Here is a 70,061-nt window from a genome sequence, read left to right as displayed (position 1 = left end):
TTCCACTTTCCCGCCCTCTCCCCATAACCCTTAATCCCTCTCTTATCAAAAACCCATCAACCCGCTTCTTAAAAATATTTAGCGAGGCAGCCTCCACCACTTCAACGGGCAGAGAATTCCAGAGATTCACCACCCTTTGAGTGAAGAAGTTCCTCCTCAACTCCATTCTAAACCGCCTCCCCTTTATCTTGAGGCTGTGCCCCCTAGTCCTACTGTCTTTTTTGAGCGGGAAGAGTCTCTCCACCTCTATCCTATCCATCCCATTCATCATCTTATACGTCTCAATGAGATCTCCCCTCATTCTTCTAAACTCTAGCGAGTACAAGCCTAGTTTATTCAGCCTCTCCTCATAGCTCAACCCCCTCAACTCTGGTATCAGCCTAGTAAACCTCCTCTGCACTCCCTCCAGGGCCAAAATATCCTTGCGCAGGTGCGGCGCCCAAAACTGCACACAGTACTCCAGCTGCGGCCTCACCAATGCCCTATACAGCTGCAGCAAGACCTCCCTACTTTTATATTCAATCCCCCTCGCGATGAAGGCCAGCATTCCCATTCGCCTTCCTGACCACCTGCTGCACCTGCAAGCTGGGTTTTTGCGACTCATGCACAAGGACCCCGAGGTCCCTCTGCACCGTCGCCTGCTGCAGTTTTTCGCCACGTAAGTAATAGTCCTTCCTACCATTCTTCCTACCAAAGTGGACCACCTCACACTTGCCAACATTAAATTCCATTTGCCATTTCCTGGCCCATTCGCCCAGCCTATCTAGATCCTTCTGCAGACTCTCCACACCCTCCGCACAATTTGCCTTTCCCCCAATCTAGGGGACATCATTAGCAAAGGGATTGAACAGAGACACTGGGAGGGACATTGCTGCCTGCACAGTGTGAGAACAATGTTTATTCCGAGGGGGATATTAAACAAGTGAGTAAACCTACAAGCAACATTAGTAAAAGTATGTAAAATTATTTCAAACAGAATTGAGGAAAAAATGTATCTCTCAGAAGGTGGGCAGGAGGGGGGTCTCTGGAACTTTCTTCCTCAAAACGCAGCGGGAGCAGAGTCTACAAATACTTTTTAAGGTGATGGTGGACAGATTCTTAAACAAGGGGTCAAAGGGTATTTGGGTCAGAAAAAATGTGTGGTCAAAGATTACAATCAGACCAGCCATGAATGAGATAGCAGACTCAAGGGGCAGAACGGCCTTACTCCTGCTCCAATTTCATCGGAAAAAAAGATTAGTGACAAGTAATGTTGGTCACTTGCATCCAAGAGGCTGGAGGAGGTTATAGAGATAGGGAGGGGGTGTAGGGGCTGGAGGAGGTTACAGAGATAGGGAGGGGGTGTAGGGGCTGGAGGAGGTTACAGAGATAGGGAGGGGGTGTAGGGGCTGGAGGAGGTTACAGAGATAGGGAGGGGGTGTAGGGGCTGGAGGAGGTTACAGAGATAGGGAGGGGGTGTAGGGCTGGAGGAGGTTACAGAGATAGGGAGGGGGTGTAGGGGCTGGAGGAGGTTACAGAGATAGGGAGGGGGTGTAGGGGGCTGGAGGAGGTTACAGAGATAGGGAGGGGGTGTAGGGGGCTGGAGGAGTTTACAGAGATAGGGAGGGGGTGTAGGGGCTGGAGGAGGTTACAGAGATAGGGAGGGGGTGTAGGGGCTGGAGGAGGTTACAGAGATAGGGAGGAGAGTAGGGGCTGGAGGAGGTTACAGAGATAGGGAGGGGGTGTAGGGGCTGGAGAGGGTTACAGAGATAGGGAGGGGGTGTAGGGGCTGGAGGAGGTTACAGAGATAGGGAGGGGGTGTAGGGGATGGAGGAGCTTACAGAGATAGGGAGGGGTGTAGGGGGCTGGAGGAGGTTACAGAGATAGGGAGGGGGTGTAGGGGCTGGAGGAGGTTACAGAGATAGGGTTCCATCCAATTGGATGTCATTGGAGAGGCTTTGGAGCTGGATGGAGTGGAGAACCAGGTCACGGCAGTTGGCGATGGTCAGGGAGGGAATGTTGACCTTTGACACGGGTACGTCGGCTGCCATTTCTGACAGTGGGTTGAACGTCTCCTGAGTGTGACCGACTCCCCGCTGTTAGAGGGATTGAAATATGAGGTTCAGGGAAGGACAGGTTGGATTTGGGAAGGGACAAAGTTTTCAGGGATGTTCTTCTGTGAATTTGTGTTTATTTAATGTCTCTTCACTGAGACCAAGGGTGCATCAGTGAGGCACCACAGGGCAGCAGCAATGGGCACTCAATTGGCCAATGGCCTCGTATTAACAGTAGAATATTAATCCAGAAACTCAGCTAATGTTCTGGGGGACCCGGGTTCGAATCCCACCACGGCAGACGGTGGAATTTGAATTCAATAAAAAATATCTGGGATTAAGAATCTCTTGATGACCCATTGTGGGAAAAACCCATCTGGTTCCCTTTAGGGAAGGAAATCTGCCGTCCTTACCCCGGTCTGGCCTACATGGGACTCCAGAGACACAGCAATGTGGGTGACTCTCAACTACCCTCCAAGGGGGCAATTAGGGATGGGCAATAAATACTGACCCAGCCAGTGACCCCCGTGTCCCTGGAATAAATAAAAAAAACTGACAGTCTTTATATTTCTCAGTCCTTCCAGGGCAGCCAAGGACGGGCCTATCTCTTCAACTCAGTGTGAGTATGTTAAATATATACCCTCTACATTATCCTGACAGTGTGACTCCAGGGTTACACTATACACAGGTACAGCACGGGGTTAGATACAGAGTAAAGCTCCCTCTACACTGTCCCTCATCAAACACTCCCAGGACAGGTACAGCACGGGGTTAGATACAGAGTAAAGCTCCCTCTACACTGTCCCCCCATCAAACACTCCCAGGACAGGGACAGCACGGGGTTAGATACAGAGTAAAGCTCCCTCTACACTATCCCCCCATCAAACACTCCCAGGACAGGTACAGCACGGGGTTAGATATAGAGTAAAGCTCCCTCTACACTATCCCCCCATCAAACACTCCCAGGACAGGTACAGCACAGGGTTAGATACAGAGTAAAGCTCCCTCTACACTGTCACCCATCAAACACTCCCAGGACAGGTACAGCACAGGGTTAGATACAGAGTAAAGCTCCCTCTACACTGTCCCCCCATCAAACACTCCCAGGACAGGTACAGCATGGGGTTAGATACAGAGTAAAGCTTCCTCTACACTGTCCCTCATCAAACACTCCCAGGACAGGTACAGCACAGGGTTAGATACAGAGTAAAGCTCTCTCTACACTGTCCCCCCCCATCAAACACTCCCAGGACAGGTACAGCACGGGGTTAGATATAGAGTAAAGCTCCCTCTACACTGTCCCCCCCATCAAACACTCCCAGGACAGGTACAGCACGGGGTTAGATACAGAGTAAAGCTCCCGCTACACTGTCCCCCCATCAAACACTCCCAGGACAGGTACAGCATGGGGTTAGATACAGAGTAAAGCTTCCTCTACACTGTCCCTCATCAAACACTCCCAGGACAGGTACAGCACAGGGTTAGATACAGAGTAAAGCACTCTCTACACTGTCCCCCCAATCAAACACACCCAGGACAGGCACAGCACGGGGTTAGATACAGAGTAAAGCTCCCTCTGCACTGTCCCCCCATCAAACACTCCCAGGACAGGTACAGCACGAGGTTAGATACAGAGTAAAGCTCCCTCTACACTGTCCCCATCAAACACTCCCAGGACAGGTACAGCACGGGGTTAGATACAGAGTAAAGCTCCATCTACACTGTCCCCATCAAACACTCCCAGGACAGGTACAGCATGGGGTTAGATACAGAGTAAAGCTCCCTCTACACTGTCCCCATCAACCACTCCCAGGACAGGTACAGCACGGGGTTAGATACAGAGTAAAGCTCCCTCTACACTGTCCCCCCATCAAACACTCCCAGGACAGGTACAGCACGGGGTTAGATACAGAGTAAAGCTCCCTCTACACTGTCCCCCCATCAAACACTCCCAGGACAGGTACAGCACGGGGTTAGATACAGAGTAAAGCTCTCTCTACACTGTCCCCATCAAACACTCCCAGGACAGGTACAGCACGGGGTTAGATACAGAGTAAAGCTCTCTCTACACTGTCCCCATCAAACACTCCCAGGACAGGTACAGCACGGGGTTAGATACAGAGTAAAGCTCTCTCTACACTGTCCCCATCAAACTCTCCCAGGACAGGTACAGCACGGGGTTAGATACAGAGTAAAGCTCCCTCTACACTGTCCCCCCCATCAAACACTCCCAGGACAGGGACAGCACGGGGTTAGATACAGAGTAAAGCTCCCTCTACACTGTCCCCCCAGCGCCTTACAGACACTCACCACCCTCTGTGTAAAAAATCCTGCCTTGCACATCTCCTCGAAACTCTTCTCCAAACCTCTGTCCCCTGGACTTTCCTACAATGGGAAAAAGCTTCTGACTATCCACTCTGTCCGTGCCCCTCATAATCTTGTAGACTTCTATCAGGTCTCCCCTCAACCTCCGTCGCTCCAGTGAGAACAAACCAAGTTCCTCCAACCTCTCCTCATAGCTAATGCCCTCCGTACCAGGGGCAACATCCTGGTAAATCTTTTCTGTACCCTCTCCAAAGCCTCCACATCCTTCTGGTAGTGTGATGGTCATGTACCTCACACTTGGCTTCGATGGGCTGATGGTCTGACCTTTGACCCTGGGTAACGGCAGGTCACGTGATTCCAATTGTCCGCCTTCACTCTGTTCGGTCACTGTGTGTCTGTCCACTGTGTCGGTCGAGAGAGTGTGTTTTAATTGATGTGGGCCACCCTTCCCTCCCTGTGTCGCTCCGGCCTCCCACTCCTGGTGCAGTGTGAACATCGGCTGTGGACCAGCAGAGGAACGTGTGCTCCTGACGGGACTCCACGCAGTGGCTGACATCTACTGTGAAAACTGCAAAACCACCCTGGGCTGGAAGTATGTAAGTGTGGCCTGATTACTGGGCTTGGGGGGGTCATAACTGGGGAGCAAGAGAAAGTGGGAGTGGGAGCCTCTAAACATTGTAAACTTTCACCCGATGCAATTGGGTAGAATGGGAGTGAACGGGAAGGGGTTTGGATCCATTGGGATTGTGTAGAATGGGAGTGAATGGGAAGGGGTTTGGATCCATTGGGATTGTGTAGAATGGGAGTGAGTGGGAAGGGGTTTGGATCCATTGGGATTGTGTAGAATGGGAGTGAGTGGGAAGGGGTTTGGATCCATTGGGATTGTGTAGAATGGGAGTGAGTGGGAAGGGGTTTGGATCCATTGGGATTGTGTAGAATGGGAGTGAGTGGGAAGGGGTTTGGATCCATTGGGATTGTGTAGAATGGGAGTGAGTGGGAAGGGGTTTGGATCCATTGGGATTGTGTAGAATGGGAGTGAAAGGGAAGGGGTTTGATCCATTGGGATTGTGTAGAATGGGAGTGAATGGGAAGGGGTTTGGATCCATTGGGATTGTGTAGAATGGGATTAAATGGGAAGAGGTTTGGATCCATTGGGATTGTGTAGAATGGGATTGAATGGGAAGGGGATTTGGATCCATTGGGATTGTGTAGAATGGGAGTGAGTGGGAAGGGGTTTGGGTCCATTGGGATTGTGTAGAATGGGAGTGAATGGGAAGGGGTTTGGGTCCATTGGGATTGGTGTAGAATGGGAGTGAAAGGGAAGGGGTTTGATCCATTGGGATTGTGTAGAATGGGAGTGAATGGGAAGGGTTTGGGTCCATTGGGATTGTGTAGAATGGGAGTGAATGGAAAGGGGTTTGGATCCATTTGGGATTGTGTAGAATGGGAGTGAAAGGGAAGGGGTTTGATCCATTGGGATTGTGTAGAATGGGAGTGAATGGGAAGGGGTTTGGGTCCATTGGGATTGTGTAGAATGGGAGTGAAAGGGAAGGGGTTTGATCCATTGGGATTGTGTAGAATGGGAGTGAAAGGGAAGGGGTTTGATCCATTGGGATTGTGTAGAACGGGAGTGAAAGGGAAGGGGTTTGGGTCCATTGGGATTGTGTAGAATGGGAGTGAATGGGAAGGGGTTTGGATCCATTGGGATTGTGTAGAATGGGAGTGAGTGGGAAGGGGTTTGGATCCATTGGGATTGTGTAGAATGGGAGTGAGTGGGAAGGGGTTTGGATCCATTGGGATTGTGTAGAATGGGAGTGAAAGGGAAGGGGTTTGATCCATTGGGATTGTGTAGAATGGGAGTGAATGGGAAGGGATTTGGGTCCATTGGGATTGTGTAGAATGGGAGTGAGTGGGAAGGGGTTTGGATCCATTGGGATTGTGTAGAATGGGAGTGAATGGGAAGGGGTTTGATCCATTGGGATTGTGTAGAATGGGAGTGAGTGGGAAGGGGTTTGGATCCATTGGGATTGTGTAGAATGGGAGTGAGTGGGAAGGGGTTTGGGTCCATTGGGATTGTGTAGAATGGGAGTGAGTGGGAAGGGGTTTGATCCATTGGGATTGTGTAGAATGGGAGAGAGTGGAAAGGGGTTTGGATCCATTGGGATTGTGTAGAATGGGAGAGAGTGGGAAGGGGTTTGGGTCCATTGGGATTGTGTAGAATGGGAGGGAATGGGAAGGGGTTTGATCCATTGGGATTGTGTAGAATGGGAGTGAGTGGGAAGGGGTTTGGATCCATTGGGATTGTGTAGAATGGGAGTGAATGGGAAGGGGTTTGGATCCATTGGGATTGTGTAGAATGGGAGTGAGTGGGAAGGGGTTTGGATCCATTGGGATTGTGTAGAATGGGAGTGAGTGGGAAGGGGTTTGGATCCATTGGGATTGTGTAGAATGGGAGTGAGTGGGAAGGGGTTTGATCCATTGGGATTGTTGAAATTGGGATGGACTCTCTGAGTGACAGCATGGTTGGGTCCTGCTGGATTTCAGAGGCCGATTGACCCAGCGCTGGTTTCTCTCCCACAGGAACATGCGTTTGAGACCAGCCAGAAATACAAGGAAGGGAAATTTATCATTGAGGTCGCACACATGGTGAAGGACAATGGATGGGACTGAGCAACAGCTGAACATGGATGGGAAGACCTAGCTTCTGCCGAGATCCCTCTTTGTCTCCTCTCCCTCTTGCCTCACTATCCTCACTGCTTATCAACAGCCTCATCCCCATTTGCAATGGAAAGCTACTGTAACTAGCGGGGTTCATTCACCGGGGGGGAGGGGGGGGGGGGGTGTTGGATGCGGTGGGGGGGGGGGGGGGGGGGCGGTCGCTCAGCTTGTTGGGACTGGCCCATGCCCACATTCACCTGCCTCCCCTCAGCGACTGAGGTCACTCACGGCTGCACTAATTAACCTGTATAGTGACTCGATCTTCCTATATCATTGTGACTCACTCGGGGCCGATTTCCTCCTTGACCCACGCTCCACCTGGACCCTGAGGGTTGTGACTCCCCCCCACCGCCCCCCCCCCCCCCCCCCCCCCGACTCCAGTACGCAGAGTCAAGCCCCCAAGATCCAGGGCGACATCCCCCACACTGAGGGAGCGTAAAGTTCATTTATTAGTCTCGCGAGTAGGCTTACATTAACACTGCAATGGAGTTACTGTGAAAATCCCCTCATCGTCCCACTCTGGCACCTGTTCATAGGGCAGAAGGAAAGGAGAGGGTGCAGAATGTAGTGTTACAGTCACAGCGAGGGTGTAGAGAAAGATCAGCTTAATGCGAGGTAGGTCCATTCAAAAGTCTGACAGCAGCAGGGAAGAAGCTGTTCTTGAGTCGGTCGGTACGGGACCTCAGACTTTTGTATCTTTTTCCCGACGGAAGAAGGTGGAAGAGAGAATGTCCGGGGTGTGTGTGGGGGGGTCCTTAATTATACCGGCTGCTTTTCCCCAAGGCAGCGGGAAGTGTAGACAGAGTCAATGGATGGGAGGCTGGTTTGTGTGATGGATTGGGGGCTACATTCACAATGTATTGTAGATTCATGCGATCTGGGTCAGAGCAGGAGCCCGTACCACTCCTTTAATAGTGATTTCAGTGTGTGTGAGAGAGCCCGGGTGTGAAGGAACACTCCTTTAATAGTGATTTCAGTGTGTGTGTGAGCCCGGGTGTGAAGGAACACTCCTTTAATAGTGATTTCAGTGTGTGTGTGTGAGCCCGGGTGTGAAGGAACACTCCTTTAATAGTGATTTCAGTGTGTGTGTGAGCCCGGGTGTGAAGGAACACTCCTTTAATAGTGATTTCAGTGTGTGTGTGAGCCTGGGTGTGAAGGAACACTCCTTTAATAGTGATTTCAGTGTGTGTGTGTGAGCGCGGGTGTGAAAGAACACTCCTTTAATAGTGATTTCAGTGTGTGTGTGTGAGCCCGGGTGTGAAGGAACACTCCTTTAATAGTGATTTCAGTGTGTGTGTGTGAGCCCGGGTGTGAAGGAACACTCCTTTAATAGTGATTTCAGTGTGTGTGTGAGCCCAGGTGTGAAGGAACACTCCTTTAATAGTGATTTCAGTGTGTGTGAGAGCCTGGGTGTGAAGGAACACTCCTTTTATAGTGATTTCAGTGTTTGTGAGCCCGGGTGTGAAGGAACACTCCTTTAATAGTGATTTCAGTGTGTGAGAGAGCCCGGGTGTGAAGGAACACTCCTTTAATTGTGATTTCAGTCTGTGAGAGCCCAGGTGTGAAGGAACACTCCTTTAATAGTGATTTCAGTGTGTGTGTGAGCCCGGATGTGAAGGAACACTCCTTTAATAGTGATTTCAGTGTGTGTGAGCCCAGGTGTGAAGGAACACTCCTTTCATAGTGATTTCAGTGTGTGTGAGCCCGGGTGTGAAGGAACACTCCTTTAATAGTGATTTCATTGTGTGTGAGAGAGCCCGGGTGTGAAGGAACACTCCTTTAATAGTGATTTCAGTGTGAGAGAGCCCGGGTGTGAAGGAACACTCCTTTAATAGTGATTTCATTGTGTCTGAGAGAGCCCGGGTGTGAAGGAACACTCCTTTAATAGTGATTTCAGTGTGTGTGAGAGAGCCCGGGTGTGAAGGAACACTCCTTTAATAGTGATTTCAGTGTGTGTGTGAGCCCGGGTGTGAAGGAACACTCCTTTAATAGTGATTTCAGTGTGTGTGTGTGAGCCCGGGTGTGAAGGAACACTCCTTTAATAGTGATTTCAGTGTGTGTGTGAGCCCGGGTGTGAAGGAACACTCCTTTAATAGTGATTTCAGTGTGTGTGTGGGCCTGGGTGTGAAGGAACACTCCTTTAATAGTGATTTCAGTGTGTGTGTGTGAGCCCGGGTGTGAAGGAACACTCCTTTAATAGTGATTTCAGTGTGTGTGAGCCCGGGTGTGAAGGAACACTCCTTTAATAGTGATTTCAGTGTGTGTGAGAGCCCGGGTGTGAAGGAACACTCCTTTAATAGTGATTTCAGTGTGTGTGTGTGTTTGAGCCCGGGTGTGAAGGAACACTCCTTTAATAGTGATTTCAGTGTGTGTGAGCCCGGGTGTGAAGGAACACTCCTTTAATAGTGATTTCAGTGTGTGTGAGCCCGGGTGTAAAGGAACACTCCTTTAATAGTGATTTCAGTGTGTGTGTGAGCCCGGGTGTGAAGGAACACTCCTTTAATAGTGATTTCAGTGTGTGTGTGAGCCTGGGTGTGAAGGAACACTCCTTTAATAGTGATTTCAGTGTGTGTGTGTGAGCCCGGGTGTGAAGGGACACTCCTTTAATAGTGATTTCAGTGTGTGTGAGCCCGGGTGTGAAGGAACACTCCTTTAATAGTGATTTCAGTGTGTGTGTGTGTTTGAGCCCGGGTGTGAAGGAACACTCCTTTAATAGTGATTTCAGTGTGTGTGAGCCCGGGTGTGAAGGAACACTCCTTTAATAGTGATTTCAGTGTGTGTGTGTGAGCCCGGGTGTGAAGGAACACTCCTTTAATAGTGATTTCAGTGTGTGTGAGCCTGGGTGTGAAGGAACACTCCTTTAATAGTGATTTCAGTGTGTGTGTGAGCCCGGGTGTGAAGGAACACTCCTTTAATAGTGATTTCAGTGTGTGAGAGTCCGGGTGTGAAGGAACACTCCTTTAATAGTGATTTCAGTGTGTGTGTGAGCCCGGGTGTGAAGGAACACTCCTTTAATAGTGATTTCAGTGTGTGTGAGAGAGCCTGGGTGTGAAGGAACACTCCTTTAATAGTGATTTCAGTGTGAGAGAGCCCGGGTGTGAAGGAACATTCCTTTAATAGTGATTTCAGTGTGTGTGAGCCCGGGTGTGAAGGAACACTTTTTTAATAGTGATTTCAGTGTGTGTGAGCCCGGGTGTGAAGGAACGCTCCTTTAATAGTGATTTCAGTGTGTGTGTGAGCCCGGGTGTGAAGGAACACTCCTTTAATAGTGATTTCATTGTGTGAGAGAGCCTGGGTGTGAAGGAACACTCCTTTAATAGTGATTTCAGTGTGTGTGTGAGCCCGGGTGTGAAGGAACACTCCTTTAATAGTGATTTCAGTGTGTGTGTTTGAGCCCGGGTGTGAAGGAACACTCCTTTAATAGTGATTTCAGTGTGTGTGAGCCCTGGTGTGAAGGAACACTCCTTTAATAGTGATTCCAGTGTGTGTGTGAGCCTGGGTGTGAAGGAACACTCCTTTAATAGTGATTTCAGTGTGAGAGAGCCCGGGTGTGAAGGAACATTCCTTTAATAGTGATTTCAGTGTGTGTGAGCCCGGGTGTGAAGGAACACTCCTTTAATAGTGATTTCAGTGTGTGTGAGCCCGGGTGTGAAGGAACATTCCTTTAATAGTGATTTCAGTGTGTGTGTGAGCCCGGGTGTGAAGGAACACTTTTTTAATAGTGATTTCAGTGTGTGTGAGCCCGGGTGTGAAGGAACGCTCCTTTAATAGTGATTTCAGTGTGTGTGTGAGCCCGGGTGTGAAGGAACACTCCTTTAATAGTGATTTCATTGTGTGAGAGAGCCTGGGTGTGAAGGAACACTCCTTTAATAGTGATTTCAGTGTGTGTGTGAGCCCGGGTGTGAAGGAACACTCCTTTAATAGTGATTTCAGTGTGTGTGTTTGAGCCCGGGTGTGAAGGAACACTCCTTTAATAGTGATTTCAGTGTGTGTGAGCCCGGGTGTGAAGGAACACTCCTTTAATAGTGATTTCAGTGTGTGTGAGAGCCTGGGTGTGAAGGAACACTCCTTTAATAGTGATTTCAGTGTGTGTGTGAGATCCCAGGTGTGAAGGAACACTCCTTTAATAGTGATTTCAGTGTGTGTGAGCCCGGGTGTGAAGGAACACTCCTTTGATAGTGATTTCAGTGTGTGTGTGAGCCCGGGTGTGAAGGAACACTCCTTTAATAGTGATTTCAGTGTGTGTGAGTGAGCCCGGGTGTGAAGGAACACTCCTTTAATAGTGATTTCAGTGTGTGTGTGAGCCCGGGTGTTAAGGAACACTCCTTTGATAGTGATTTCAGTGTGTGTGAGAGCCCGGGTGTGAAGGAACACTCCTTTAATAGTGATTTCAGTGCGTGTGTGTGAGCCCGGATGTGAAGGAACACTCCTTTAATAGTGATTTCAGTGTGTGTGAGAGCCCGGGTGTGAAGGAACACTCCTTTAATAGTGATTTCAGTGTGTGTGAGCCCGAGTGTGAAGGAACACTCCTTTAATAGTGATTTCAGTGTGTGTGTGAGCCCGGGTGTGAAGGAACACTCCTTTAATAGTGATTTCAGTGTGTGTGAGAGAGCCCGGGTGTGAAGGAACACTCCTTTAATAGTGATTTCAGTGTGTGTGTGAGCCTGGGTGTGAAGGAACACTCCTTTAATAGTGATTTCAGTGTGTGTGAGCCCGGGTGTGAAGGAACACTCCTTTGATAGTGATTTCAGTGTGTGTGTGAGCCGGGTGTGAAGGCACGCTCCTTTAATAGTGATTTCAGTGTGTGTGTGAGCCCGGGTGTTAAGGAACACTCCTTTAATAGTGATTTCAGTGCGTGTGTGTGAGCCCGGGTGTGAAGGAACACTCCTTTAATAGTGATTTCAGTGTGTGTGAGCCTGGGTGTGAAGGAACACTCCTTTAATAGTGATTTCAGTGTGTGTGTGAGATCCCGGGTGTGAAGGAACACTCCTTTAATAGTGATTTCAGTGTGTGTGTGAGCCCGGGTGTGAAGGAACACTCCTTTAATAGTGATTTCAGTGTGTGTGTGAGATCCCGGGTGTGAAGGAACACTCCTTCAATAGTGATTTCAGTGTGTGTGTGAGAGCCCGGGTGTGAAGGAACACTCCTTTAATAGTGATTTCAGTGTGTGTGTGTGTGAGCCCGGGTGTGAAGGAACACTCCTTTAATAGTGATTTCAGTGTGTCTGGGCCCGGGTGTGAAGGAACACTCCTTTAATAGTGATTTCAGTGTGTGTGAGAGAGCCCGGGCGTGAAGGAACACTCCTTTAATAGTGATTTCAGTGTGTGTGTGAGCCCGGGTGTGAAGGAACACTCCTTTAATAGTGATTTCAGTGTGTGTGTGAGCCCGGGTGTGAAGGAACACTCCTTTAATAGTGATTTCAGTGTGTGTGAGAGCCCGGGTGTGAAGGAACACTCCTTTAATAGTGATTTCAGTGTGTGTGTGAGCCCGGGTGTGAAGGAACACTCCTTTAATAGTGATTTCAGTGTGTGTGTGAGCCTGGGTGTGAAGGAACACTCCTTTAATAGTGATTTCAGTGTGTGTGTGTGAGCCTGGGTGTGAAGGAACACTCCTTTAAGAGTGATTTCAGTGTGTGTGTGAGCCCGGGTGTGAAGGAACACTCCTTTAATAGTGATTTCAGTGTGTGTGTGAGCCCGGGTGTGAAGGAACACTCCTTTAATAGTGATTTCAGTGTGTGTGTGAGCCCGGGTGTGAAGGAACACTCCTTTAATAGTGATTTCAGTGTGTGTGAGCCCGGGTGTGAAGGAACACTCCTTTAATAGTGATTTCAGTGTGTGTGAGCCCGGGTGTGAAGGAACACTCCTTTGATAGTGATTTCAGTGTGTGTGTGAGCCCGGGTGTGAAGGCACACTCCTTTAATAGTGATTTCAGTGTGTGTGTGAGCCCGGGTGTTAAGGAACACTCCTTTGATAGTGATTTCAGTGTGTGTGAGCCCGGGTGTGAAGGAACACTTCTTTAATAGTGATTTCAGTGTGTGTGTGAGCCCGGGTGTGAAGGAACACTCCTTTAATAGTGATTTCAGTGTGTGTGAGCCCGGGTGTGAAGGAACACTCCTTTAATAGTGATTTCAGTGTGTGTGAGCCCGGGTGTGAAGGAACACTCCTTTAATAGTGATTTCAGTGTGTGTGAGCCCGGGTGTGAAGGAACACTCCTTTGATAGTGATTTCAGTGTGTGTGTGAGCCCGGGTGTGAAGGCACACTCCTTTAATAGTGATTTCAGTGTGTGTGTGAGCCCGGGTGTTAAGGAACACTCCTTTGATAGTGATTTCAGTGTGTGTGAGCCCGGGTGTGAAGGAACACTTCTTTAATAGTGATTTCAGTGTGTGTGTGAGCCCGGGTGTGAAGGAACACTCCTTTAATAGTGATTTCAGTGTGTGTGAGCCCGGGTGTGAAGGAACACTCCTTTAATAGTGATTTCAGTGTGTGTGTGAGATCCCGGGTGTGAAGGAACACTCCTTTAATAGTGATTTCAGTGTGTGTGAGTGAGCCCGGGTGTGAAGGAACACTCCTTTAATAGTGATTTCAGTGCATGTGTGTGAGCCCAGGTGTGAAGGAACACTCCTTTAATAGTGATTTCAGTGTGTGTGTGAGATCCCGGGTGTGAAGGAACACTCCTTTAATAGTGATTTCAGTGTGTGTGAGCCCGGGTGTGAAGGAACACTCCTTTGATAGTGATTTCAGTGTGTGTGTGAGCCCGGGTGTGAAGGAACACTCCTGTAATAGTGATTTCAGTGTGTGTGAGTGAGCCCGGGTGTGAAGGAACACTCCTTTAATAGTGATTTCAGTGTGTGTGTGAGCCCGGGTGTGAAGGAACACTCCTTTAATAGTGATTTCAGTGTTTGTGTGAGCCCGGGTGTGAAGGAACACGCCTTTAATAGTGATTTCAGTGTGTGTGTGAGCCCGGGTGTGAAGGAACAGTCCTTTAATAGTGATTTCAGTGTGTGTGGGAGCCCGGGTGTGAAGGAACAATCCTTTAATAGTGATTTCAGTGTGTGTGAGCCCGGGTGTGAAGGAACACTCCTTTAATAGTGATTTCAGTGTGTGTGAGAGAGCCCGTTTGTGAAGGAACACTCCTTTAATAGTGATTTCAGTGTGTGTGTGAGCCCGGGTGTGAAGGAACACTCCTTTAATAGTGATTTCAGTGTGTGTGAGCCCGGGTGTGAAGGAACACTCCTTTGATAGTGATTTCAGTGTGTGTGTGAGCCCGGGTGTGAAGGAACACTCCTTTAATAGTGATTTCAGTGTGTGTGTGTGAGCCCGGGTGTGAAGGAACACTCCTTTAATAGTGATTTCAGTGTGTGTGAGCCCGGGTGTGAAGGAACACTCCTTTGATAGTGATTTCAGTGTGTGTGTGAGAGCCCGGGTGTGAAGGAACACTGCTTTAATAGTGATTTCAGTGTGTGTGAGAGCCCGGGTGTGAAGGAACACTCCTTTAATAGTGATTTCAGTGTGAGAGAGCCCGGGTGTGAAGGAACACTCCTTTAATAGTGATTTCAGTGTGTGTGAGCCCAGGTGTGAAGGAACACTCCTTTAATAGTGATTTCAGTGTGTGTGTGAGCCCAGGTGTGAAGGAACACTCCTTTAATAGTGATTTCAGAATTGCTTTGCATTGAAGTAATATTGTTTGTTTCAGTATTAATAACAATGCCACAATATTCCCAGGAAATGTTTCACTTGTACATGTTTGATATGCACACAGATTTCATTTCCAATACATTTGTTGTTATTATTTTTCTATCCCCTTTACTTTATAACATGTTTTGCTCTTCTGAAGATTGAATCTCACTCTGCGTTCGTTGAATACTATTAGCCATTCCTAGCTGGACATTTATTTGTGTTGCTGGCATTGCAAATCCTCTGAAATGAAATATAGATATATCTGTATGTATATTTTTGCTACATTGGCGGGAGGTGTGAACAGTGCAACATTTGTGCTGGATTAAATGAACGTGCGAAGACATTTATCTAAGTTTAAGACAATCTGTTCTTTGATTCCCTTTCTGTGAGAATGGTCATGAGGGACAGCACTCGATTCTGTTCATATCGCACGCTCTGTACGTCACCCAGTCCCTATCGCACGCTCTGTACGTCGCCCAGTCCATAATCACACACTCTGTACAATCACCCAGTCCATATCGCACGCTCTGTACAATCACCCAGTCCCTATCGCACGCTCTGTACGTCGCCCAGTCCATAATCACACACTCTGTACAATCACCCAGTCCATATCGCACGCTCTGTACGTCGCCCAGTCCATAATCACACACTCTGTACAATCACCCAGTCCATATCGCACGCTCTGTACGTCGCCCAGTCCATAATCACACTCTCTGTACAATCACCCAGTCCATATCGCACGCTCTGTACAATCACCCAGTCCCTATCGCACGCTCTGTACGTCGCCCAGTCCATAATCACACACTCTGTACAATCACCCAGTCCCTATCGCACGCTCTGTACGTCACCCGGTCCCTATCGCACGCTCTGTACAATCACCCAGTCCATATCGCACGCTCTGTACGTCGCCCAGTCCATAATCACACACTCTGTACAATCACCCAGTCCCTATCGCACGCTCTGTACGTCACCCGGTCCCTATCGCACGCTCTGTACGTCACCCAGTCCCTATCGCACACTCTGTACGTCACCCAGTCCATATCACACACTCTGTACAATCACCCAGTCCCTATCGCACACTCTGTACACCCTCCAGTCCATATCACACACTCTGTACAATCACCCAGTCCATATCACACACTCTGTACAATCACCCAGTCCCTATCGCACACTCTGTACGTCACCCGGTCCCTATCGCACGCTCTGTACGTCACCCGGTCCCTATCACACACTCTGTACGTCACCCGGTCCCTATCGCACGCTCTGTACAATCACCCAGTCCATATCACACACTCTGTACAATCACCCAGTCCATATCACACACTCTGTACAATCACCCAGTCCCTATCGCACACTCTGTACAATCACCCAGTCCATATCACACACTCTGTACAATCACCCAGTCCATATCACACACTCTGTACAATCACCCAGTCCCTATCACACACTCTGTACACCCTCCAGTCCATATCACACACTCTGTACACCCTCCAGTCCATATCACACACTCTGTACAATCACCCAGTCCCTATCACATGCTCTGTACACCCTCCAGTCCATATCACACACTCTGTGGAGGAGATAGGGTAGGAGGGGGTTACAGAGATAGGGAGGGTTGTAAGGGCTGGAGGAGGTTACAGAGATAGGGTGTAAGGGCTGGAGGGGATTACAGAGATAGGGAGGGGGCGTGGGGGGGTGTGGGGGCTGGAGGGGATTACAGAGATAGGGTTGGAGGGGCTGGAGGGGATTACAGAGACAGGGAGGGGGATAGGGGCTGGAGGAGGTTACAAATAGTGGGAGGGGAGGGGGCTGTAGGAGTGGGTTGTGAGAGGGGGAACGTTCAGAAGAGATGTGGGGGGGGGGGACTACATTACCGATGTTGAAATCTGTTCTCCTTCTGGTTCAGTAAGAACTCTCACAACACCAGGTTAAAGTCCAACAGGTTTATTTGGTAGCAAAAGCCACGAGCTTTCAGAGCACTGCCCCTTCATCAGGTGAGTGGGAGTTGTGTTCACAAACAGGGCATAGAAAGATACAAACTCAATTTACAAGATAATGGTTGGAATGTGAGTCTTTACAGGTAATCAAGTCTTAAAGGTACAGACAATGTGAGTGGAGAGAGGGTTAAGCGCAGGTTAAAGAGATGTGTATTGTCTCCAGACAGGACAGTTAGTGAGATTTTACAAACCCAGACAAGTCACGGGGGGGTTACAGATAGTGTGACATGAACCCAAGGTCTCGGGTGAGGCCGTCCTCATGTATGCGGAACTTGGCTATCAGTCTCTGCTCAGCGACTCTGCGCTGTCGTGGGTCGTGAAGGCCGCCTTGGAGAATGCTGACCCGAAGATCAGAGGCTGAATGCCCGTGAGCGCTGAAGTGTTCGCCAACAGGAAGGGAACCGTCTTGCCTGGTGATCGTGATTGGTGATCCCTTTCTTGTTGAGAGCTCAGTTGAGGGTCCAGTGGGAAAGGGAGGCCAAGGAGATCACTGACCAACGTCTGACTTGCAATCTCTTTTCTCCTGTAACCTTGTAGGTCTGTCTGGCACAGGAGGGTTCCCATGGAAACATGGCTCCACTTTGAGGGGGAGGGGGGCATTTATTGAAACGGTTTATGTCAGTCTTCGCATTGCTTCTCTCTCTCCAACACCAGGATGAAAGGGGAACTGTGAGAGGGAATACTTTTTTTTAACTGTTCAGGACATTGAACAGGTTTACTAGGCTGATACCGGAGTTGAGGGGGTTGAGCTATGAGGAGAGGCTGAATAAACTAGGCTTGTACTCGTTAGAGTTTAGAAGAATGAGAGGAGATCTCATTGAGACGTATAAGATGATGAATGGGATGGATAGGATAGAGGTGGAGAGACTCTTCCCGCTCAGAAAGGACAGTAGGACTAGGGGGCACAGCCTCAAGATAAAGGGGGGGGCGGTTTAGAACGGAGTTGAGGAGGAACTTCTTCACTCAAAGGGTGGTGAATCTCTGGAATTCTCTGCCCGTTGAAGTGGTGGAGGCTGCCTCGCTAAATATTTTTAAGACGCGGGTTGATGGGTTTTTGACAAGAGAGGGGATTAAGGGTTATGGGGAGAGGGCGGGAAAGTGGAACTGAGCCACAACAGATCAGCCATGATCTTATTGAATGGCGGGGCAGGCTCGAGGGGCCGGATGGCCGACTCCTGCTCCTATTTCTTATGTTCTTCTGTTGGATACAAGTGCCAGGCTGCGATGTTTATGAAGCTTTGGTTAGGCCGCACTTAGAATATAGTGTTCAACTCTGGTCGCCACGTTACATAAAGGACGTGGAGGCTTTGGAGAAGGTGCAGGAGAGGTTTACCAGGGTGCTGCCCGGATTGGAGGGTTTCACAATAGAACCCAGGAATCCACGGTCTTAGGTGGACTTTCCTCCGCTGTTTCTCAAGCGGAGGAAAGTCCACCCAAGACACCCCTCCCCTTCTTCCCCCTCCCCCAATTTGGCACGAGCAACCGTTCACACTGGACCAAACGGCTGGGCAAAGGACCCCTCGCTTTTGGGGATATATTTCCGTATCTGGCCATCGAGAGAGGAAAAAAAAAGCAAAGCTTACTGAGTTCTGTATCGCACTAACCGCCAATAGAAGACTCTCCCTGGAGACCGCGTCCTGTCTGTCTGAATTGGGGAGATAGTGAGAGAAGCCTCTCCCTGTAGGCCGAGAGCCGTGTCTCCGATTGCGGGGAGGCAGTGAGAGAAGCCTCTCCCTGTAGGCCGAGAGCCGTGTCTCCGATTGCGGGGAGGCAGCGAGAGAAGCCTCTCCCTGTAGGCCGAGAGCCGTGTCTCTGAATTGGGGAGATAGTGAGAGAAGCCTCTCCCTGTAGGCCAAGACCTGTGTCTTTGAATTGGGGAGATAGTGCGCGAGGCCTCTCACTGTAGGGAGACCTGCACCTCTGCTGGATTAGGCCTCTTTGGAAGCCTCTTGCTGTGACAGGCCGTTATCGTACAGGAGCCTTCGCTCTGGGCCGAGGTCATTATTTCCTGACCCTGGCCTAAAGCTGCTCCCCTCAATGCCGTGTGGAATCGACCCCAAGTCGGCTGCCAGCCTGAAGCCTTTCCCTTTAGGCCAAGACCCTATCAATGCTACCTCTGCTGTTCCGATACCCACACGGTAATGCAATGTCGCTTATCTGACCAGTGGGAGACTCGAAGGAAACGTCGTGAGAAGGATGAGGGCAAGGAGGAAGCAGTCACATGGACAGTCACCATCTTGCCACCTGAAGGCCTCTCCACTTGTGCTCTGTGATTAAGGGCCATCCTCTAACGTGCATGTTCCCCTCATCACCCTTACCGTGAACATAAAAACATAGGAAATAGGAGCAGGAGTAGGCCATCCAGCCCTTCGAGCCTGCCCCGCCATTCAATAAGATCATGGCTGATCTGTCGTGTCTTAGTTCCACATTCCCGCCCTCTCCCCATAACCCTTAATCCCCTCTCTTATCAAAAACCCATCAACCCGCGTCTTAAAAATATTTAGCGAGGCAGCCTCCACCACTTCAACGGGCAGAGAATTCCAGAGATTCACCACCCTTTGAGTGAAGAAGTTCCTCCTCAACTCCGTTCTAAACCGCCCCCCCTTTATCTTGAGGCTGTGCCCCCTAGTCCTACTGTCTTTTTTGAGCGGGAAGAGTCTTTCCACCTCTATCCTATCCATCCCATTCATCATCTTATACGTCTCAATGAGATCTCCCCTCATTCTTCTAAACTCTAACGAGTACAAGCCTAGTTTATTCAGCCTCTCCTCATAGCTCAACCCCCTCAACTCCGGCATCAGCCTAGTAAACCTCCTCTGCACTCCCTCCAAGGCCAAAATATCCTTGCGTAAGTACGGCGCCCAAAACTGCACACAGTACTCCAGCTGCGGCCTCACCAATGCCCTATACAGCCGCAGCAAGACCTCCCTACTTTTATATTCAATCCCCCTCGCTATGAAGGCCAGCATCCCATTCGCCTTCCTGACCACCTGCTGCACCGAAGCCCACCATCTCCAACCACCTCTGAGTTGGAAGGCATATTTGTAGAACAGTCCAGCAGGGAAGACCCTTCAGCCTTCGAGAGTGTGCTGCCTCCTTCCACTCCCCCTCCCGATCAAGATCCCACCCTGGATTTCCGAGGCCTCGATTCGATTCCCTCCTTAACCTTCCCCGCTCTGAGAACACACCCAGTCTCTGCACCCTTCATCCTTGGAACCGTTCCCATTTCTAATTCACTCCCTAATTCTTTCACATCCTTCCTGAAGTGCAGCACCCAGAAAGTACAGAAGATATAGGAGCAGATCTAGGCCATTCAGCCCATCGAGTCCATTCCGCCATGGCTGATAAGTTTCAAATCCCCATTCTCCTGCCTTTTCCCTCTTGACCTTTGATCCCCTCACCAATCAAGAACCTATCTATCTCTGTCTTAAAGACACTCAATGACCCGGCCTCCTCTGTGGCAAAGAGTTCCACACATTCCCCACTCTCTGGCTGAAGAAATTCCTCCTCATCTCTGTTCTAAAGGGCTGTCCCTTTACTCTCACGCCGTGCCCTTGGATCTGAGTCACTGCGCCTAATGGAAACTCTTCTCCAAGTCCACTCTATCCAGGCCTTTCAGTATTCTGGAAGTTCCAATGAGATACCCCCCCTCATCCTTCTAAACTCCCATCGAGTACACACCCAGAGTCCTCAAATGCTCCTCATACGACAAGCTCTTCATTCCAGGGATCATTCTTGTGAACCTCCTCTGGACCCTTGCCAACGCCGGCACATCCTTCCTTAGATACAGAGCCCAAAACTGCTCACAATTCTCCAAATGGGGTCTGACCAGAGTCTGTCAGGGTCATGTAGAGGGAGCTTTACTCTGTATCTAACCCTGTGCTGTACCTGTCCTGGGAGTGTTTGATGCGGGGACGGTGTAGAGGGAGCTTTACTCTGTATCTAACCCCGTGCTGTACCTGTCCTGGGAGTGTTTGATGGGGGACAGTGTAGAGGGAGCTTTACTCTGTATCTAACCCTGTGCTGTACCTGTCCTGGGAGTGTTTGATGGGGACAGTGTAGAGGGAGCTTTACTCTGTATCTAACCCCGTGCTGTACCTGTCCTGGGAGTGTTTGATGGGGGGGACAGTGTAGAGGGAGCTTTACTCTGTATCTAACCCCGTGCTGTACCTGTCCTGGGAGTGTTTGATGGGGGGACAGTGTAGAGGGAGCTTTACTCTGTATCTAACCCCGTGCTGTACCTGTCCTGGGAGTGTTTGATGGGGGGACAGTGTAGAGGGAGCTTTACTCTGTATCTAACCCCGTGCTGTACCTGTCCTGGGAGTGTTTGATGGGGGACAGTGTAGAGGGAGCTTTACTCTGTATCTAACCCCGTGCTGTACCTGTCCTGGGGAGTGTTTGATGGGGGGACAGTGTAGAGGGAGTTTTACTCTGTATCTAACCCCGTGCTGTACCTGTCCTGGGAGTGTTTGATGGGGGGGACAGTGTAGAGGGAGCTTTATTCTGTATCTAACCCCGTGCTGTACCTGTCCGGGGAGTGTTTGATGGGGGGACAGTGTCGAGGGAGCTTTACTCTGTATCTAACCCCGTGCTGTACCTGTCCTGGGAGTGTTTGATGGGGGGACAGTGTAGAGGGAGCTTTACTCTGTATCTAACCCCGTGCTGTACCTGTCCTGGGAGTGTTTGATGGGGGGACAGTGTAGAGGGAGCTTTACTCTGTATCTAACCCCGTGCTGTACCTGTCCTGGGAGTGTTTGATGGGGGGGACAGTGTAGAGAGAGCTTTACTCTGTATCTAACCCAATATTGGGTACGATTCTGTGAACGGGGTTAGAGAGACACAGCAGACGTTGCTTTTTAATACAAAAAAAAACCCAATCATTTATTGCACAAAGAAAAATTAAATACAAAAAGAGCTTTGGAGAGAGGGAAATGTAACAGGCCGTCCCGCAGCAGCACTCAGTCCCGGTTTACAGCCCGGGGAGGGGGCTGTTCCCATTCTTCGCTCCCCAGTCTCTGCTCGCTCTCTGCCCAGATCTCCTCCTCTCTGTGGAGACTGTTTCAGTCTGTCTTGTCCATCTGCTGGTGTGGACCAGGGGAGTTGGCCGTGTTTCCCTCGCCCCACACCACCACCACCACCCCCACCCCCCCGTCCCGGCCCCCTCCTGCAGAGGGCTAGGGATTGAGGGTCTCCCGGTATCACACACCCAGTGATGATGGTCCTAACGTAGGCTGCTGCTGCTACTTGGCTGGGAGCTGCTCAGGCCCGGGTGTTCCGGACTGTGACGGTTCTACAGGGCACAAAAAAAAAGGGGAAAAGTCCAACAGAATATTCCCATCTGTCGCCGGAGATCCTAGAGGCAAATCCCCTCACCCCCCCCACCCCCAGTCACAGATAGACCGACCCAGTTCACCCCCCCGCCTCAGTCACAGATAGACCGACCCAGTTCACCCCCCCGCCACAGATAGACCGACCCAGTTCACCCCCCCGCCTCAGTCACAGATAGACCGACCCAGTTCACCCCCCCGTCACAGATAAACCGACCCAGTTCACTCCCCCGCCTCAGTCACAGATAGACCGACCCAGTTCACCCCCCCGCCTCAGTCACAGATAGACCGACCCAGTTCACCCTCTCCCACCGTCACAGATAAACCGACCCAGTTCACCCCCCCGCCACAGATAGACCGACCCAGTTCACCCCCCACCTCAGTCACAGATACACCGACCCAGTTCATCCCCACCGTCAGATAGACTGACCCAATTCACCCCCCCCCCAGTCACAGATAGACCAACCCAGTTCACCCTCTCCCACCATGACAGATAAACCGACCCAGTTCACCCCCCTGCCACAGATAGACCGACCCAGTTCACCCCCCGCCACAGATAGACCGACCCAGTTCACCCCCCCACCTCAGTCACAGATAGACCGACCCAGTTCACCCCCCCGCCTCAGTCACAGATAGACCGACCCAGTTCACCCTCTCCCACCGTCACAGATAAACCGACCCAGTTCACCCCCCCCGCCACAGATAGACCGACCCAGTTCACCCCCCACCTCAGTCACAGATACACCGACCCAGTTCATCCCCACCGTCAGATAGACTGACCCAATTCACCCCCCCCCCAGTCACAGATAGACCAACCCAGTTCACCCTCTCCCACCATGACAGATAAACCGACCCAGTTCACCCCCTGCCACAGATAGACCGACCCAGTTCACCCCCCCGCCACAGATAGACCGACCCAGTTCACCCCCCCACCTCAGTCACAGATAGACCGACCCAGTTCACCCCCCCGCCACAGATAGGACAACCCAGTTCACCCCCCACCTCAGTCACAGATAGACCGACCCAGTTCATCCCCGTCAGATAGACTGACCCAATTCACCCCCCCCCCAGTCACAGATAGACCAACCCAGTTCACCCTCTCCCACCATCACAGATAAACCGACCCAGTTCACCCCCCTGCCACAGTCACAGATAAACCGACCCAGTTCACCCCCCTGCCACAGTCACAGATAGACCGACCCAGTTCACCCCCCATCACAGATAAACCGATGCAGTTCACCCCACCCCCCGTCACAGATAGATGGACCCAGTTCACCCCCCGCCGCCTCAGTCACAGATAGACCGACCCAGTTCACCCCCCTGCCACAGTCACAGATAGACCGACCCAGTTCACCCCCATCACAGATAAACCGATGCAGTTCACCCCCCGCCGCCTCAGTCACAGATAGACCGACCCAGTTCATCCCCCCGCCGCCTCAGTCACAGATAGACCGACCCAGTTCACCCCCCCGCCGCCTCAGTCACAGATAGACCGACCCAGTTCACCCCCCCGCCGCCTCAGTCACAGATAGACCGACCCAGTTCACCCCCCCGCCGCCTCAGTCACAGATAGACCGACCCAGTTCACCCCCCCGCCGCCTCAGTCACAGATAGACCGACCCAGTTCACCCCCCGCCGCCTCAGTCACAGATAGATCGACCTAGTTCCCCACCCCCTCACCATTAGACCGACCCAATACCACCCCCCCCCGCCCCACCCCATCGCCGATAGACCAGCCCAGTACGCACCCCCATCCCAGATAGACTGGCTGAGTCTCCTGCCCCCACCCGCTTGTCACCAATAGACCGACCCGGTTCCCCCTCAGTCACCCGACCCTCAACGTCCCCCACCTCCTAGTCACCGAGGGGATGACCCTCGACCCCCCTCCTGCCCCCCCCCCCCCCAGTCACCGAGGGGATGACCCTCGACCACCCCCCCCCCCAAGACACTGGGATGACCCTCGACCCACCTCCCGCACCCCCCCCCCCGCCCCGGTCACCGAGGGGATGACCCTCGACCCCCCCCCCAGACACCGAGGGGATGACCCTTGACCCCCCCCCCCGCCCCCCAGACACCGAGGGGATGACCCTCGACCCCCCCCCCAGTCACCGAGGGGATGACCCTCGACCCCCCCCCCAGTCACCGAGGGGATGACCCTCGACCCCTCACCTTCTTTTTCTTCTTCTCTTTCTTTTTCTTCTTCCGATCCGGGTCATCATCCTTCTTCTTCTTCTTCTTCTTGTGATCGGAGTCGGAGGGAGTTTCTGCCGGTTGGGGTTGGTGGGGGGGAGGGGGGGGGGGAAACGAGATGAAATTTAAATAAAGATGACCATTGGAGTGAAGTCCTCCTCTATCCCACAATCCATTTCCCTGGCCTGGGGGGGGGGGGCGATGGTAGCCCTGATGTGGAGATGCCGGTGTCGGACTGGGGTAAACACAGTCAGAAGTCTCGCAACACCGGGTTAAAGTCCAACAGGTTTATCTGGTAGCAAACGCCGCCAGCTTTCGGAGCGCCGCCCCTTCATCAGGACTCCCCACTCACCTATTTTGGCCTTGGAGGGAGTGCAGAGGAGGTTTACTAGGCTGATACCGGAGTTGAGGGGGTTGAGCTATGAGGAGAGGCTGAATAAACTGGGCTTGTACTCGTTAGAGTTTAGAAGAATGAGGGGAGATCTCATTGACGTATAAGATGATGAATGGGATGGATAGGATAGAGGGGGAGAGACTCATCCCGCTCAGAAAGGACAGTAGGACTAGGGGGCACAGCCTCAAGATAAAGGGGGGGGGCGGTTTAGAACGGAGTTGAGGAGGAACTTCTTCACTCAAAGGGTGGTGAATCTCTGGAATTCTCTGCCCGTTGAAGTGGTGGAGGCTGCCTCGCTAAATATTTTTAAGACGCGGGTTGATGGGTTTTTGATAAGAGAGGGGATTAAGGGTTATGGGGAGAGGGCGGGAAAGTGGAACTGAGCAGCGACAGATCAGCCCATGATCTTATTGAATGGCGGGGCAGGCTCGATGGGCTAGATGGCCTACTCCTGCTCCTATTTCTTATGTTCTTATGAGGAAGGGGCAGAGCCCTGAAAGCTGGTGGCGTTTGCTACCAGATAAACCTGTTGGACTTTGACCCGGTGTTGTGAGACTGGTGAGGACAGGGCAGACTCCTCCTGTATCCCACAATCCAAGTGGGGACCGAGACATTAATTGCATTGGTCCTTCCCAAGTGGGAGGAGGTTCCTGGGGTGAAGAGGAGGTTTGAGGGGGGCTGTGTCTAGTGAAACCTCGGGAGACCACGGGACCGGATCAGATGCTTCCAAGGATACTGAGGGAAGGGAGGGTGGAGAATGGCCATCATAGAAATATTAACCTGACTAAATCAGTGTGGATTTGGGGGCAGGCACACGAGGAGCTTGAGGTTTGTTGACACGATGACAGGGCTGATAAAGTTAACTCTGGACTTGCAGGAGGCATCGGAGAGAGAGCCACACGACAGACTCTCAGCAAACCTACAGCTCACGGAGGAAATGGGGCGGACAGCAAGGTAACCCACCCATAAACCAGCATCGGGATGACTCCTCCGGTATCCCACAATCCCTTGCCTTTGACCCACCTGGGGGCACAGGGTCCTGAGTGCGACTATGCTGTGCTTGTGTTTGCTTTTCTTCTTAGGGGGCTGGATGTGCATCAATCGGTATTGTTCCGGCAGCTGGAGAGAGAGAGAGAAGAACACGTGTTAGAGCAACACACGAGAGAGAGACAGAAGAGGAGAGAGAGAGAGAGAGACACAGGCAGACAGAGAGAGAGAGAGAGAGACACAGGCAGACAGAGAGAGAGAGAGAGAGACACAGGCAGACAGAGAGAGAGAGAGAGAGACACACAGGCAGACAGAGAGAGAGAGAGAGAGACACACAGGCAGACAGAGAGAGAGAGACAGGCAGAGAGAGAGAGAGAGACAGAGAGAGAGAGAGACAGGCAGAGAGAGAGAGAGAGCAGAGAGAGAGAGAGACAGGCAGAGAGAGAGAGAGACAGGCAGAGAGAGAGAGAGACAGGCAGAGAGAGAGAGAGACAGGCAGAGAGAGAGAGAGACAGGCAGAGAGAGAGAGAGACAGGCAGAGAGAGAGAGAGACAGGCAGAGAGAGAGAGAGACAGGCAGAGAGAGAGAGAGACAGGCAGAGAGAGAGAGAGACAGGCAGAGAGAGAGAGAGACAGGCAGAGAGAGAGAGAGACAGGCAGAGAGAGAGAGAGACAGGCAAGAGAGAGGGAGAGGAGACAGGCAGAGAGAGAGAGAGACAGGCAGAGAGAGAGAGAGACAGGCAGAGAGAGAGAGAGACAGGCAGAGAGAGAGAGAGACAGGCAGAGAGAGAGAGAGACAGGCAGAGAGAGAGAGACAGGCAGAGAGAGAGACAGGCAGAGAGAGAGACAGGCAGAGATGAGAGAGAGAGAGAGAGACAGACAGGCAGAGAGAGAGAGAGAGACAGACAGGCAGAGAGAGAGAGAGAGACAGACAGACAGGCAGAGAGAGAGAGAGAGACAGACAGATAGGCAGAGAGAGAGAGAGAGAGACAGATAGGCAGAGAGAGAGACAGACAGACAGGCAGAGAGAGAGAGACAGACAGGCAGAGAGAGAGAGAGAGACAGACAGGCAGAGAGAGAGAGAGAGACAGAGAGAGAAAATTGAGAGCGAGCTGTCTTAGTAAGTGATGGTGACAAGCATAGTCACACACGTGTGAGAGAGTGATGAGAGTTTTGCTGCTGCTCCGTGTGTGTGAGGAGTGCTCCCTTACCGGGCCAGTGTGCAGGCGGAATCCGGTGAGCAGTGTGCCGGTCAGCAGGTTAAAGGAGTTTCCGCAGATGGGGGGTTTCTCAATGAGGGAACGTAGGCTACTGTTATCCTGAGACCCAGGCATGTCAATCATTCCTGTATTGGGGGTGGGGGGAGGGGAGAGAGAGGGAGAGGAGGAGGGGGTGGAGGAGAGAGAGAGGGAGAGGCGGGAGGGGGGAGAGAGAGGGAGAGGCGGGGAGGGGGGAGAGAGAGGGAGAGGCGGGGAGGGGGAGAGAGAGGGAGAGGCGGGGGAGGGGGGAGAGAGAGGGAGAGGCGGGGAGGGGGAGAGAGAGAGGCGGGGGAGGGGAGAGAGAGGGAGAGGCGGGGAGGGGGGAGAGAGAGGGAGAGGCGGGGAGGGGGAGAGAGAGGGAGAGGCGGGGAGGGGGGAGAGAGAGGGAGAGGCGGGAGGGGGGAGAGAGAGGGAGAGGCGGGGAGGGGGGAGAGAGAGGGAGAGGCGGGGGAGGGGGGAGAGAGAGGGAGAGGCGGGGAGGGGGAGAGAGGAGGGAGAGGCGGGGAGGGGGGAGAGGAGGGAGAGCGGGGAGGGGGGAGAGAGAGGGAGAGGCGGGGAGGGGGAGAGAGAGGGAGAGGCGGGGGAGGGGGGAGAGAGAGGGAGAGGCGGGGAGGGGGGAGAGAGAGGGAGAGGCGGGGAGGGGGGAGAGAGAGGGAGAGGCGGGGAGGGGGGAGAGAGAGGGAGAGGCGGGGAGGGGGGAGAGAGAGGGAGAGGCGGGGAGGGGGGAGAGAGAGGGAGAGGCGGGGAGGGGGAGAGAGAGGGAGAGGCGGGGAGGGGGGAGAGAGAGGGAGAGGCGGGGGAGGGGGAGAGAGAGGGAGAGGCGGGGAGGGGGGAGAGAGAGGGAGAGGCGGGGAGGGGGAGAGAGAGGGAGAGGCGGGGAGGGGGGAGAGAGAGGGAGAGGCGGGGAGGGGGGAGAGAGAGGGAGAGGCGGGGAGGGGGGAGAGAGAGGGAGAGGCGGGGAGGGGGGAGAGAGAGGGAGAGGCGGGGAGGGGGAGAGAGAGGGAGAGGCGGGGAGGGGGAGAGAGAGGGAGAGGCGGGGAGGGGGGAGAGAGAGGGAGAGGCGGGGAGGGGGGAGAGAGAGGGAGAGGCGGGGAGGGGGGAGAGAGAGGGAGAGGCGGGGAGGGGGGAGAGAGAGGGAGAGGCGGGGAGGGGGAGAGAGGAGGGAGAGGCGGGGAGGGGGGAGAGAGAGGGAGAGGCGGGGAGGGGGGAGAGAGAGGGAGAGGCGGGGAGGGGGGAGAGAGAGGGAGAGGCGGGGAGGGGGGAGAGAGAGGGAGAGGCGGGGAGGGGGAGAGAGAGGGAGAGGCGGGGAGGGGGAGAGAGAGGGAGAGGCGGGGAGGGGGGAGAGAGAGGGAGAGGCGGGGAGGGGGGAGAGAGAGGGAGAGGCGGGGAGGGGGGAGAGGAGAGGGAGAGGCGGGGAGGGGGGAGAGAGAGGGAGAGCGGGGAGGGGGGAGAGAGAGGGGAGGCGGGAGGGGGAGAGAGAGGGAGAGGCGGGGAGGGGGAGAGAGAGGGAGAGGCGGGGAGGGGGGAGAGAGAGGGAGAGGCGGGGAGGGGGGAGAGAGAGGGAGAGGCGGGGAGGGGGGAGAGAGAGGGAGAGGCGGGAGGGGGGAGAGAGAGGGAGAGGCGGGGAGGGGGAGAGAGAGGGAGAGGCGGGGAGGGGGGAGAGAGAGGGAGAGCGGGGAGGGGGGAGAGAGGAGAGGGCGGGGGAGGGGGGGAGAGAGAGGGAGAGGCGGGGAGGGGGAGAGAGAGGAGAGGCGGGGAGGGGGGAGAGAGAGGGAGAGGCGGGGAGGGGGAGAGAGAGGGAGAGGCGGGGAGGGGGAGAGAGAGGGAGAGGCGGGGAGGGGGGAGAGAGAGGGAGAGGCGGGGGAGGGGGGAGAGAGAGGGAGAGGCGGGGGAGGGGGAGAGAGAGGGAGAGGCGGGGAGGGGGGAGAGAGAGGGAGAGGCGGGGAGGGGGGAGAGAGAGGGAGAGGCGGGGAGGGGGGAGAGAGAGGGAGAGGCGGGGAGGGGGGAGAGAGAGGGAGAGGCGGGGAGGGGGGAGAGAGAGGGAGAGGCGGGGAGGGGGAGAGAGAGGGAGAGGCGGGGGAGGGGGGAGAGAGAGGGAGAGGCGGGGAGGGGGAGAGAGAGGGAGAGGCGGGGAGGGGGGAGAGAGAGGGAGAGGCGGGGAGGGGGAGAGAGAGGGAGAGGCGGGAGGGGGGAGAGAGAGGGAGAGGCGGGGAGGGGGGAGAGAGAGGGAGAGCGGGAGGGGGGGAGAGAGAGGGAGAGGCGGGGAGGGGGGGAGAGAGGGAGAGGCGGGGAGGGGGGAGAGAGAGGGAGAGGGCGGGGAGGGGGGAGAGAGAGGGAGAGGCGGGGAGGGGGGAGAGAGAGGGAGAGGCGGGGAGGGGGGAGAGAGAGGGAGAGGCGGGGAGGGGGAGAGAGAGGGAGAGGCGGGGAGGGGGGAGAGAGAGGGAGAGGCGGGGAGGGGGGAGAGAGAGGGAGAGGCGGGGAGGAGAGGGAGAGGCGGGGAGGGGGGAGAGAGAGGGAGAGGCGGGGAGGGGGAGAGAGAGGGAGAGGCGGGGAGGGGGGAGAGAGAGGAGAGGCGGGGAGGGGGGAGAGAGAGGGAGAGCGGGGGAGGGGGGAGAGAGAGGGAGAGGCGGGGAGGGGGAGAGAGAGGGAGAGGCGGGGAGGGGGTGAGAGAGAGGGGGAGGCGGGGAGGGGGGGAGAGAGAGGGAGAGGCGGGGAGGGGGGAGAGAGAGGGAGAGGCGGAGGGGGAGAGAGAGGGAGAGGCGGGAGGGGGAGAGAGAGGGAGAGGCGGGGAGGGGGGAGAGAGAGGGAGAGGCGGGGAGGGGGAGAGAGAGGAGAGGCGGGGAGGGGGAGAGAGAGGGAGAGGCGGGAGGGGAGAGAGAGAGGGAGAGGCGGGGAGGGGGAGAGAGAGGGAGAGGCGGGGAGGGGGGAGAGAGAGGGAGAGGCGGGGAGGGGGGAGAGAGAGGGAGAGGCGGGGAGGGGGGGGAGAGAGGGAGAGGCGGGGAGGGGGGAGAGAGAGGGAGAGGCGGGGAGGGGGGAGAGAGAGGGAGAGGCGGGGAGGGGGGAGAGAGAGGGAGAGGCGGGGAGGGGGGAGAGAGAGGGAGAGGCGGGGAGGGGGGAGAGAGAGGGAGAGGCGGGAGGGGGGAGAGAGGGAGAGGCGGGGAGGGGAGAGAGAGGGAGAGGCGGGGAGGGGGGAGAGAGAGGGAGAGGCGGGGGAGGGGGGAGAGAGAGGGAGGGCGGGGAGGGGGGAGAGAGAGGGAGAGGCGGGGAGGGGGGAGAGAGAGAGAGGCGGGGAGGGGGGAGAGAGAGAGAGGCGGGGAGGGGGGGAGGAGAGAGAGGCGGGGAGGGGGGGGAGAGAGAGGCGGGGAGGGGGGGGAGAGAGAGGCGGGGAGGGGGGGAGAGAGAGGCGGGGAGGGGGGAGAGAGAGGCGGGGAGGGGGAGAGAGAGAGGCGGGGAGGGGGGAGAGAGAGAGGCGGGGAGGGGGGAGAGAGAGAGGCGGGGAGGGGGGAGAGAGAGAGGCGGGGAGGGGGGAGAGAGAGAGGCGGGGAGGGGGAGAGAGAGAGAGGCGGGGAGGGGGGAGAGAGAGAGGCGGGGAGGGGGAGAGAGAGAGGCGGGAGGGGGGAGAGAGAGAGAGGGGGAGGGGGAGAGAGAGAGGCGGGGAGGGGGGCAAGGTGGGAGGGGGCAGAAAGAGGAACAGAGGGCGCAGACAGACAGACAGAGACACAAAGTCCCAGGGTAGAGAAAGTTGAATGGCCGCAGAGGGAATGGGACAGAGGCAGAGGGGAGAGATTGTGGAGACAGTGTGGTTAGTCCAGTCGAATATAATATTATCACAGCCACAGCTGGGACTGGAATGTCTGCCTCCCCACTCATTTTCCCCGTGGATCGGGGACTGCTCCCACTGGCCCCTGTTATATACTATAGTCACAAATCCCAATCTACTAAATGACACAGAGAGAGGCAGCAGTGAGTAGTGTGGACCCGAGCGTCATAGAGGTTTACAGCATAGAAACAGGCCCTTTGGCCTAATTTGTCCATTCCACCCTTTTTCTAAAATAAAACCCTCAGCTAATCCCAATTGCCCACATTTGGCCCATATCCCTCTACACCCATCTTACCCATGTCACTGTCTAAATGCTTTTTAAAAGACAAAATTGTACCCGTCTCTACTACTGCCTCTGGCAGCTTGTTCCAGACACTCACCACCCTGTGTGAAAAAATTGCCCCTCTGGACCCTTTTGTATCTCTCCCCTCTCACCTTAAACCTATACCCTCTAGTTTTAGGCTCCCCTACCTTTGGGAAAAGATATTGACTATCTAGCTGATCTGTGCCCCTCATTATTTTATAGACCTCTATAAGATCACCCCTCAGCCTCCTACGCTCCAGAGAAAAAAAGTCCCAGTCTATCCAGCCTCTCCTTATAACTCAATCCATCAAGTCCCGGTAGCATCCTAGTAAATCTTTTCTGCACTCTTTCTAGTTTAATAATATCCTTTCTATAATAGGGTGACCAGAACTGTACACAGTATTCCAGTGTGGCCTTACCAATGTCTTGTACAACTTCAACAAGACGTCCAACTCCTGTATTCAATGTTCTGACCAATGAAACCAAGCATGTCGAATGCCTTCTTCACCACTCTGCCCACCTGTGACTCCACTTTCAAGGAGCTATGAACCTGTACCCCTAGATCTCTTTGTTCTGTAACTCTCCCCAACGCCCTACCATTAACTGAGTAAGTCCTGCCCCGGTTCAATTGACCAAAATACATCACCTCGCATTTGTCTAAATTAAACTCCATCTGCCATTCGTCAGCCCACTGGCCCAATTGATCAAGATCCCACTGCAATTGGAGGTAACTTTCTTCACTGTCCACTATGCCACCAATCTTAGTGTCATCTGCAAACTTACTAACCATGCCTCCTATATTCTCATCCAAATCATTAATATAAATGACAAATAACAGTGGGCCCGGCACTGATCCCTGAGGCACACCGCTGGTCACAGGCCTCCAGTTGTAAAACAACCCTCTACAACCACCCTTTGGCCTCTGTCAAGAAGCCAATTTTGTATCCACTTCGATACCTCACCCTAAATCCCTTGAGATTTAATTTCATGCAACAACCTCCCATGCGGTACCTTGTCAAAGGCCTTGCTAAAGTCCATGTAGACAACATCAACTGCAATGCCCTCATCAACCTTCTTGGTTACACCTTCAAAAAAACCTCAATCAAATTTGTGAAACATGATTTTCCACTCACAAAGCCATGCTGACTGTCCCTCATCAGTCCTTGTGTCTCTAAATGCCTGTAGATCCTGTCTCTCAAAATACCTTCCAACAATTTACCCACCACAGATGTGAGGCTCACTGGCCTGTAGTTCCCAGGCTTTTCCCTGCAGCCCTTTTTAAACAAAGGCACATTTACCATTCCCCAATCTTCAGGCACCCACTCATGACTATCAATGATTCAAATATCTCTGCTAGGAGACTCTCAATTTCCTCCCTAGCCTCCCACAATATCCTGGGATACACTTCATCAGGTCCCAGGGATTTACCTACCTTGATGCACTTGAAAACTTCCAGCACCTCCTTCTCTGTAATATGTACACTCCTCAAGACATCACTATTTATTTCCCCAAGTTCCCTAACATCTATGGTTTTCTTAACAGTAAATAGTGTTAGAGACATCACCACACAAACCCACAAAACAGCGACAAATGCAGTCCAGCCCAGGGTTTGGAGCTAAAACAGCGAGGGAGGTGGTGTGCAGAGAACCAGGGGCCCAGGCACACAGATCATTCACACAGCTCAAACAGCGAGACAGAGTGACTGGGAAGGCTGACAGAATGCCTGTCTTTATATTGAGACCAATGTATCACAGCTTGGTCTGGGCTCCTGCTCAGCCCAAGACCACAAGAAACTACGAAGGGTTGTGAATGTAGCCCAGTCCATCACACAAACCAGCCTCCCATCCATTGACTCTGTCTACCCTTCTCGCTGTCTCGGGAAAAGCAGCCGGCATAATTAAGGGACACCCCCCCACACACCCCGGACATTCTCTCTTCCACCTTCTTCCATCGGGGAAAAGGTACAAAAGTCTGAGGTCCAGTACCGACCGACTCAAGAACAGCTTCTTCCCTGCTGCTGTCAGACTTTTGAATGGACCTACCTCGCATTAAGCTGATCTTTCTCTACACCCTCGCTGTGACTGTAACACTACATTCTGCACCCTCTCCTTTTCTTCTTCCATATATACTCTATGAACGATATGCTTTATCTGTATAGTGTGCAAGAAACAATACTTTTCACTGTATCCCAATACACGGGACAATAATAAATCAAGTTAAAAGGAGAGTAAGCAGGTGCCATGTGTCAGTGTGAATAGGCCCTGCCCTGGTTAGGCCGCAGCTGGAGTCACTGTTCAAGATGTCACACCTTAGTGAGCAGATGCTGTCCCTGGGGGCAGCGCAGTGTAGATTCCCCGTTGCTGCGGTGTCGAAGGCAGCTCTCTCCGCACACACTGTCCGTGTGGGTCTCTGGTGTATGACTAACAGAATGTTGTCAGAGTCCAAAATGAAGACACCACCCAAATCATTCACCAATCTCCCTGTTCACTGACCCACACTGACAACCAACCCAGCAATACTGGAAATTTAAACATCAGCATCGTGTGTTCAAACTCTCCAGCCCCTACACCCCCTCCCTGTCTCTGTAACCCTCCTCCAGCCCCCTCCCTGTCTCTGTAACCCTCCTCCAGCCCCCTCCCTGTCTCTGTAACCCTCCTCCAGCCCCCTCCCTGTCTCTGTAACCCTCCTCCAGCCCCCTCCCTGTCTCTGTAACCCTCCTCCAGCCCCCTCCCTGTCTCTGTAACCCTCCTCCAGCCCCCTCCCTGTCTTTGTAACCCTCCTCCAGCCCCCTCCCTGTCTCTGTAACCCTCCTCCAGCCCCCTCCCTGTCTCTGTAACCTCTGGGATCTCTGCGCTCCTCCAATTCCAGCCTCTTGAGCTATTCCCCGATGTTAATCGCTCCGCCTTTGGACCGTGCCTTCAGCTGCCTGGGGAGGGGGCTCCGAGCTCTGGAATTCACTTCCTATTCATCTGGCCCCTCCGATCACTCCTGTCCCAGTACCTGGCAGGTCCGGCAGGAAGTTACTCAGTTTGTCCTTGACCTTCTTCCCACAGAATTTATTGTAAGCGTGTTCCAGGCTGTAGTGAGTGATGAGGTTGGTGCTTCCGGTGAGGTCTGTCCCTCCTGCAACACAATTTAAAACCAAATCACAAATGGCCATGAGTTGTGTCAATTCTGCGCACATCGGGACTCTGAAACATGCCCCAAATATTTGCCGGTAATACAATTCCACACAGTTCTGAATTACCCGGATTAACATCAGTACAGATACAGTCAGTAACACAGAGTGCTGCGGGGGAGAGAGGGGTTACTGAGTGACAGTGTGAGGGAGCTGGATTAACATCAGTACAGAAACAGTCAGTAACACAGGGTGCTGGGGGGAGAGAGGGGTTACTGAGTGACAGTGTGAGGGAGCTGGATTAACATCAGTACAGATACAGTCAGTAACACAGGGTGCTGGGGGGAGAGAGGGGTTACTGAGTGAGGGAGCTGGATTAACATCAGTACAGATACAGTCAGTAACACAGGGTGCTGGGGGGAGAGGGGTTACTGAGTGACAGTGTGAGGGAGCTGGATTAACATCAGTACAGATACAGTCAGTAACACAGGGTGCTGGGGGGGAGAGAGGGGTTACTGAGTGACAGTGTGAGGGAGCTGGATTAACATCAGTACAGATACAGTCAGTATTCAGGGATGAGATAAGTCACAGGTAGTCTGAGTGAGTCTGGCCGATGATAAAAAAAAATACAGAAACGTTTGCTGGCATGAACTGGTGCAATGACAATAATCTCTCCCTCGATGTTCATAAAATGAAGATGGTCGAGAGCTTCAAGTTTTTAGGTATCCAGATCACCAGCAACCTGTCCTGGTCCCCCCATGCCGATACTATCGTTAAGAAAGCCCCACCAATGCCTCTCCTTGCTCAGAAGGCTAAGGAAATAGGCTAAGGATAAGGAGGCACTCCGGCATTCCCATTGGCCGAATGCGCCGTCAATCACAACCCTGATGTCATTAGGTTGCTCCAGTCCTGCTGCCCTCTTGCTCGCCATCCATTGGTCAGTCTGGGGTGTTCCCGGATTTCTATTGGTCCCCTGGACTGTCATTCAAATATCATCACCTGGCAACACTTGCATGACGTCACAATGTGAGAAGTCTCACAACACCAGATTAAAGTCCACGAGCTTTCGGAGCGCTGCCCCTTCATCATGTGAGTGGGAGTTCTGATCACAAACTGGGCATATAAAGATGCAAACTCAATTTACAAAATAATGGTTGGAATGAGAGTCTTTACAGCTAATCAAGTCTTAAAGGTACAGACAATGTGAGTGCAGAGACGATTAACCACAGGTTAAAGAGATGCGTATTATCTCCAGACAGGACGGTAAGTGAGATTTTGCAAGCCCAGGCAAGTCGTGGGGGTTACAGATAGTGTGACACGAACCCAAGATCCCCATTGAGACCGTCCTCACGTGTGCGGAACTTGGCTATCAGTCTCTGCTCAGCGACTCTGCGCTGTTGTGTGTCGTGAAGGCTGCCTTGGAGAACGCTTACCCGAAGATCAGAGGCTGAACACCTGTGACTGCTGAAGTGTTCGCCAACAGGAAGGGAACAGTCTTGCCTGGTGATTGTCGAGCAGTGTTCATTCATCCATTGTTGTAGCGTGTACATGGTCTCCCCAATGTACCAGGTACACAGCACATACTCTTGCAACTCGGCCAACATTGTCTACCTGATCCTCTGCAGGAAAGGATGTCCCGATGCATGGTACATTGGGGAGATCATGCAGATGCTACGACAATGGATGAATGAACATCACTCGACAATCACCAGGCAAGACTGTTCCCTTCCTGTTGGCGAACACTTCAGTGGTCAGGGGCATTTAGCCTCTGATCTTCAGGTAAGCGTTCTCCAAGGTGGCCTTCACAACACATGACTACGTTGAGTAGCTGAGCAGAGACTGATAGCCCAGTTCCGCACACGAGGACGGCCTCAACCGGGATCTTGGGTTCATGTCACACTATCTGTAACCCCCCATGACTTGCCTGGGCTTGCAAAATCTCACTAACTGTCCTGTCTGGAGACAATACACATCTCTTTAACCTGTGCTTAACCCTCTCTCCACTCACACTGTCTGTACCTTTAAGACTTGATTACCTGTAAAGACTCACACTCCAGCCATTATTCTGTAAATTGAGTTTGCGTCTTTATATGCCCTGTTTCTGAACACACCTCCCACTCACCTGACAAAGGAGCAGCGCTCCGAAAGCTAGTGGCATTTGGTACCAAATAATCCTGTTGGACTTTAACCTGGCGTTGTGAGACTTCTTCCTGTGTTTACCCCTGTCCAACGCCGGCATCTCCACATCATGTTTGATGGGGACAGTGCATGTGTGCGGAGCTTGGCTAGCTGTAAAGACTCGCATTATAATCAGTATTCTGTAAACTGAGTGTGTGTCTTTATTATACCCTGTTTGTGATCAGAACTGATGTGGAGATGCCGGCGTTATACTGGGGTAAACACAGGAAGAAGTCTCACAACACCAGGTTAAAATCCAACAGGCTCGAAGGGCTTGATGGCCTACTCCTGCTCCTATTTCTTATGTTCTTATGTTGTTATTACCACCAAATACACCTGTTGGACCTTAACCTGGTGTTGTGAGACTTTTTATTGTGTTTACCCCAGTACAACGCCAGCATCTCCATCTCATGGCTTCCATTCTCACTGACCTCAAAGTCTCCATTCTCGCTGACAGAGTTGCCTGCCTAATGTGGTTGTCACTTAATTTGCACACCAGCACCTGCAGTTTCTAACTGCTTTTGACCATCATTTCATAAGTCCCAGTAACCCCACGGTGCCTTCACCTTGCAGAACAAAGTGAATTAAATATTGGCCAGAGCTGGAATTACAACTTATTGTCCACAGGAGTCCTCATGCATCAGTCACTGAGAGTAAGCGCGCAGGTACAGCAGGCAGTAAAGAAGGTAAATGGTATGTTCATAGAGACAGGATTTGAGTAGAGGGATAGGGATGTTTTGCTGCAATTGTACACAGCGTTAGTGAGGCCACACCTGGAGTATTGTGTACAGTTTTGGTCTCCTTATCTGAGGAAGGATGTTCTCCTTATCTGAGGAAGAGAGGTGATTGCAGAGCCTCTGGCTCTGATCTTCAGGTCGTCGTTGGTCTCAGGTATAGTACCGGAAGATTGGAGGATAGCGAATGTTGTCCCATTGTTTAAGAAGGGGAACAGAGACTTCCCCGGGAATTATAGACCGGTGAGTCTATAACTGTTGTGGGCAAGGTTTTAGAAAAAATTATTAGGGATAGGATTTATAGTTATTTGGAGAGTAATGAATTGATTGGAGATAGTCAGCATGGTTTTGTAGCGAGTAGGTCGTGCCTTACTGAGTTTTTACTGAGTGCCTTATTGAGTTTTTTGAGAAAGTGACCAAAGAGGTGGATGGGGGTAAGGCAGTTGACGTGGTATATATGGATTTTAGTAAGGCGTTTGATAAGGTTCACCATGGTAGGCTTCTGCAGAAAATGCAGATGTATGGGATTGAGGGTAATCTAGGAATTTGGATCAGGAATTGGCTAGCAGATAGGAGACAGAGGGTGGTGGCTGATGGTAAGTATTCGTCATGGAGTTCAGTTATGAGTGGTGTGCCTCAGGGATCTGTTTTGGGGCCACTGCTGTTTGTAATTTTTATTAATGATCTGGATAAGGGTATAGTTGGGTGGATTAGTAAATTTGCTGATGACACCAAAGTCGGAGGTGTGGTAGATTGTGAGGAAGGGTGTCATAGTTTGCAGGGAGACTTAGACAGGTTGCAGAGCTGGGCCGAGAGGTGGCGGATGGAGTTTAATGCGGAGAAGTGTGAGGTAATTCACTTTGGTAGGAATAACAGATGTGTCGAGTGTAGGGCTAACGGGAGGACTCTGAATAGTGTGGATGAACAGAGGGATCTAGGTGTATGTGTACATAGATCCCTGAAAGTTGGGAATCAAGTAGATAAGGTTGTTAAGAAGGCATACGGTGTCTTGGCGTTTATTGGTAGGGGGATTGAATTTAGGAGTCGCAGTGTCATGTTGCAACTGTACACAACTCTGGTGCGGCCGCACTTGGAGTACTGTGTGCAGTTCTGGTCCCCGCATTACAAGAAGGATGTGGAAGCTTTGGAGAGGGTGCAGAGGAGGTTTACCAGGATGTTGCCTGGTATGGAGGGGAGGTCCTATGAGGAGAGACTGAGGGATTTGGGGTTGTTTTCGCTAGAAAGAAGGCAGCTAAGAGGGGATCTTATTGAAACATATAAGATGATTAGAGGTTTAGATAGGGTGGATAGTGATAGCCTTTTTCCTCGGATGGAGAAAGCTAGCACGAGGGGGCATGGCTTTAAATTAAGGGGGGGTAGTTATAGGACGGATGTCAGGGGTAGGTTCTTTACCCAGAGGGTGGTGAGGGACTGGAATGCCCTGCCTGCTGCAGTTGTAAATGCGCCTAGTTTGGGGGCGTTTAAGAGATCCGTGGATAGGTTTATGGATGAAAAGGGATTGGTTTAGGTTAGAGGGTCATTGTTTTTTAACTGGTCGGCGCAACATCGTGGGCCGAAGGGCCTGTTCTGCGCTGTAATGTTCTATGTTCCTTGTTATAGAGGGAGCACAGCGAAGGTTTACCAGGCTGATTCCTGGGATGGCAGGTCTGTCATATGAGGAGAGACTGAGTCAGTTAGGATTATATTCCCAGTGAGTGGGTGAGGGTCTGTCAGGTGGAATACAATGTTGGTAAGTGTTGGTAAACAACGCCAGCATCTACACATCATGGCCTCTCAATGCTGCTGTGCCCCGCCCCCTCTCCATCCCCATTGGTCACTCGGCGTGAACCCCGGTTGCCCATTGGTTGGCCGCGCCGTCAATCAGCCGCCGTTCCCCCGGCAACCCCTGGGCAGTCTCGCGACACCTTCGAGTTCCGCCCCCTCTTTGCTCCCATTGGTCGCCCGGAGCCCATCCCGCCTTCCCATTGGCCCGCCGCGCCGTCACTCACCTGGCAGTTCCCTCATCACGTAGAAGGGTTCGTTCAGGACCCCGCCCCCCGCGCCGCCTGTTTTCCGCAGCGTTTCCTCCGGCCCTCCCGGGCCCGCCGCCGCCGCGGCCGGCACTACCACCGCCGGCAGCTGCTGCTTGGCGAAAGAGCTCATGGCCGGTGAGGCCGTACCGAGGAGGGAAGGGTCGCTCTGTGAGAATAGGGTGTTGATGGCGTCCATGGTGGCCCGCTCCTCCTCCAGCACCGCCTCCTTCACTTTCCCGACGCCATTTTCCTTTCACCGCCAGCGGTGGTGGGGGAACGGGGTCGTGACGTCTTAGCGCAATGACGTCAGAACGCATCGATTGACATGGTGTTTCAGCCAATCACAATCCGCAGTGGGAGCAGGTCGCAAAGGTCCTGACCAATCGCCGGCTCGGAAAGGCACGGGCAAGGGGGCGGGTGGCAGCGCATCTGGACCAATGAGAGGGGGAAATGATGCTGTTGATTGAAATGTTTGTCAACCAATGAGCATCATGGGGACACAAGGAACGAGCTGATTGACGTTCCACTGACCCAATGAACGGGACGGGGGGGCTGGACTGGAATGGCACGACCAATTCATGTCGCCAAAGGGAGTCATTGGTCCGGCGTGGCTCGTAGCCACGTCCCTTATGCTCAATGGCCAATCAGCGAAAGCAACGTATAATGATTGACAGGGCGACAGCCACTCCATCAAAAGGATGGGAAGGTGGGACTGTCACAGCCTGACCAATCAGGGTCGCAAATAGCCGGCAGGAGCCAATCGGGCCGCTCGTGGGTGGGATGCAGCAGCGGGCCAATCCTTGAAGGGCGCTGCTCCTGATTGGCGTGAACTTCGACCAATAAACGTCGGTGCCCACCCAAGGGGCCCGCTGATTGACGTCGGCGAGGACCAATCAGTATTCAGAAAGGGGCGAGCATGTGGATGTGGGCGGGTTCCACATACCGTCAATCCATGTGGTAACCGCTGCCGATTGACGTGGCCTCTGGCCAATAGGCGTTAAGGAACGGCTGATTGACATCGCAACGAGGTGAAACGGCCAATGAGATGTGGAAACGGTTCCTTGTCACCCGCCCCTCCACCGTCTGAGCCGGTTGTCAATCAGGACGATGTCAGCCAATGGTGGTGAGGGGGCGGAGATTGGGCGTGGTTGTCATTGGCTCGACTGCAAATCCCGGAGCTGGTCAATAAAAAATAAAAATTAAAGCCAATAAAAGAAATAAACCTATACCCGGGTTAATAATTCAAACATCCGCAGTATTTATAATGATGAGGGGGCGATTATTTCCTTTCAAATAGAATCTTTATATAAGAGATAATACAGACCTTGAACTTTAGCCGTGACCTTTTGACAGACGTGCGGTTGGACCAATGGCAGCCGGTCTGAGCGGTCGGGGGCGGGGCCCTAACCTGGCGCGGCCAATGGGAGGACGCGGGGCGGGGCCCGGGGCGGGCGGTCGCCATGGTGACGCGGCCTAGTCGGGCCCTCGGAGCCTGCGGCCGCTGCTGGGACTGGGCGCCATGGCCATCGTGACCCCGCTGCTGGCCTTCCTGTACCACCTGCCCCGCTTCTCCCGCTGGCTGTTCCGCCCCTACTACCTGGCCTCGGCCGCCCTCAGCCTGGCCTTCCTGGCCGCCCGCAAATTGCCGCCGCTCTGCCGCAGCCTCCCCAGCGACAGGGAGGATGGCAACCCGTGTGACTTCGACTGGGTGAGGGAGATGGAGGGGGCCGGGGGGGGGGAGAGAAGGGGAGGGGAGCCGGATCTGGAGGGCGAGAGAGGGAGGGGGGAGTCTGTTGGGGGAGGGGGAAGGGGTATCTAGGGGGGGGGGTGTCTGGGGGGGTATCTAGGGGGAGGGGTGTCTGGGGGGTATCTAGGGGGAGGGGTGTCTGGGGGGGTATCTAGGGGGAGGGGTGTCTGGGGGGGGTATCTAGGGGGAGGGGTGTCTGGGGGGGTATCTAGGGGGAGGGGTGTCTGGGGGGTATCTAGGGGGAGGGGTGTCTGGGGGGTATCTAGGGGGAGGGGTGTCTGGGGGGGTATCTAGGGGGAGGGGTGTCTGGGGGGGTATCTAGGGGGAGGGGTGTCTGGGGGGGTATCTAGGGGGAGGGGTGTCTGGGGGGGTATCTAGGGGGAGGGGTGTCTGGGGGGGTATCTAGGGGGAGGGGTGTCTGGGGGGGTATCTAGGGGGAGGGGTGTCTGGGGGGGTATCTAGGGGGAGGGGTGTCTGGGGGGGTTATCTAGGGGGAGGGGTGTCTGGGGGGGTATCTAGGGGGAGGGGTGTCTGGGGGGGTATCTAGGGGGAGGGGTGTCTGGGGGTGGTATCTGGGGGGGGTATCTAGGGGGAGGGGTGTCTGGGGGGGTATCTAGGGGGAGGGGTGTCTGGGGGGGTATCTAGGGGGAGGGGTGTCTGGGGCGAGGAGGAGAGGGAGGGGAGATCTAGAGGGAGAGAAAGATGGGATCGGGGGGAGAAGGGGTGTTCTGGGGTGAGGGGGAGGTGTAACCTAGGGGGAGGGTGGGTCTGGGGGGAAGGGGGATCTGGGGGAGGGGGTCTGGAGGGAAGGGGGATCTGGGGGAGGGGGTCTGGAGGGAAGGGGGATCTGGGGGCAGGGGTAGGGGGGGATCTGGGGGCAGGGGTAGGGGGGATCTGGGGGCGGGGGGGATCTGGGGGGAGGGGGATCTGGGGGCAGGGGGATTTTGGGGCTGGGAAAAGGGGGATCTAGGGGGAGGGGGGATCTGGGGGAAGGGGAGGGGGGATCTGGGGGCAGGGGGATTTGGGGGCTGGGGGAAGGGGAGGGGGGACCTGGGGGCAGGGGGAGGGGGATCTGGGGGAAGGGGTGGGGGGATCTGGGGGCAGGGGGATTTGGGGGCTGGGAAAAGGGGGATCTAGGGGGAGGGGGCACCTGGGGGAAGGGGAGGGGGGATTTGGGGGCTGGGGGAAGGGGAGGGGGGACCTGGGGGCAGGGGGATGGGGATCTGGGGGAAGGGGAGGGGGGATCTGGGGGCAGGGGGATTTGGGGGCTGGGAAAAGGGGGATCTAGGGGGAGAGGGGACCTGGGGGAAGGGGAGGGGGGATTTGGGGGAAGGGGAGGGGGGACCTGGGGGCAGGGGGAGGGGGGATCTCGGGGAAGGGGAGGGGGGATCTCAGGGAAGGGGTGGGGGGATCTGGGGGAAGGGGGAGGGGGGATCTGGGGGGAAGGGGAGGGGGGATCTGGGGGCAGGGGGAGGGGGGATCTGGAGAGAGAGGGGGAAAATCTGGAGGGGGAGGGAGGGGGGTTCTGGGGGGAGAGGGAAGGGGAATCTGAAGATAGAGAAGGGATTTGAGGGAGTGGGAGTGAGATGGGGGGGGGGCGCGATCTGGGCCGAGGAGGAGGTGGGATCTAGGACGAGGGGGATCGCGGGGAGGGAGGCGTGATCGCTGGGGGGAGTGGTGTGTGGGGTGGGGTGGAGGGTACGGGGTGAATGGGACGGAGTGGGGATTGGGCTGAGCACGGTGTGTCTGAGTGGTGCAGGTATCGGGGTGAGGATGTATTTGGACATATTGGGGTGAATGTTGCCAGAGGGGGATTTTGGGGTTGGGGGGAACTGGGGGGGGTAGCGGGGGATTTTGGTGATGGGGAATTGGGGGAGTAAGGGGATTGGGGAATTGGGGGGTAGAGGGGGATTTTGGTGACGGGGTATTGGGGAGGTAGAGGGGGATTTTGGTGATGGGGAATTGGGGGAGTAAGGGGATTGGGGAATTGGGGGGTAGAGGGGGATTTTGGTGACGGGGTATTGGGGGAGTAGAGAGGGATTTTTGGGGTATCTTGGTGAACGGTGGGGTCTGTTTTCTCCTCTGATTCTGATCCCACTCTCTCTCTCTAACCTGCCGCAGAGAGAAGTGGAAATCCTGATGTTCCTGAGTGCAATTGTGATGATGAAGAACCGGCGATCGAGTGAGTTGTGCCGTTCCAGGGAGACGGGGGGAAGGGAGTCATTACTCAGCACAACGCTTGTCTGATGCTCTGCCATAAGCAATTCACAGCCACTAAAGGACATCCAACTCCCTCAGCACTGACCCTCTGACAGTGCGGCGCTCCCTCAGCACTGACCCCCTGACAGTGCGGCACTCCCTCAGCACTGACCCCCTGACAGTGCGGCGCTCCCTCAGCACTGACCCCCTGACAGTGCGGCGCTCCCTCAGCACTGACCCCCTGACAGTGCGGCGCTCCCTCAGCACTGACCCTCTGACAGTGCGGCGCTCCCTCAGCACTGACCCTCTGACAGTGCGGCACTCCCTCAGCACTCACCCTCTGACAGTGCGGCGCTCCCTCAGCACTGACCCTCTGACAGTGCGGCGCTCCCTCAGCACTGACCCTCTGACAGTGCGGCGCTCCCTCAGCACTGACCCTCTGACAGTGCGGCACTCCCTCAGCACTCACCCTCTGACAGTGCGGCGCTCCCTCGGCACTGACCCTCTGACAGTGCGGCGCTCCCTCGGCACTGACCCTCTGACAGTGCGGCGCTCCCTCGGCACTGACCCTCTGACAGTGCGGCGCTCCCTCGGCACTGACCCTCTGACAGTGCGGCGCTCCCTCGGCACTGACCCTCTGACAGTGCGGCGCTCCCTCGGCACTGACCTTCTGACAGTGCGGCACTCCCTCAGCACTGACCCTCTGACAGTGCGGCGCTCCCTCAGCACTGACCCTCTGACAGTGCGGCGCTCCCTCAGCACTGACCCTCTGACAGTGCGGCGCTCCCTCTGGGACTATGTTTTGTGAGATTCTACTCTCTGAGGTTTCTGTAGAGATTCGAGGGACAGAATGAGAAAATGTCATTTGGTATTAGCTTGCCAAATCTTTTAATAGATTCTTGTTATAATCGTTCTTTCGTCTTCTCGCCCGCTCTCCCCCGTCTCGATGGATGCAGTCACGGTGGAACAACATGTGGGGAATATTTTTATGTTCAGTAAGGTGGCGAACCTCATCCTGTTCTTCCGTCTGGACATCCGCATGGGACTGCTCTACCTCACCCTGTGCGTAGGTCAGTAACTCTCCGGTTGGCAACCCCTTCACCCGCTATGGGGAAATGGTTCTGCTTCTCCTGCCTTTGCTTTATCTGCCATCACCTCAATCCTCCTCGGGGTTAAAGCATTATTCATTGCCCGTCCATAATTGCCCCTTGAGAGGGAGCTGATGGCTGGGTGGTGTTATCGCCAGCCTGGTATCTAAAAACTCAGCAAGCACTCTGGGAACCCGTAAGATATAGCAACAGAATTGGACCATTCAACCCATCGAGTCTACTTCACCATGGCTGATACATTTCTCAACCCTGTTCTCCCGCCTTTTCACCGTAACCTCTAACCTCCTTACCAATCAGAAGTACATCCCTGCTTTTGTATTCTAGCCCCCTCGACATGAATGCTAACATTGCATTTACCTTCCCAACTGTCAACTGAACCTGCATGTTAACCTGAAGAGAATGTTGAACAAGGACTCCCAGGTCCCTTTGCACTTCTGATTTCTGATTCTCTCCCCATTTCGAAAATAAACCTGGGTTCGAATCCTGCCACGGCAGATGATGGAATTTGAATTCAATAAAAAATATCTGGAATTAAGAATCTACTGATGACCCATTATCAGAAAAACCCATCTGGGGAAGGAAATCTGCTGTCCTTACCCTGGTCTGGCCTACATGTGACTCCAGAGACACAGCAATGTGGGTGACTCTCAACTGCCCTCCAAGGGGTAACTAGGGATGGGCAATAAATGCTGGCCCAGCCAGTGACCCCTGTGTCCCAGGAATGAATAAAGAACAACTTGCAGTTCCTGTGGTGTAGGTACACCCACAGTGCTGTTAGGGAGGGAGTTCCAGGATTGTTATTGGACATCAGTCAGTCCCCGTGTGGTGTAGGTACACCCACAGTGCTGTTAGGGAGGGAGTTCCAGGATTGTTATTGGACGTCAGTCAGTCCCCGTGTGGTGTAGGTACACCCACAGTGCTGTTAGGGAGGGAGTTCCAGGATTGTTATTGGACATCAGTCAGTCCCCGTGTGGTGTAGGTACACCCACTGTGCTGTTAGGGAGGGAGTTCCAGGATTGTTATTGGACATCAGTCAGTCCCCGTGTGGTGTAGGTACTCCCACCGTGCTGTTAGGGAGGGAGTTCCAGGATTGTTATTGGACATCAGTCAGTCCCCGTGTGGTGTAGGTACACCCACCGTGCTGTTAGGGAGGGAGTTCCAGGATTGTTATTGGACATCAGTCAGTCCCCATGTGGTGTAGGTACTCCCACAGTGCTGTTAGGGAGGGAGTTCCCAGGATTTTGACCCAGTGACAGTGAAGGAACGGCCGATATATTTCCAAGTCGGGATGGTGAGTGACTCGGAGGGGAACCTCCGGGTGGGGGTGTTCCCAGGTATCTGCTGCCCTTGTCCTTCTAGATGGTAGAGGTGGTGGGTTTGGAAGGTGCTGCCTAAGGAGCCTTGGTTCATTCCACCATGTCCGTGGGAGCAGTTCCCCCAACCCCCACTTACCCCCACCCCCTGCGTTATTGAGACCCCATCATAATTTTGAACCTCTCTCTATCAAATCTCCTCTCAGCCCCCTTCCCTCCAAGGAGACCCAGTCAGCCTTCCCTTCATATCCATGTATCTGAAGCTCTTCATTCCTCCAGCCATTCTCCTGTGATATCCTGGAATGAAATACCTTTCGATTTGATTTATTATTGTCATGTGTATTAACGTACAGTGAAAAGTAACGTTTCTTGCACACTGTACAGACAAAACATACCGTTCATAGAGTACATGGGGACAAGGAAAGGAGAGGGTGCAGAATGTAGTGCTACAGTCACAGCGAGGGTGCAGAGAAAGATCAGCTTAATGCGAGGTAGGTCCATTCAAAAGTCAGACAGCGGCTGGGAAGAAGCTGTCCTTGAGTCGGTCGGCACGTGACCTCAGACTTTTGTATGTTTTCCTGATGGAAGAAGGTGGAAGAGAGAATGTTCGGGGTGTGTGTGGGGGGGTCCTTAATTATGCCGGCTGCTTTTCCCCGAGGCAGCGGGAAGTGTAGACAGAGTCAATGGATGGGAGGCTGGTTTGTGTGATGGATTGGGCTACATTCACAACCCTTTGTAACTTCTTATGGTCTTGGACAGAGCAGGAAAGGATACCCTGGAGTGAAATACTTCTGATTTGATTGTCACATGTATTGGAATGCAATGAAAAGCATACCGTTCATAGAGTACATTGGGGCAATTGAAGGGAGGGTCTGCTTCCCTCTGCATCCAGAAAGAATGCTTTCTATGGGGCATCTGTAAAAGTTGGTGAGAGTCGTAGCGGACATGCCAAATTTCCTTAGTCTTCTGAGAAAGTAGAAGCGTTGGTGGGGCTTTCTTAACTATAGTGTCGGTGTGGGGGGAACCAGGACAGGTTGTTGGTGATCTGGACACATAAAAACTTGAAGCTCTCGACCCTTTCTACTCCATCCCCGTTGATGTAGACAGGGACATGTTCCCCTCTACGCTTCCTGAAGTCGATGACAATCTCCTTCGTTTTGTTGACATTGAGGGAGAGGTTATTGTCTTCCCTTGCTGGCACTCACTACCTGGGCCACACACCGAGCTGAGGGAGTGTAACCCTGGACAGAAAGCGGCAGATTGAGAGGAGGGAGCAGGCTGGGCATGGAGAGTGGCATACCTTGCCCGTGGCACTTGACAATTTGCACTTACCACCCCCTCTCCCCTTGTCTTCCTTCTCTCGACAGTGTTCCTGATGACCTGTAAACCTCCCCTCTACATGGGACCTGAGTACATCACGTATCTGAGCGACAAAACCATTAATGTAAGTCTATCGCTGGTCTTACCACTGCGCCACTGGCAGTGTCTCCATCACAGAGGGAGGGAGGGAGGCAGCAGACGGGAAATTATAGGCCAGTTAGCCTGACATCGGTCATTGGCAAGATTCTAGATTCCGTTATTAAAGATGAGATCGCGATGGAAGTGCATAAGGTAGGACTGAGTCGGCACGGCTTTGTCAAGGGGAGGTCATGTCTGATAAACCTGTTAGAGTTCTTTGAGGAGGTGACAAGGAAGTTAGATAAAAGAGAACCAGTGGATGTGATTTATTTAGATTTCCAAAAGGCCTTTGACAAATAGGAGACTGTTAAATAAGTTAAATGCCCCTGGTGTTAAGGATAAGACCCTGGCATGGATAGAGGATTGGCTGACTGGCAGAAGGCAGAGAGAGGGGATAAAGGGGTCTTTTTCAGGATGGCAGCCGGTGACTAGTGGTGTGCCTGAGGGGTCAGTGCTGGGAACACAACTTTTTACAATGTACATTAACAATTTGGAGGAAGGAACTGTTGCTAAGTTTGTAGATGATACAAAGATATGTAGAGGGTCGCAAATTGTGCGGAGGGTGTGGAGAGTCTGCAGAAGGATCTAGATAGGCTGGGCGAATGGGCCAGGAAATGGCAAATGGAATTTAATGTTGGCAAGTGTGAGGTGGTCCACTTTGGTAGGAATAATGGTAGGAAGGACTATTACTTACGTGGCGAAAAACTGCAGCAGGCGACGGTGCAGAGGGACCTCGGGGTCCTTGTGCATGAGTCGCAAAAACCCAGCTTGCAGGTGCAGCAGGTGGTCAGGAAGGCAAATGGGATGCTGGCCTTCATAGCGAGGGGGATTGAATATAAAAGTAGGGAGGTCTTGCTGCAGCTGTATAGGGCATTGGTGAGGCCGCAACTGGAGTACTGTGTGCAGTTTTGGGCACCGCACCTGCGCAAGGATATTTTGGCCCTGGAGGGAGTGCAGAGGAGGTTTACTAGGCTGATACCGGAGTTGAGGGGATTGAGCTATGAGGAGAGGCTGAATAAACTGGGCTTGTACTCGTTAGAGTTTAGAAGAATGAGGGGAGATCTCATTGAGACGTATAAGATGATGAATGGGATGGATAGGATAGAGGTGGAGAGACTCTTCCCGCTCAAAAAAGACAGTAGGACTAGGGGGCACAGCCTCAAGATAAAGGGGAGGCGGTTTAGAACGGAGTTGAGGAGGAACTTCTTCACTCAAAGGGTGGTGAATCTCTGGAATTCTCTGCCCGTTGAAGAGGTGGAGGCTGCCTCGCTAAATATTTTTAAGACGTGGGTTGATGGGTTCTTGATAAGAGAGGGGATTAAGGGTTATGGGGAGAGGGCGGGAAAGTGGAACTGAGCCACGACAGATCAGCCATGATCTTATTGAATGGCGGGGCAGGCTCGAGGGACTAGATGGCCTACTCCTGCTCCTATTTCTTATGTTCTTATGTTCTTATGTCAGGTAGTATTGAGGAAGCGGGGGGGTTGCAGGGTAGGCGAGGCAAAGAAGTGGCAGATGGAAATACAATGTGGAAAAGTGTGAGGTTATGCACTTTGGAAGGAGGAGTGGAGGTGTAGACTATTTTCTAAATGGGAAATGTGTAGGAAAGTCAGAAACACAAAGGGACTTGGGAGTCATTGTTCAAGATTCTCTTAAGGTTAACGCGCAGGTTCAGTCGACAGTTAGGAAGGCAAATACAATTTAGCATTCATGTCGAGAGGGTTAGAATACAAGAGGGAAAGGGACAGGTAGAATTGAAATGGTGAGGGGGGGGGTCTAACTTGTACAAGTTAGGAGAGTGGGGTTAGGCCCTCTGGAAGGAGGAATGGAGGCATAGACTATTTTCTAAATGGGGAAAGGCTTTGGAAATCAGGAACACAAAGGGAGAAGGATGAGGGGGGATCTTACTGAAACTTACAGGATACTGCGAGGCCCTGGATAGAGTGGACGTGGAGAGGGTGTTTCCACTAGTAGGAAAAACTAGAACCAGAGGGAACAACCTCAGGGTAAAGGGACGATCCTTTAAAACAGAGATGAGGAGGAATTTCTTCAGCCAGAGAGTGGGGAATGTGTGGGACTCTTTGCCACAGAGGAGGCCGGGTCACTGAGTGTCTTTAAGACAGAGATAGATAGGTTCCTGATTAATAAGGAGATCAGGGGTTATGGGGAAAAGGCAGGAGAATGGGGGTGAGAAAAATATCAGCCATGATTGAATGGGGGAGCAGAGTCGATGGGCCGAGTGGCCTCATTCCGCTCCTATGTCTTATGGTCTAAAACGGTTTTGGGGACAGAATTCCTGAACTTGGGGCCTCCCAGGCAGCTGAAGGCACGACTGCGAACGGGGATACATGAGAAGCCGGAATCGGAGGAGCACAGAGATCTCGGAGGTTACAGAGATAGGGAGAGGGTGTAGGGGCTGGAGGAGGTTACAGAGATAGGGAGGGGGTGTAGGGGCTGGAGGAGGTTACAGAGATAGGGAGGGGGTGTAGGGGGCTGGAGGGGGTTACAGAGATAGGGAGGGGGTGTAGGGGCTGGAGGGGGTTACAGAGATAGGGAGGGGGTGTAGGGGCTGGAGGAGGTTACAGAGATAAGGAGGGGGTGTAGGGGGCTGGAGGAGGTTACAGAGATAGGGAGGGGGTGTAGGGGGCTGGAGGAGGTTACAGAGATAGGGAGGGGGTGTAGGGGCTGGAGGAGGTTACAGTGATAGGGAGGGGGTGTAGGGGCTGGAGGAGGTTACAGTGATAGGGAGGGGTGTAGGGGCTGGAGGAGGTTACAGAGATAGGGAGGGGGTGTAGGGGCTGGAGGAGGTTACAGAGATAAGGAGGGGGTGTAGGGGGCTGGAGGAGGTTACAGAGATAGGGAGGGGGTGTAGGGGGCTGGAGGAGGTTACAGAGATAGGGAGGGGGTGTAGGGGCTGGAGGAGGTTACAGTGATAGGGAGGGGGTGTAGGGGCTGGAGGAGGTTACAGAGATAGGGAGGGGGTGTAGGGGCTGGAGGAGGTTACAGAGATAGGGAGGGGGTGTAGGGGACTGGAGGGGGTTACAGAGATAAGGAGGGGGTGTAGGGGCTGGAGGGGGTTACAGAGATAGGGAGGGGTGGAGGAGGTTACAGAGATGGGGAGGGGTGGAGGGGCTGGAGGAGATTACAGAGATAGGGAGGGGTGGAGGAGGTTACAGAGATGGGGAGGGGTGGAGGAGGTTACAGAGATGGGGTGAAGGAGGTTACAGAGATAGGGAGGGGGTGAAGGAGGTTACAGAGATGGGGAGGGGCGGAGGAGGTTACAGAGATAGGGAGGGGGGTGTAGGGGCTGGAGGAGGTTACAGAGATAGGGAGGGGGTGGAGGAGGCTACAGAGATAGGGAGGGGCTGGAGGAGGTTACAGAGATGGGGTGGAGGAGGTTACAGAGATAGGGAGGGGGTGAAGGAGGTTACAGAGATGGGGAGGGGCGGAGGAGGTTACAGAGATAGGGAGGGGGTGGAGGGGCTGGAGGAGGTTACGGAGATAGGCAGGGGGTGGAGGAGGCTACAGAGATGGGGAGGGGTGGAGGGGGTTACAGAGATAGGGAGGGGTGGAGGGGGTTACAGAGATAGGGAGGGGTGGAGGAGGTTACAGGATGATGAGCGTTCTCAGGGCTGTGAGAGTGTTTGCTCCTGGATTCTGGTCCTTCCCTATGTGGCGTGTGAGGGAGCTGGGTGGCTGTGAGGAGGTGGGAGGGACATGGCGACTGGGAATGTTCCAGAATATCTGTGTTGTGCTGACACTGCCTCTATCCTGACCCTGACAGGAGGAACTACAGAAGGATCGAAGGGTTATCTGGCTGGTTGAATTCTTCGCCAACTGGTCCTCGGAGTGTCAGTCCTTTGCTCCCGTCTACGCTGACCTTTCCCTCAAGTGAGCAGCTCCACCCCACCCCCTGCCGCTCCCCGAGGCTGGGCCAGCTCCGACAGCGAGAGGGAGTGGGTGGCAGGGGCTGGGGGAGGGGAGGTGGGATCCAACCACCGGGGGGAGGGGAGGTGAGGGGGGTGTGGGTGCATGAGGGACATAGGGAAAGGAAGGCAGGCGGACGGATGGGGGGAGTGCGGGAGGGGTGAGGGGGGAGTGCTGGGGGAACGGGAAAGTGCGAGGGGGGTGTAGTGCAGGGGTATGGGGGCAGTGAGCAGGAGGGATGATTACTCGGTTGTTGTAGTGAGAGTTATTTGGATCAGGCTGATGGTGATTTGTTCTGACACTCTCCCATTTCGCTTTCTCTCTGTCTTCCTCTCTCTCTCTCTCCGTCTCTTTCTCTCTCTCTCTCCGTCTCTTTCTCTCTCTCTCCGTCTCTTTCTCTCTCTGTCTTCCTCTCTCTCTGTCTTCCTCTCTCTCTCTCTCCGTCTCTTTCTCTCTCTCTCTCTCCGTCTCTTTCTCTCTCTCTCTCTCCGTCTCTTTCTCTCTCTCTCTCCGTCTCTTTCTCTCTCTCTCCGTCTCTCTCTCTCTCCGTCTCTTCCTCTCTCTCTCTCTCCGTCTCTTCCTCTCTCTCTCTCTCCGTCTCTTCCTCTCTCTCTCTCTCCGTCTCTTCCTCTCTCTCTCTCTCCGTCTCTTTCTCTCTCTCTCTCTCCGTCTCTTTCTCTCTCTCTCTCCGTCTCTTTTTCTCTCTCTCCGTCTCTTTTTCTCTCTCTCCGTCTCTTTTTCTCTCTCTCCGTCTCTTTTTCTCTCTCTCCGTCTCTTTTTCTCTCTCTCCGTCTCTTTTTCTCTCTCTCCGTCTCTTTTTCTCTCTCTCCGTCTCTTTTTCTCTCTCTCCGTCTCTTTTTCTCTCTCTCCGTCTCTTTTTCTCTCTCTCCGTCTCTTTTTCTCTCTCTCCGTCTCTTTTTCTCTCTCCGTCTCTTTCTCTCTCTCCGTCTCTTTTTCTTTCTCTCTCTCCGTCTCTTTCTCTTTCTCTCTCTCCGTCTCTTTCTCTTTCTCTCTCTCTCTCTCCGTCTCTTGCTCTCTCTCTCTCCGTCTCTTGCTCTCTCTCTCTCCGTCTCTTGCTCGCTCTCTCTCCGTCTCTTTCTCTCTCTCCCCCGGTCTGTCTTTCCTCTCGCTTTCTTTCTCTCTCCCTCCCGCTCTGTCTGTCTCTCTCTCTCCCCTGCTCTGTGTCTCTCTCTCTCTCTCTCTCTCTCTCTCCCCTCTCTCAGGTACAGCTGTGCAGGGTTGAAGTTCGGAAAGGTTGATGTGGGGCGTTACTCCGAGATCTCTGAAAAGTGAGTTGTTTTGACGTAACCCCTTAATCCTTGGACCGAGAGCCTGAACCCCGGAGTGAATAATGTGCAACAGGAGGCCATTCAGCCCATTGTTACCCATGCTGTCTCTGCTGGGGAGAAAACTACCCCAGCTCCCCCTAACGGTCGCCATCTTTGTCACTCCGACACCCTCCCCTCTCCAGATAACCATCCTATTCCCTCTGGAAAGCTCTGATGGAATCCCCTTCCACCTCACTCTCAGACTGTGCCTTCCACAACCCTGGTTCTTTCACCAGTCCGCATCCTCGCAAACCCTTGTCGTGACTCTGCGTCCGCACTCTCCCTCTCCCTAATGCCCGCGTAACCTTCCGAGATAGCGGAGCTGAACACAAGACTCCCGTTGTGTCTGAGCCAGTATTTTGCATGGTTTAGAGTCAGAGCAACACAGAAAGGAAATAGGCCCTTCAGCGCATCCATGCTGCCCTCCCAGCCAGTCCCAAACACCCACCTTTGGCCCATATCCTTCTCATCCATTCCCATCTATGTATTTATCCAAATGGTTTTTAAAACGTCGCTATTGTACCCGCCTCGTTCCGGTTACTCACCACCCTCGGTGTGAAGAAGTTACCCCCTCAGGTCCCTTTGAAATCTTTACCCTCTCACCTTTAACCCGTGTCCTCTAATTTTTCAACTCCCCGTCCATGGGAAAATGACTATGGGTGGAATTTCGTAGCTCCACTGAGGCAAGACCGGAATTCCCTCCCAAGCAGGTTTCCGTTAGAGTCATGAAGGTTTACAGCATGGAAACAGGCCCTTTGGCCCAACTTGTCCATGCTGCCCCTTTTTCTTGACCTCTAACCTAGACCCAATTGCACGCATTTGGCCCATATCCCTCTATACCCATCGTACCCGTGTAACTGTCTAAACGTTTTTAAAAGACAAAATTGTACCCGCCTCTACTACCGCCTCTGGCAGCTCGTTCCAGACACTCACCACCCTCTATGTGGAAATACTGCCCCTCTGGACTCTTTTGTGTCTCTCCCCTCTCACCTTAAACCTATGCCCTCTAGTTTTAGGCTCCCCTACCTTTGGGAAAAGATATTGACTATCTAGCTGATCTGTGCCCCTCATTATTTTATAGACCGCTATAAGATCACCCCTCAGCCTCCTACGCTCCAGAGAAAAAAGTCCCAGTCTATCTCAGAGATGTGCTCTTAGGCTGATTGGTTTTACCAAATTGACACTATTCTCCACTGAATCTGGCTAAGTTAGGGGTTCTATTTGTAGATATGCAGGGTAGAATAGGTGTAGGGTGATGCGGCGGCGCGGGCTTGTTGGGCCGAAGGGCCTGTTTCCTGTGCTGGGTTGTTCTTTGTTCTATCCAGCCTCTCCTTATAACTCAATCCATCAAGTCCCGGTAACCTCCTAGTAAATCTTTTCTGCACTCTTTCTAGTTTAATAATATCCTTTCTATAATAGGGTGACCAGAACTGTACACAGTATTCCAAGTGGGACCTTACCAATGTCTTGTACAACTTCAACAAGATGTCCCAACTCCTGTATTCAATGTTCTGACCGATGAAACCAAGCATGCCAAATGCCTTCTTCACCACTCTGTCCACCTGTGACTCCACTTTCAAGGAGCTATGAATCTGTACCCCTCGATCTCTTTGTTCTGTAACTCTCCCCAACGCCCTACCATTAACTGAGTAAGTCCTGCCCTGGTTCAATCTACCAAAATGCATCACCTCGCATTTGTCTAAATTAATCTCCATCTGCCATTCGTCAGCCCACTGGCCCAATTGATCAAGATCCTGTTGCAATTGGAGATAACATTCCTCACTGTCCACTATGCCACCAATCTTGGTGTCATCTGCAAACTGACTAACCACGCCTCCCAACAAGTAACAGTGGACCCAGTACCGATTCCTGAGGCATACCGCTGGTCACAGGCTTCCAGTTTGAGAAACAACTCTCTACAACCACCAAGAAGCCAATTTTCTATCCACTTAGATACCTCACCCTGGATCCTGTGAGATTTAACCTTATGCAACAACCTCCCATGCAGTACCTTGTCAAACGTCTTGCTAAAGTCCATGTAGACAACATCTACTGTACTGCCCTCATCTACCTTCTTGGTTACCCCTTCAAAAAACGCAGTCAAGTTTGTGAGACATGATTTTCCACTCACAAAGCCATGCTGACTGTCCCTAATCAGTCCTTGCGTCTCTAAATGCCTGTAGACCCTGTCTCTCAAAATACCTTCCAACAATTTACCCACCACAGATGTGAGGCTCACTGGCCTATAGTTCCCAGGCTTTTCCCTGCAGCCCTTTTTAAACAAAGGCACAACATTTCCCACTCCCAATCTTGAGGCACCTCACCCGTGACTATCGATGGTTCAAATATCTCGCCTAGGGGACCCGCAATTTCCTCCCTAGCCTCCCACAATGTCCTGGGATACACTTCATCAGGTCCCACGGATCCCTTCCAGCACCTCCTCCTCTCTAATATGTAGAGTCCTCGAGACATCACTATTTATTGCCCCAAGTTCCCTAACATCCATGCTTTTCTCAACAGTAAATACTGATGAGAAATCTTCATTTAGGATCTCACCCATCTCTTGTGGATCCGCACATAGATAACCTTATTGATCCTCAGGAAGTCCTACGCCCTCTCCTTTGTTAATCTTTTGCCCTTTATGTATTTGTGAATCTCTTTGGAGTCTCCTTTGCCTTATCTGCCAAAGTTCATCACACCCTCCGTGCTCTCTCGCTGACTCCTCCCTATATCCACAACTCATTTTCACGTGCCTCCTTCACCTCCCTGAGGGAAGTGAGGGAGGCACGCCCCCCTCCCCCCCCCCCCCCCCCCCACTAACCTGCACATCGTTGGATTGTGGGAGGAAACCGGAGCAACCGGAGGGAACCTGTGCAGACTCCGCACAGACAGTGACCCAAGCCGGCAATTGAAGCGGGGTCCCTGGCGCTGTGAGGCAGCAGTGCTAACCATCGTTCCACCCCACAAGAGAACACACAAGCATTTGCAAAAGAGACCAAAATAGGATGGCAAATGAAAGCGTTTGGTGTTCTAGGGTTTGTGGATTTCAGCCAAAGTTGCAATCTTCATACTTTAAACTGAAACGTCTGTATTCCTTTCCTTGTCTTTAAAGTCCTTTTCTCTTCCCGAGGTGATGTCCCAGTGGTATAATCGCTAGGTTGTTAATCCAGAAACACAGCTAATGTTCTAGGGACCCGGGTTCAAATTCCACCACGGGAGTTTGAATTCAATAAACAATATCTGGAATTAAGAATCTACTGATGACCCATTGTCGGAAAAACCCATCTGGTTCAATGTAGGGAAGGAAATCTGCCGTCCTTACCCCTACATGTGACTCCAGAGACACAGCAATGCGGGTGACTCTCAACTGCCCTCCAAGGGCATCTGGGGATGGGCAATGAATGCTGGCCCAGCCAGTGACGCCCCTATCCCAGGGAGAAATAAAAAAGAAACTCTCTCCCTCTCTCCATCTCCCATTTCTCCTGGATTTAAAGTTTATTTTATTGGTGTCTCAAGTCGGTGGACGTCAGTGTATCACCCACTGTGCAGTGAGGTGGGCAGAATTCCTGAATGTCCACACCTTGGAAGGCGACTGCAATGTTCTTTCTGCTTCACTGTCTGCCTGTCTGTCTCTCTCTGTCCAGGTACAAGGTCAGTACGTCACCCCTGAGCAAGCAGCTGCCCACCCTGATCCTCTTCCAGGGAGGGAAGGAATCAATGAGGCGCCCACTCATTGACAAAAAGGGACGGGCGGTGTCCTGGACATTCTCCGAGGTCAGTAACTACCCCTCGATTAGATTCCAGTCTGTAACTCACTCCCGGGTATCTGTTATTCTATATATAAACCGCCCCGAACCCCTCGATTAGATTCCAGTCTGTAACTCACTCCCGGGTATCTGTTATTCTATATATAAACCACCCCGAACCCCTCGATTAGATTCCAGTCTGTAACTCACTCCCGGGTATCTGTTATTCTATATATAAACCACCCCGAACCCCTCGATTAGATTCCAGTCTGTAACTCACTCCTGGGTATCTGTTATTCTGTATATAAACCACCCGGAACCCCTCGATTAGATTCCAGTCTGTAACTCACTCCCGGGTATCTGTTATTCTATACATAAACCACCCCGAACCCCTCGACTAGATTCCAGTCTGTAACTCACTCCTGGGTATCTGTTATTCCATATATAAACCACCCCGAACCCCTCGATTAGATTCCAGTCTGTAACTCACTCCCGGGTATCTGTTATTCTATATGTAAACCACCCCAAACCCCTCGATTAGATTCCAGTCTGTAACTCACTCCCGGGTATCTGTTATTCTATATATAAACCACCCCGAACCCCTCGATTAGATTCCAGTCTGTAACTCACTCCCGGGTATCTGTTATTCTATATATAAACCGCCCCGAACCCCTCGATTCGATTCCAGTCTATAACTCACTCCCGGGTATCTGTTATTCTATATATAAACCACCCCGAACCCCTCGATTAGATTCCAGTCTGTAACTCACTCCAACCCCTCGATTAGATTCCAGTCTGTAACTCACTCCCGGGTATCTGTTATTCTATATATAAACCACCCCGAATCACTCGATTAGATTCCAGTCTGTAACTCACTCCCGGGTATCTGTTATTCTATATATAAACCACCCCGAACCCCTCGATTAGATTCCAGTCTGTAACTCACTCCCGGGTATCTGTTATTCTATATATAAACCACCCTGAACCCCTCGATTAGATTCCAGTCTGTAACTCACTCCCGGGTGTCTGTTATTCTATATATAAACCCCGAACCTCGCGATTAGATTCCAGTCTGTAACTCACACCCGGGTATCTGTTATTCTATATATAAACCAACCCGAACCTCTCAATTAGATTCCAGTCTGTAACTCACTCCCGGGTATCTGTTATTCTATATATAAACCACCCCGAACCCCTCGATTAGATTCCAGTCTGTAACTCACACCCGGGTATCTGTTATTCTATATATAAACCAACCCGAACCTCTCGATTAGATTCCAGTCTGTAACTCACTGCAACCCCTCGATTAGATTCCAGTCTGTAACTCACTCCCGGGTATCTGTTATTCTATATATAAACCACCCCGAACCCCTCGATTAGATTCCAGTCTGTAACTCACTCCCGGGTATCTGTTATTCTATATGTAAACCACCCCAAACCCCTCGATTAGATTCCAGTCTGTAACTCACACCCGGGTATCTGTTATTCTATATATAAACCAACCCGAACCTCTCGATTAGATTCCAGTTTGTAACTCACTGCAACCCCTCGATTAGATTCCAGTCTGTAACTCACTCCCGGGTATCTGTTATTCTATATATAAACCACCCCGAACCCCTCGATTAGATTCCAGTCTGTAACTCACTCCCGGGTGTCTGTTATTCTGTATATAAACCACCCCGAACCCCTCGATTAGATTCCAGTCTGTAACTCACTCCCGGGTGTCTGTTATTCTGTATATAATGATGTGGGTATGCCGGCGTTGGACTGGCGTAAACACAGTAAAAAGTCTGACAACACCAGGTTTTAGTCCAACCTATTTATTTGATAATAGATTCACAAGCTTTCGGGTTAGCCCCTTCGTCAGGTGAATGGAGTAATCTCTAAACTGTCTGTGCTTTATATGCTCTGTCTGAGGCCAGAACTCTCCATTCACCTGACGAAGGGGCTAACCCGAAAGCTTGTGAGTATATTATCAAATAAATAGGTTGGACTAAAACCTGGTGTTGTCAGACTTTTTACTTTATTCTGTATATAAACCACCCCGAACCCCTCGATTAGATTCCAGTCTGTAACTCACTCCCGGGTATCTGTTATTCTATATATAAACCACCCCGAACCCCTCGATTAGATTCCAGTCTGTAACTCACTCCCGGGTATCTGTTATTCTATATATAACCCCCGAACCCCTCGATTAGATTCCAGTCTGTAACTCACTCCCGGGTATCTGTTATTCTATATATAAACCACCCCGAACCCCTCGATTAGATTCCAGTCTGTAACTCACTCCCGGGTATCTGTTATTCTATATATAAACCACCCCGAACCCCTCGATTAGATTCCAGTCTGTAACTCACTCCCGGGTATCTGTTATTCTATATATAAACCACCCCGAACCCCTCGATTAGATTCCAGTCTGTAACTCACTCCCGGGTATCTGTTATTCTATATATAAACCACCCCGAACCCCTCGATTAGATTCCAGTCTGTAACTCACTCCCGGGTATCTGTTATTCTGTATATAAACCACCCCGAACCCCTCGATTTGATTCCAGTCTGTAACTCACTCCCGGGTATCTGTTATTCTATATATAAACCACCCCGAACCCCTCGATTAGATTCCAGTCTGTAACTCACGCCCGGGTATCTGTTATTCTATATATAAACCACCCCGAACCCCTCGATTAGATTCCAGTCTGTAACTCACTCCCGGGTATCTGTTATTCTATATATAAACCACCCCGAACCCCTCGATTAGATTCCAGTCTGTAACTCACTCCCGGGTATCTGTTATTCTATATATAAACCGCCCCGAACCCCTCGATTAGATTCCAGTCTGTAACTCACTCCCGGGCATCTGTTATTCTATACATAAACCACCCCGAACCCCTCGACTAGATTCCAGTCTGTAACTCACTCCCCGGGTATCTGTTATTCTATATATAAACCACCCCGAACCCCTCGACTAGATTCCAGTCTGTAACTCACTCCCGGGTATCTGTTATTCTGTATATAAACCACCCCGAACCCCTCGATTAGATTCCAGTCTGTAACTCACTCCCGGGTATCTGTTATTCTATATATAAACCACCCTGAACCCCTCGATTAGATTCCAGTCTGTAACTCACTCCCGGGTATCTGTTATTCTATATATAAACCACCCTGAACCCCTCGATTAGATTCCAGTCTGTAACTCACTCCCGGGTATCTGTTATTCTGTATATAAACCACCCCGAACCCCTCGATTAGATTCCAGTCTGTAACTCACTCCCGGGTATCTGTTAATCTATATATAAACCACCCCGAACCCCTCGATTAGATTCCAGTCTGTAACTCACTCCCGGGTATCTGTTATTCTATATATAAACCACCCCGAACCCCTCGATTAGATTCCAGTCTGTAACTCACTCCCGGGTATCTGTTATTCTATATATAAACCACCCTGAACCCCTTGATTAGATTCCAGTCTGTAACTCACTCCCGGGTATCTGTTATTCTATATATAAACCACCCCGAACCCCTCGATTAGATTCCAGTCTGTAACTCACTCCCGGGTATCTGTTATTCTATATATAAACCACCCCGAACCCCTCGATTAGATTCCAGTCTGTAACTCACTCCCGGGTATCTGTTATTCTGTATATAAACCACCCCGAACCCCTCGATTAGATTCCAGTCTGTAACTCACTCCCGGGGAGCTGTTATTCTATATATAAACCGCCCCGAACCCCTCGATTCGATTCCAGTCTGTAACTCACTCCCGGGTATCTGTTATTCTATATATAAACCGCCCCGAACCCCTCGATTCGATTCCAGTCTGTAACTCACTCCCGGGTATCTGTTATTCTATATATAAACCGCCCCGAACCCCTCGATTCGATTCCAGTCTGTAACTCACGCCCCGGTGTCTGTTGTTTGTTCTGGGTGCTGAAGGAGAATCTGATCCGGGAGTTTAACCTGAACGAGCTGTACCAGCGTGGGAAGAAATCCATGAAGCTGAGGGCGGACACCATCCCGGAGGAGAGTGCTGAGGCGGAGGAGGATGGGGAGCAGCAGCAGGATAATGCCCAGGAGGAGAGCAAGAAAGACAGATGACGGGGCTGCAGGCGCAGTGGTTGGGCTGGAGGTGGGAAAGATCTGCTCCAAGTCCGGGAGAGAGAGAGAGAGACGGGAGGGAGATTCACTGCCAGCTTGCCCCTCAGCGACCAGCGGACCACTCAGGCATCTCCCAGCATGGTCCATTCTCTCCCCGACCCCTTCCACATTAGGGTGCTCCGCGTCGAACTACAGGCGGGAGTTACCTTCCCCTACTTTGTTGAGTAGCACGCCGTGCTGTAGCCCCCTCTCCCCAACCCTCTTCCGTCCCCCAGCTCCTTTCCCCTCTCCATCTAATTTGGGGACCCGTTGCATGCACAGCAAGATCCCAGCATCAATAGACTCCCACCCTTCCCAAGAACGCTTGACAAATGTCCCCCTCCTTTCTCGTACCCCCTCCTCTCTCTTTCCCCTGCCCCCTCTCTTACCCCGCGTCTCCCATAGTGACACTGGCCTCCGCAGCTTACGTGTGAGTGGGCGGGAGAGGGTTTGTGTGGGTGGGTTGCCCAGACAGACTCTGCAATCACTGTACGTTGTGAATACTTACACATGATTACCTTCGCTGTAATTTATTAAAAAGAATGGTTAGCTAGCCACGGTGTTGTCCAGCCTCGTCGCCGTCGCCTCCTCAGCGTTCTCTATGCCCGCAGCCTTCATCACCTTCTCCCCGTTCTTCACCCCTTTTCCAGAGTAATGTGTACAGAGCCATCCCGCTACCTGAGCTTGGTGGGAGGGTGGTAGCACAGTGGGTTAGCACTGCTGCCTCACAGCACCAGGGACCTGGGTTCGATTCCCGGCTCAGGTCACTGTTTGTGTGGAGTCTGCACATTCTCCTCGTGTCTGTGTGGGTTTCCTCCGGGTGCTCCGGTTTCCTCCCACAGTCCAAAAGATGTGCTAAATTCTCCCGCGGTGTATCCAAACAGGCACTGGAGTGTGGCAACTATGGAATTTTCACAACATTTTCATTGCAGAGTTAATGTAAGCCTACTTATGACACTAATAAATAAACTTTAATTTTACTTTAACTAACTTTGATAGGGACATTGCATAAGGACATGAGAAATAGGAGCAGGAGTAGGCCATCTAGCCCTTCGAGCCTGCCCCACCATTCAATAAGGTCATGGCTGATCTGAAGTGGATCAGTTCTACTTTCCCGCTTTCTCCCCATAACCCTTGATTCCCTTGTCTATCAGAAACCTATCTACCCGTGACTTAAATATATTTAGCGAGGCAGCCTCCACCACTTCAACGGGCAGAGAATTCCAGAGATTCACCACCCTTTGAGTGAAGAAGTTCCTCCTCAACTCCAATCTAAACTGCTCCCCCCCCTTATCTTGAGGCTGTGCCCCCTAGTCCTGCTGTCCTTTCTGTGCGTGAAGAATCTCTCTACCTCTACCCTATCCATCCCCTTAATTATCTTATACGTCTCTATAAGATTCCCCCTCATCCTTCTAAACTCCAACGAGTACAGACCCAGTCTATTTAGTCTCTCTTCATAGTCCAACCCCCTCATCTCCGGTATCAGCCTAGTGAACCTCCTCTGCACTCCCTCCAAGGCCAAAATATCCTTGCGCAAGTGCGGCGACCAAAACTGCACACAGTACTCAGGTGCGGCCTCACCAATGCCCTGTACAGTTGCAGCAAGACCTCCCTACTTTTATATTCTATCCCCCTCGCTATAAAGGCCAGCATCCCATTCGCCTTCTTGATCACCTGCTGCACCTGCAGGCTGGGTTTTTGCGACTCATGCACAAGGACCCCCAGGTCCCTCTGCACCGTAGCATGCTGCAGCTTTTTGCCCTTTAAATAGTAATCCCTCATACTATTATTCCTGCCAAAGTGGATAACCTCACACTTGCTAACATTATACTCCATCTGCCAGGTCCTCGCCCACTCGCTCAGCCTATCCAGATCCCTCTGCAGACTTTCCACACCCTCTGCACAATTTGCTTTTCCACTTATCTTCGTGTCATCAGCAAATTCTGTCACCCTACACTCAGCCCCCTCCTCCAGATCATCTATATAAATGGTAAATAGTTGAGGCCCCAGCACCGATCCCTGCGGCACTCCACTAGTCACCAACCGCCAATCAGAATAGCACCCACTGATACCAACTCTCTGCTTCCTATTAGACAGCCAATCCTCTATCCACACTAACATCTTACCCCCAACTCCATGCACCCTAACCTTCTGAAGCAACCTTTTATGAGGCACTTTATCAAATGCCTTTTGAAAATCGAGAAACACCACATCCACTGGTTTCCCTCTGTCTACCGCACTAGTCACATCCTCATAGAATTCCAATAAATTTGTCAAACACGACTTCCCCTTAACGAATCCGTGCTGCGTCTGCTCGATCAAACAATTCTATTCTAGGTGCCTCGCTATTTCTTTTTTGATGACGGATTCCAGCATTTTTCCAACAACAGACGTTAAACTAACCGGCCTATAATTCCCTGCCTTTTGCCTGCTACCCTTTTTAAACAGCGGTATAACATTAGCAGGGGGAGCTTTGCTCTGTATCTAACCCCGTGCTGTACCTGTCCTGGGAGTGTTTGATGGGGGGACAGTGTAGACGAAGCTTTACTCTGTATCTAACCCCGTGCTGTACCTGTCCTGGGAGTGTTTGATGGGGGGACAGTGTAGAGGGAGCTTTACTCTGTATCTAACCCTGTGCTGTACCTGTCCTGGGAGTGTTTGATGGGGGGACAGTGTAGAGGGAGCTTTACTCTGTATCTAACCCCGTGCTGTACCTGTCCTGGGAGTGTTTGATGGGGGGACAGTGTAGAGGGAGCTTTACTCTGTATCTAACCCCGTGCTGTACCTGTCCTGGGAGTGTTTGATGGGGGGACAGTGTAGAGGGAGCTTTACTCTGTATCTAACCCTGTTCTGTACCTGTCCTGGGAGTGTTTGATGGGGGGACAGTGTAGAAGGAGCTTTACTCTGTATCTAACCCCGTGCTGTACCTGTCCGGGGAGTGTTTGATGGGAACAGTGTAGAGGGAGCTTTACTCTGTATCTAACCCTGTGCTGTACCTGCCCTGTCAAACAGCGATACTGTTCTTTTGATGACATTTATTGCCCATCCCTCACTGCCCCTTGAGGAGTTGGTGGGTGAGCCGCCACCTTGAACTCGCTGCATTCCCTGGTGTGTAGGTACACCCACAGTGCTGTTAGGGAGGGAGTTCCAGGATTGTTATTGGACATCAGCCAGTCCCCGTGTGGTGTAGGTACACCCACAGTGCTGTTAGGGAGGGCGTTCCAGGATTGTTATTGGACATCAGTCAGTCCCCGTGTGGTGTAGGTACACCCACAGTGCTGTTAGGGAGGGAGTTCCGGGATTGTTATTGGACATCAGTCAGTCCCCGTGTGGTGTAGGTACACCCACCGTGCTGTTAGGGAGGGAGTTCCAGGATTTTAACCCAGCAGCAGTGAAGGAACAGGGATATCCACTGCGATAACTCCGCCCTCTGATGCTCCAAAGATCCCGTCTGAATCTTTTTACTGAGTTTGGGCTCAAACGTGATGGCGGCTCCTTGGATTGTTCAGGAATCCGGGACGTTCTGGCAGCTTCCCGGGGAGTGAATGAGCACTGGACGTCTCAAAGCGCCCCACAGCCAATGAAGTTCTTCTCCTGACTCGTGCTCCAATTTCTTGCGGGATTTTCAGGAAGAAATTTGAATTTCCCGTGACAACATCACCTGACAAGATCACAGGTTTTATTTTATTTACCATAACAAATAAAAGCAACATCAACTAAACACCAATTTTGTCAGTGACTTGCTCCTAAAACTACAGAGCAGAAATTCCACATTTTAGCATTTAAAACATTCAAAAACCTCTCTCTGCAGCCAAATCCGGAGACCTTCAATTCTCTTGGAATCAGTCCAAAGTGGTTCTTAGCTTCCCAGGGCTTGCTTTGTTCTTTCCCTTTCCCAGCCTGCTAACCTTGCACCCCAGACCTCTCTTTCAGGGGAATGACTTTCCCAGAGATTCTCCTGGAGCTCAAGCTAGGCAAATCTTCCAGTTTCATTTTAAATCTTCCAGTCGATGATTTCAATCCAGACGCGGGCTCCATCCCCCCCATTCCTGCTTGGTCTACCATGGAGCCCCGATGTGTTCCTCCTCCCCCTAGATCCTGGCCAGACTGACAACAAGGACTATTCCTTCCCAAAGCCCATCCCCTGTAACAATTTGAATCACATTGACTTTGTATCCAGGTAGAAAGCTAGTTTGTTTTCCTTTAAAGACAGCTCCCCCCCTCCCCCTTACAACGTCATTCCATCTTTTTGATTAATAGTTCATCACTCACCTTATGAAGGAGCAGCATTCCAAAAGCCCATGATTCCAAATGTTTGACTGGTGTTGTGAGATGACAAAGTTTATTTAAGAACAGGGTTGGAAGATAACAAAAAGAATTAGCAAAAAGTTTACCAATTACTAGACTTCAAGCATGACAAAGTATAACTCCTCACGGCTAGCTATCTCTGTTGTTCCAAGTCAAAGTTTAAAAAAAACCTGTCGCTGTCAGCTTCAAGCAGATTCTAAAACTGCAGTGCTCTGTGAAACATAGCTGTTCCCCTCATCATATGACCTGACCTGTGAATCACCCCTCCCCAACTCTGCCATCCCAGGGCACATTAAAACCACAGAACACTGCATTACTTCAGATTAAAATCATCATGATAAATTTTATACTACTTCAGTAATAATAAAGGACACCTGCTACAGACAAGACGGTGCCGACAAAGCACCCTGCAGAGAAATATGATTAAAATACATTTCTTAAAGGCACAGTATTGGCACACTGACCCCAGCAATTAATTGCTGAATTCTCCATTGTAATGTAATGTGCAAACCACCCGAGTTCCTTCCTGATGTTTCAGCGCTGCAGATGTCACCTTAAAGAGTGCTGAAGTTGCCAGAAAACATCTGCTTCCTCCTTTGATGGCCAGTTTGCAAACTTGCTTAATGATGAAGCTGACATCTTAGAGTAAATTTACCGATTGCACTCTGCAGCTGGGCTCAAGTGGGTAGACTTGGCAAAGAGTCGGTGTGGGGGGATCCAGGCATTTCCAACACTGATAAACAAGGATCCTCCGTGTGACCGGCACAAAGCTCGGGTAAGTGATAATGTGAAGTGAGAAGTGGCAATTTAATATGGGCAAACTAGATGCTCCAGTAAATTTAATGCAGCACTCCCTCAGCACTGACCCTCTGACAGTGCGGCGCTCCCTCAGCACTGACCCTCTGACAGTGCGGTGCTCCCTCAGCACTGACCCTCTGACAGTGCGGCGCTCCCTCAGCACTGACCCTCTGACAGTGCGGCGCTCCCTCAGCACAGACAGAGAGGCAGCTGGATATAGCACTTGGGGTGAACGGGATCCTCTGACCTTCCTGTGGGGAGGAAGCTGCCCCTCGGCAGCACCTGGCTGTCAATCACGCTCTGCCCAGCAATTCCAAAAGGGTCATAAAACCCCAGGACACTGCGTTAGGCCAATTAAAAAATAAATGCAATGTCCATAATATTGTGCCAGCGACAATTAACAACACCGACTGCAGACAAAACTGCACCAGAAAAATTCCAAGGCCTGTTTGAAACCACCTGCAGAGAAATATAGAAGGAAGAGGCCATTCAGCCCTTTGAGCCTGCTCTCCCATTCATCACCATCATGGCCGATCGTCCAACTCAATAGCCTCATCCTGCTTTCTCCCCATAACCTTTGATCCCGTTCACCCCAAGTGCTCTATCCAGCCGCCTCTCGAATACATTCAATGTTTTGGCATCAACTCCTTCCTGTGGGAATGAATTCCACAGACTCACCAGGTGAAGAAATGTCTCCTCACCTCCGTCCTAAATGGTCTACCCTGAATCCTCAGACTGTGACCCCCTGGTTCTGGACTCCCCCCACCATCGGGTACATCCTCCCTGCATCTACCCTGTCCAGTCCTGTTAGAATTTTTTTGTCTAGTCGATCTCTTCTCATTCACACATCAGACACCCAGGTCCTGCTGCACACTGCCCTCTCCCAACTTACAGCCATTCAGAACCTTGATTGAATTGTAATTCTTAGAGGTACAGTATCATCACATGGGAAATATTCTTTCTGGTTGTATCACAGCTCGGTCTGGGCTCCTGCTCTGCCCAAGACCTCAAGGAACTACAAAAGAGTGGTGAATGTAGCCCCAATCCATCACACAAACCAGCCTCTCATCCATTGACTCTGTCTACACTTCCCGCTGCCTCGGGGAAAAGCAGCCGGTATAATCAAGGACCCCCCCCCCACACACATCCCAGACATTCTCTCTTCCACCTTCTTCCATCAGGGAAAAAGATACAAAAGTCTGAGGTCCCGTACCGACCGACTCAAGAACAGCTTCTTCCCTGCTGCTGTCAGACTTTTGAATGGACCGACCTCACATTAAGCTGATCTTTCTCTACACCCTCGCTGTGACTGTAACACTACATTCTGCACCCTCTCCTTTCCTTCTCCCCTCCGTACTCTATGAACGGTATGCTTTGTCGGTATAACGCACAAGAAACAATACTTTTCACTGTGTCCCAATACACGGGACAATAATAAATCAAATCAAATCACAACGGTGGCTGAACTTCTGTACACATTGATATTTTTGTGGATGAAGACCTATTACTCACCCCTCCCTCTGCCCCACACCCCTAGCCCCCCCCCGCCGCCCCGACACCCCACCCCACCCTGCTGTCCATCACTGTTTAGGTGGACTGGATAACCGGTCTGGTTTCTATTCTACTCGCTGGAGAAGCAGTCTGGATAATTATCATGCCTGGTTCTTGGAGTATTGAGAGCTGCTGCCTGAAGCCAGTTTCGATCCCACGACCACATGTTCAATCCATTTTCCAATCAAATTATTCAGTGTTGGAAGACTTTGATACGTGGGGCGGGTGGAGGGGGAAGGAGAGGTGTGAGTGATAACTGTTCACACTTGTTTGTGGTGTTACTCTGCCCCTCTTTGTTAACACAGTAAAAAGTCTGACAACACCAGGTTTTAGTCCAACCTATTTATTTGATAATAGACTCACTAGCTTTCGGGGTTAGCCCCTTCGTCAGGTGAATGGAGAGTTCTGGCCTCAGACAGAGCATATAAAGCACAGACAGTTTAGAGATTACTGATTAGAATGCGAATCCTTACACCTAACCTGCTGTTCAAGACCTGAAGTGGCTGATAATGTGAGTGGAAGGAGCACTGATCACAGTTTAAAGAGATGTGTATTGTCTCCAGACAGTACAGTAAGTGAGGTTTTGCAAACCCAGGCAAGTCACGGGGGTTACAGATAGTGCGACATGAACCCAAGATCCCTGTTGAGACCGTCCTCATGTGTGCGGAACTTGGCTATCAGTCTCTGCTCAGCGACTCTGCGCTGTCGTGTGTCGTGAAGGCCGCCTTGGAGAATGCTTACCCGAAGGTCAGAGGCTGAATGCCCGTGACCACTGAAGTGCTCGCCAACAGGAAGGGAACAGTCTTGCCTGGTGACTGTCGAGCGATGTTCATTCATCCGTTGTCGTAGCGTCTGCATGGTCTCCCCAATGTACCATGCTTCGGGACATCCTTTCTTGCAACGTATCAGGTAGACAATGTTGGCCGAGTTGCAAGAGTATTTACCATGTACCTGGTGGACGGTATTCTCACGTGTGATGATGGTATCCATGTCGATGATCCGGCATGTCTTGCAGAGGTTGCTGTGGCAGGGTTGTGTGGTGTTGTGGTCACTGTTCTCCTGAAGGCTGGGTAGTTTGCTGCGAACAATGGTCAGTTTGAGGTTGTGTGGTTGTCTGAAAGCAAGAAGTGGGGGTGTGGGGATGGCCCTGGCAAGATGTTCGTCTTCATCAATGATATGTTGAAGACTCCGGAGAAGATATCGTAGCTTCTCCGCTCCGGGGAAGTACTGGATCTTGGGTTCATGTCGCACTATCTGTAACCCCCGTGACTTGCCTGGGTTTGCAAAACCTCACTTACTGTCCTGTCTGGAGACAAAACACATCTCTTTAACCTGTGATCAGTGCTCCTTCCACTCACATTATCAGCCACTTCAGGTCTTGAACAGCAGGTTAGGTGTAAGGATTCGCATTCTAATCAGTAATCTCTAAACTGTCTGTGCTTTATATGCTCTGTCTGAGGCCAGAACTCTCCATTCACCTGACGAAGGGACTAACCCCGAAAGCTTGTGAGTATATTATCAAATAAATAGGTTGGACTAAAACCTGGTGTTGTCAGACTTTTTACTGTGTTTACGCCAGTCCAACGCCGGCATACCCACATCATGACCTCTTCGTTAAATCATAGGACCCCTACAGTGGAAAAGGAGGCCATTCAGTCCATCGTGCCTGTACTGACAACAATCCCACCCAGGTCCTATCACAATAACCCCATACATTTACCCTAGCTAGTCCCCCTGATACAAAGGGGCAATTTAGCACGGCCAATCCACCTAACCTGCACATCTTTGGACCATGGGAAGAAGCCCACACAGACACGGGGAGAACTTGCAGACTCCACACAGACAGTGAGCCAAGCCGGGCATTGAACCCACGTCCCTGGTGTTGTGAGGCAGCCGTGCTAATTACTGTGCCGCCGTGCTACCCAGTCTGAGCTCACAGACTCTGAGTCAGATGGGAGGAACAGTGAGTCAGATGGGAGGTGGGTGAGTGTTGAATTTTAATTTAGATAAATACCCAGTCAGCAGGGTGGCACAGTGGTTAGCGCTGCTGCCTCACAGCGCCAGGGACCCTGGTTCAATTCCCGGCTCGGGTCACTGTCTGTGCGGAGTCTGCACATTCTCCCCGTGTCTGCGTGGGTTTCCTCCGGGTGCTCCAGTTTCCTCCCAGAGTCCCAAAGATGTGCTGGTTAGGGTGCCTTGGCCGTACTAAATTCTCCATCCGTGTACCCAAACAGGCACCGGAGTGCGGCGACTAGGGAATTTTCGCAGTAACTACATTGCAGTGTTAATGTAAGCCGACTTGTGACACTAATAAATAAACTTTAAAGCTATAAGCTTTCTTTCCGGTTGTATCACAGTTTGGTCTGGGCTCCTGCTCTGCCCAAAACCGCAAGGAACCACAAAGGGTCGTGAATGTAGCCCAATCCGTCACACAAACCAGCCTCCCATCCATTGACTCTGTCTACACTTCCCGCTGCCTCGGGGAAAAGCAGCCGGTATAATCAAGGACCACCCCCCACACACACCCCGGACATTCTCTCTTCCACCTTCTTCCATCGGGAAAAAGGTACAAAAGTCTGAGGTCCCGTACCGACCGACTCAAGAACAGCTTCTTCCCTGCTGCTGTCAGACTTTTGAATGGACCGACCTCGCATTAAGCTGATCTTTCTCTACACCCTCGCTGTGACTGTAACACTACATTCTGCACCCTCTCCTTTCCTTCTCCCCTCTGTACTCTATGAATGGTATGCTTTGTCTGTATCGCGCGCAAGAAACAATACTTTTCACTCTATCCCAATACACGGGACAATAATAAATCAGATGATAGAACATAGAACATAGAACACTACAGCACAAACAGGCCCTTCGGCCCACAAGTTGCGCCGATCACATCAACACCTACCAACCTACAGACCTATCTATAACCCCCAATCTCATGAAACCCCATATACTCATCCAGAAGTCTTTTAAAAGACCCCAGCGAGCTCGCCTCCACCACCACTGACGGCAGCCGATTCCATTCACTCACCACCCTCTGAGTGAAAAACTTACCCCTAACATCACCTCTGTACTTTCCTCCCCTGCACCTTAAACCTGTGTCCTCTCGTAGTGACCATTTCAACCCGGGGAAATAGCCTCTGAGAATCCACCCTATCTATTCCTCTCAACATTTTATAAACCTCTATCAGGTCGCCTCTCAACCTTCATCTCTTCAGGGAGAAGAGTCCCAGCTCCCTCAACCTAACTTCATAAGGCATGCCTCCCAATCCAGGCAACATCCTTGTAAATCTCCTCTGTACCCTCTCAATAGCTTCTACGTCTTTCCTATAGTGAGGCGACCAGAACTGCGC

At 52.2% G+C, this 70,061-nt stretch overlaps 3 protein-coding genes across 3 annotated transcripts in view; 2 read left to right on the top strand and 1 right to left on the bottom strand.

Annotated features, from left to right (window-relative positions):
• Positions 1–7,148, top strand: part of LOC145339742 (protein yippee-like 2) — an 8,114-nt gene extending 966 nt beyond the window's left edge. The window contains exons 2-4 of the mRNA XM_080184268.1: positions 2,609–2,652; positions 4,846–4,954; positions 6,939–7,148. Of these exons, the coding sequence (XP_080040394.1) occupies positions 2,609–2,652; positions 4,846–4,954; positions 6,939–7,028 (243 nt within the window). The 3' untranslated portion in view covers positions 7,029–7,148. The remainder of the gene's footprint in view (positions 1–2,608; positions 2,653–4,845; positions 4,955–6,938) is intronic.
• Positions 7,149–21,899: 14,751 nt separating this feature from the next.
• Positions 21,900–39,481, bottom strand: LOC145339745 (mediator of RNA polymerase II transcription subunit 19-like). The gene is given in 7 exon segments (XM_080184270.1): positions 21,900–22,040; positions 24,247–24,341; positions 25,685–25,717; positions 25,720–25,780; positions 26,859–26,992; positions 34,031–34,153; positions 39,070–39,481. Coding segments are annotated over 7 exon segments (735 nt in total). The 5' UTR covers positions 39,290–39,481; the 3' UTR covers positions 21,900–21,971.
• Positions 39,482–40,539: 1,058 nt separating this feature from the next.
• LOC145339743 (thioredoxin-related transmembrane protein 2-like) lies at positions 40,540–60,611 on the top strand. The gene is made up of 8 exons (XM_080184269.1): positions 40,540–40,801; positions 42,962–43,022; positions 43,996–44,109; positions 46,829–46,905; positions 50,704–50,810; positions 52,070–52,135; positions 55,819–55,948; positions 59,854–60,611. Exons 1-8 carry the CDS (start codon positions 40,613–40,615, stop codon positions 60,013–60,015), a joined length of 906 nt encoding a protein of 301 aa, XP_080040395.1. The 5' UTR covers positions 40,540–40,612; the 3' UTR covers positions 60,016–60,611.
• Positions 60,612–70,061: the final 9,450 nt, after the last annotated feature.

This window comes from Carcharhinus amblyrhynchos, unplaced genomic scaffold (genome assembly GCF_965287045.1).
Source record: "Carcharhinus amblyrhynchos unplaced genomic scaffold, sCarAmb.v2.hapA scaffold_649, whole genome shotgun sequence".
Taxonomy (NCBI): Eukaryota; Metazoa; Chordata; class Chondrichthyes; order Carcharhiniformes; family Carcharhinidae; genus Carcharhinus; species Carcharhinus amblyrhynchos.
Note: the sequence above shows the minus strand (reverse complement) of the source record. Positions and strands in the feature narration are given on the sequence as shown.

Excerpts from the sequence above, each read along its gene's own strand:
- LOC145339743 (XM_080184269.1), top strand. The coding sequence starts at position 40,613 with ATGGCCATCGTGACCCCGCTGCTGGCCTTCCTGTACCACCTGCCCCGC. Across the intron at positions 40,802-42,961 it reads ACCCGTGTGACTTCGACTGG|AGAGAAGTGGAAATCCTGAT; the intron begins GTGAGGGAGATG and ends AACCTGCCGCAG. Across the intron at positions 55,949-59,853 it reads TGTCCTGGACATTCTCCGAG|GAGAATCTGATCCGGGAGTT; the intron begins GTCAGTAACTAC and ends TGGGTGCTGAAG.